Below are 60,250 nucleotides of genomic sequence, written 5' to 3'. Positions count from 1 at the left end.
AATGATTAAGTTTATTAAGTTTAATAAATTTATTAATTTTAATAAGTTTAATAAAGTTATTAAGTTTATTAAGTACATTTAATAAATTATTAAGTTTATTAAAAAAAATCAATTAAGTTTATTAACAAATGATTAAGTTTATTAAATTTAATGATTTATTAAGTTTAATAAATTACGGATTAACTCCATTAACTTAGCTTAAAATCAATTAAATCCGATTGTGATGTTGTCACCATATTATTATTTACTTCGCACATGTGACATATATTAACATAAACTTCGTGTAGTTGTTACATCGGATGGTTTCCACCATATTATAGTAACTTCATGTAGCTAGGAAACTTTTTTCCTTTCTTAAAAAACCAAAAAAAAAGAAGAAAGAATGATCAACTAATGGTGGCAAAGATCTACTTTCTTCAACTTTCAGTTCATCTAAAAAAACCCTTTCATGACCGAGAATTCCAAGCTTTGCGCATTTTCTGGGAAAGATACATTGTTGCATTGATAGCTCCAGCAGCCAAGAAACCAGAGACAGCCTGTCTTGCACTCGATACCATTACCCTTCGCTTCATTACCTTCTCCATACAATTCGCTGCTTCTTCTCTTGAAGCTATACAAACTTCCCCTGAAACTCTACCTATACCAATTCAACCATAAATTATTATCTCTCCATTTCCTTTCATATAACTAGAGAAGAGATCAGAGTTGATACCGGTCTCACTCATGATTTTCTTTTCTCCAAGTAACTTCCCCATTTGGCTTCTTACTGATGCAGGGAGAGAAGAGACCAGAGAGCGTGATGCTGAAAGGCTAGAGTCCTGTCACAAGTTGCTAAGGATCAATATACAATGACTCAAATAATCTCATGATTGAGCCAACCATAGTCCATATATATATATAGCTATGAACCGTGTGTACCTGCACTAAATTAGTTTCAGCAGATGAGAATCTCAGCAAGTGTTTGGTCTCGCAGTCTTCAAGAAAAGGCTTATACATTGACTGGAAAAGATCAAACTGCCCCTTCACAATTTTGTTCACCTAAAAGGCAAGGGATTGAACTTATGGATCAGAAAGCTTTTCATCCAAACAATATTCACAATGTGATGTACTCAAGAACAGGACTAGGTTCTCTCACCTTATTAGTGTCCTCTGCAAAAAGCATTCGCAAGTCTCCCATGTAAGAAAGGCTGCATATTTTGGCGTATAGATCTTCCTGCATAAGAGTTCTGTTAGTTATTTAGTGTACCGTCTCATAAAACTTGATTTGAGCACTGAACAAAAACTCTAACCTCGGTGAATTTTGAAGGCAAGAGAAGAAGGGCTGCAGATACTGCGGCTCTCTTATTAACAGAGTTCACGTCTTCTATGTCCAGATTATCAACAAGCAAATGAACCTGCAACCACGAGGAACTTCCCTATTACATCTCACAATCCTTGGACGGTTAACAGTGAGAAGACCAAGCAAATGACATACCGGTTTTTGTAAACGGCCACTCAAGTAGAATCTGTTCCAGTCCAGTATGTCCTGTACTAGGTCATTCATCCGAACAACCCCATACTTGAGCTTCTGCAAGTAAATCATGCAAGAAAAAAATGGCTTCAAATTACATACAAACAATATGATGAAATTGAGCAGAAAGAAAACATATGAAATACACAAGCTTGGATTAACAAAACTAGATTGTTCCATTAGGTTATAAAGAATGCTACTGTTTCTCTGGAAGTTATTACCCTGTCGTTCCAATTGACAAATGGGTTGAAGTGAACTCCAACACCTACTTTATCTGCAACTTCCGTAATCTGTGAAAGGAGGGTGTGTTCATTGTTTACTTAAGCAACGGTAGAGAAGGTGAGTATGGAGACAAAACATACCAGCCTAGCTCCACCAAGGTGAACCATCCATGAAGCATAGTGATCTGAATTCATTTTCAGATTCTTGATTCACACAATAGTTAAAATCCGCGAGCCTATAAAATCTAATTGAAAGTTTGTGGGTTTCTTGAGTTGAGAGACTCACACTCACCTGAGAGTGCCATTGCATGGGATCAGAAACTCCAAGGATGTAGTCCACCATCTTAGACTGCATTTTTGATGGGTCAATCAAAAACAGGAAATGCTCTCTCATCACACAGAGTTCCAAGATATGTAGTAAATAAATACCTTATCTTGGTTATTTGGGTGGAGCGTTGAACCATAAACACAGCAGAAATCCACAGGGGGAAGAACAGTTAAGAAGCTAGCAAGCTCATCATCTCTTCGACTAGTTTCCATTTCCAAACTAATTCCTGTTTGATTTCACCAGAGATGGTCAACAACAAACAGTAAACTAAACACCATTTAAATCATCAAGAGTAAAGACTTTTTTTGAATACTGTCCTATTCGATGAACTAGTTTGGTTCAGACAAAAAAATAATAATAATAAAAAAAAAAATAAGATGTGGATTGTGAAAATTTATATATATTGACTTATAAAATTTGATCATAACTTCTTTAGATTGATATAAATTTTTATGAATTTGTATTACCTATTTTCTATCATTCTTTCTGTAAAGTAAATATATAATTTATTTATTTTCTAAATCATATAGCATGATTATTTATTTTTTTCTTTAAAATTAAAAAGAAAATAATAATGATACATACAAAATTAGATAATTTTCTGAAATAGCAATTTTTTAAGCTTTTGTCACAAAAAGAACACTCAAAGAGAAAAATGACCAAAAAAAGTTTCATTAAAAGAGCAAAAGACTATTTTATCCCTTTTTCTATAGATATATATGTAATAAAAATAATAAAAATAAAAAGTTTCTTTTTATAATTTTGGATTATGTATTTTCAAATTCAAACTTTTATAGTTTTTATAAATTATTTCAAGTTTTTATAAACTAATTCCTGTTTGATTTCACCAGTGATGGTCAACAACAAACAGTAAACTAAACACCATTTAAATCATCAAGAGTAAAGACTTTTTTTGAATACTGCCCTATTCGATGAACTAGTTTGGCTCAGACAAAAAAAAAAAAAAAGTAAGATGTGAAAAAACAAATTAAGCTATTTTCACAAGTGGTTCCAGTCATTTCGAGATCAGGATTTCAACTAAGCAAATGTGGCATACGAAACTAAAGGAGGTTTATCAATCAATTGTGCTCTGAGATCAAAACCCTTGGAAATAGAGATGGAGATCAAACAAGAGGGAGAAGAACGCAAAACCCATTGATGATCTGAGAGACGACAGGTGAAGAAACTATACCTGCCTACGTGCGACTGAAGGCGGCGTAGAGCGAAGACGAACAACTAACTAACTAACTCCGTCCAGTCCAAAGCTCGAAGCTTTCTTAAACCCAACACAAAAAGCTTTCTTTGCCCCCAAGTGCAGCTTTTTTTCTTCTTCTTTAGTTTGGGCCCAAAAGATCGTTTTTTTAATAAAAAATGTTTATAAATTCTTTTGACAACTCAAATTAATTAAACTTTACAAGATTAGTAGGAGATGAATTTGGAAGGAATTTCGTGTTTACCACTTTCAGAATTAAAGGTTTAAGGTTTAGAGTTGATGTTTTATAGTTTAAAGTTCAAGATTTAGGATTTAAGATTTAAGATTTAAAGTTGATGTTTTAAGGTTTAGGGTTTAGTATTGATGTTTCAAGGTTTAGGGTTTAGAGTTGATGGTTTAGGGTTTAGAGTTGATGGTTTAGGATTTAGGGTTTAGAGTTGATGGTTTACGGTTTGGAGTTGAGGTTTTAATTTTAGGTTAGTTAACTTTAAGGTTTTTTTTGTCAAAATTAATCATATGGTTATAAATATCTTTTACTGATGGTAAAATTGGTTAGTGTAAACATGAACTTGCGTAGAGTTTATGAATTTTAAGAGTTGATAGATTTTCAAAAGTTATGTGGATTGTGAAAATATATATAATATACATTGACTTATAAAATTTGATCATAATTTTTTTAGATTGATATAAATTTTCATGAAATTGTATTACCTATTTTCTACCATTCTTTCTGTAAAGTAAATATATAATTTATTTATTTTCTAAATCATATAGCATGATTATTTATTTTTTTCTTTAAAATTAAAAAGAAAATAATAAGGATACATACCAAATTGGAAAATTTTCTGAAATAGAAATTTTTAAGCTTTTGTCACAAAAAAAAAACACTCAAAGAGAAAAATGACCAAAAGAAGTTTCATTAAAAGAGTAAAAGACTATTTTATCCCTTTCTCACTAGATATATATGTACTAAAAATAATAAAAATAAAAAGTTTCTTTTTTATAATTCTGGATTATATGTTTTCAAATTCAAACTTTTATAGTTTTTATAAAAAAATTCAAAATATTATTTTTCAAATTTTCTTTTTGAAATTCGAAAAAGCTTTTCAAAACTATTTTAAAACATTTTATATTAATTTTTTAATATTTACAAATGTAATTATTAATAAAAATGATAATAATTATAAAAAAATTATATATTAAAAACTTAAAAGTATATTAATATAATGAATTATAGTTTTGGACATATAAATTGGATTTAAGGTGTTTGGTAAGAATAATTATTTTGTTTTCTAGTTTTTTTATCACATGGATTTAAAATCACATGCATACATATGATATTTTGAAAGTTGAGTCTTATGACTAAAAATGAATATAATTCATCTCTCAATATCACTAAATTTAGTTAGAATTAGAGAATCAATAATAACTAAAGAAATTGAATAACAAGGGATTTAAATGGATTTTGAAAATTCGTAAACCAATAATAATGGATTCTACTAAGACATTTGAAATCCAAGAACCAATAACAATGAGATCTCAAAATTTTCAAAGTTCATGAAAATTCACTTACCAATAACCCCTTTTAAGGGTATCTCCAATCCCACTCTATTTTCTACACTAAACTCTATTATAGAGTAAAATCTTCTTAAACTCCACTCTATATTTTGCTCTAAAATAGTGTTACTCTATTTATTACTCTATATTTGGAGTAAATATATTTTTATTATATTATAGAGTGAAACTTTTTTATTTATACTTTAGTCCTTTTATTCTTTAATCTTTTTATTTTGAAATTATTAGTGTAATTTAATTATGCAAACAACACATTATGTTCAACACAATATATACAGATGTTTGAAACTTATTTTATTAGCCAAAAAACAAGCACTAAAACTAAAAATAATTTTATAAGTAGCCAAAAAAACAAGTACTATAACTAAAAATAAGCAACATAACATAAAATTAAAATTATAGATAATAATGACTTTATATTCTGGTAAATTTCTTCTAGATCTACCAAAATTGTTAAAATATTATATAAATGATAATATTCCGTTTGGATAGTTTCTTGCTTGATTTAGAAAAATTAAAGATAAGGAAGCTCATTACGCACTCGGAATTTGTTAATTGATCATTTGTGGAAAAGATATATTAATGGTGATGTTTAAGCTAAATGTATTATGTTTTTGTAATGTAATATAATTTTTAATATAATAAATGTTTGATATAAATATATAATTTATTAAAAACTTATGAAAAACAAATTATATGGGATAAATTTGTAAATTTTGTAAGTAAAAGGTATTAGTCATAAAATAAAATAAAGAATATATTTAATATTAATCCTTTTTTGAGTTAAATATATAATAAACCATTAGAGAGAAACTCTACTATATTTTAGAGTTACATTATTTTGGATTGAAAACTACTATAAAATAGAGTAAACCATTGGAGATGGTCTAAACAAAAGCTTTAGTTTTCAATAAGAAAGTAATTTATTTCTATAATTTATCTAAAAATGAACCCACATGAAGAAGCCATAAATTTTTCATTTTTGACGTATGACATGACGTGGCATCATGGAGCCTGTCTTAGGCCTGAGAATTTTACCCGGATCCGAGGACCCGATCCGATCCGAAACCGATCCGATCTTTTTACCCTATTGGGTCTTGTTGTGAAGGACCAGCGGGTCTTGGACCCGACCCAGCCCGAACCTGAGACCCGAGTGGGATACCCGAAAACCCGAAACTTCTAGTATGTATTAGGTATATATGGGTGTTTCAGTTTATTTTTGGTATTATGGGTATTTTTTTAAGTTTCAAATTTTAGTTTTTGGGTATGGTTTTGGGTTTCGAATAAAAATTTAGATTTTCAAAAATATAATTTGGAAAATTAGATAAAATTTAGGATATTTTTCATGTTCTTTGATCAGATTTTAGATAAAATTTATCATATTTTTCGAGTATTTAAATATTTTCAGGTATTTTCAATGTGTTTTATGTATTTTTTTGTGTGTTGGACCCGACATGACCCGAACCGAACCCGATTCATAACCGAACCGAATCCGAATCGACAAACTCTAATTACCCTATTGGGTCCAACTATCTAAGACCTGATCCGACCCGGATCCGAGAAAACCCAAACCCCAAACCGAGAATTTCAAATTACCCTATCGGGTCTTAAACTCGTACACCTGAAGGATCCGGATCCGCAATGACCCGACCCGAACCCAATCCGATGACCCAAATGTCCATTCCTAGCCTGTCTATTCGTTAATTTTTAAGACCACGTGGCCTGGCTGATAGTTGATTATATTGGCCTTTTATCGTAAGGTTAGTTTTTTATTCACATATTTATTATCACCTTAAATAGATGACAATTTCTTCTTTTTTTTTCTTTTAAAAATTTAGCTATTTTTCTCGGGATTATAATTTTCCCTTAGGTACTAGTTTGTGGGAGCAACGACAGATTACGAGCATCATCAACCACCCCTGAACGACTCACCATTTCTAGAGCTGTAAAATGGGTGGACTGTCCAATGGACGTCCATGTCCAAATATATTTGGGGTTCCATTAGTTATACCCATATTTCCAGATGGGCTTTACATTGTCAAAATTGGAAAACCAATTAATCTATGGGTGTTTGTGGATTTGGTTAATATGGACATGAGCGGCCCAATTAAATTTTTTTTTAGGGTTTCTAAAATTTAGGGGAAAATTGAAAAATTTCATTTCATCGTGAAAGAGAGTTTATGCGACTTCTTTGGCGATTGTAACTGAGTTTCATCGGAGAAAGTCTCTTCGTTCGTCTCCCCGTTCAGTCTCTGCCAAAACCAGAAAATCGTGTTTTCCTTGCAAGATTAGAAAATCGAGTTTTTCCGCCAAAACCGAAAAATCGAGTTTGTCCGTCAAAAACGAGTTTTTTTGGCAAAACCGCAAAATCGATTTTTCTACTGAAAACGCAAAACCGAGTTTTCTGCCAAATCTGTAAAATTTGTAGGCTTATAGGTTTAATTTTTTTTTCTTATATGATCTATTATGGACTCCATTGCAGCCCATGTAAACATGGGTGTTAATGGGTCTTGTCCTTAATGGACATGGTTTCTAATGGACATGGTCATTCTTTGTCCACAAAAAATAAATGGATAAATGGATATGGGCTAATGGACGTGGGCTAACCCAGTTTACATCTCTAACCATTTCCATGCCTATGTTATCCATCACGTGGACCACACGGGCCCCTATGGTTAAAACCTAAAACTCAAAACCGTTCATAAATGATTATTTTATTATTTTTTTCACTGGGATAAACATTTCAGAAAAAAAATTGAAATGAAATATTGTACTTAAACGAGTACTTTGAAAACTGGACCGGACCGGACCAACCATAAACCTTTGAAGAAGCTGAGTCTGATCCAGTTTAAAACCTGGATCTAAGAAAAATTGGTAAAACTAAATAAAAACAGGTAAAACCCGTGATCTAGGTCAACTTCAAAACTTGATTCTAAAAATTCAACATATAATTAATATGTTTTCGGTTGTAATTAACATTTCACATTTCATAATTGATGTTTTGAATATCATTATTTAATTTATTTTTATGTAGTTATTTTCTTAAGAAAGAGTGTAAAAATATTCTCATAACTATTATGGTTTTGTCATATTCAAAAATTTTAAAAAAGTTGTAAGAATAAATGAATATAGTAATTTGAGCGGTCAGTCATTTGATTTCTATCAATTTTAATTTACACAGTAATCGCTTGTTTAATGTATATAGTTAGATTTACGTTTATTTATTGAAGAACAGACAACTTAGAATAAAGGATAAACAATGAAGATATATGAGGATTAGGAAAGCTAACCTCGCAACTTCAGTTGCATTCACATTATCACATTTTGGACACATCAATGAGGTCATCCCTCTGTTCACTTTAGTTTGGCAATCACTACATGCAATTTTATAACATCTAGAGTCCCACACAACATTATCAATGGTGGCTATGCAGAGTTCAAAAGTCTGCCTACAATTAGAAAAGAGTAAGCATTATACTCCGCCCTTTTTACTCTTCCTCTTGAATGTCCGAGATACTGTTTATATAGTCTTACAAAGTTGGTCATGTTGCCCTTTCCTCCGTAGATTCATATCTTCTTCTTCCATCTGATCTTTTCTTATCCATTCAGATTTGAGTTTTTCTCTTTACCTGAAATCTCCCATTATCCTATTTTCTTCCTTATTTTTCCCCAAGTAAACAGTCACTAAGATTGGGGTGCTTTATGCTTTGCGTCATAAATGGGCTGCATCATGTTTTAGACTGTTTTCTTACTATATTTTGTTTTTATGACTTCTCCCGGGCAAAATAAAAATGAAAACAAGATGAGTAGAAGGTGCGGGCGATGAGGACCGGCAATGAAGAGGTCGCGATGAAGTCCGCGAGAGAGTTCCATGGCGATAAAGAGTGGGAGAGGGCTTCATAGCGATGAAGAGGTGCGATGAAGTTTGATAAAGAGCTTCATGGTGATGAAGAGAAGGAGATGGCTTTATGGTGATAAAGACCGAGAGATTGATACATCATGGATTTTATCCACTTTTGACCATGATTTATATATGTTTTCAAAGTCTTTTATATGCATTTGGAGTCTTTTCAGAGCTTTTACAGGTTTAGGTACTTATTTGAGGAAAATTGTGATTTTGGAGTATTTTGGAACCATTTTTGAGAACTACGCTGAAATCACTAAGTCGGATCGATAATTGAGGATAAACATTGATCGACAGATAACTTCCACAATCGATCGACAAAGCACTATCGATGTCGATCGACGGTGAGCCATACGCGAGAATCAACATTAAAGGAAATCACAAGTTTTACCTAAACCTCCAAGTTATTGCACCATAAGTCCCTGGCCACATATTAGGCTATTTATTAGGGTTTTGTATCATTTTAGAGGAAGAACTTCTAGAGACTTCTTCAACCATCGATAATTGAGGATAAACATTGATCGACGGATAACTTCCACAATCGATCGACAGAGCACTATCGATGTCGATCGACGGTGAGCCATCCGCGAGAATCAACAATAAAGGAAATCACAAGTTTTACCTAAAACTCCAAGTTATTGCACCATAAGTCCCTGGCGCATATTATGCTATTTATTAGGGTTTTTGTATCATTTTAGAGGAAGAACTTCTTGAGACTTCTTCCACCATTGTCACACATTTGAAGAGAAGATATACTTGATAGCTTAGAGAGTTTAGGAGAGGAGAGAGAGATCTGAACTTCATAACAGAGAAGATCTTGAACTCCATTGTTGCTTTGCTTTGTCTTGTTACTTTTCATATTCATTTCATTTAAGTTTTATTCAGACCATCATGACCATGTTTCTTATGAATATGTCTGAGTAGTCTTATTGTTAGATTAGGGTTCTTCAAAGGGTGATTTACGTATTGCTAATATGAATTGTTGTTAGGATATTTTAATAGTTTTTCATCTAGTTGCTCTTAATGCTAAGTCTAGGATTGATCACTTTAAACTTAGATCTTAGGTTTAACTAGCGCAATACCACCTCTGTAACACCCTCGAACCATTTTAGGAATAGGTCGAACCACCGGCCAACAATCAAACAAGAATATGACCAATGGGCCAACCGTCCACTAGGCCAGTTCGCCCACTAGCACGTCCCATCAGATCAAAGCCTAAGGCTTCTCAACCGTACCCCAACCTGACGTTGATATTAGCTTGGTTAATTGCCTGAAACTAACTAGTATTACCTAATCAACTGGATACACATGAAAGTTGGTCCAGAAGATTAGAGAACCTATCCAAACCTGTTTGCAAAGCATGCTAGCTAGAAGGAACGTCGATCGACGACTCCATAGTTGTATCGATCAACGGGCTGAAAGGTGTATCGATCGACATTCATATAGGATCGTCGATCAACACTTTCTCAAGATCAACAAGCGACAACTTAGATCTTAGATCTAGACATTAGATAATCTAAAAAAACATAGGTTGATAGATTATACTTAAGTTTGAATTCGAGAACATATAATTTATAATTCCTAATTAATTTAATTAAGTTGCATACTTGCCACACCTGAGAATTATCCCGAATCTAGCTTTTTCCCAAACAGTTTACAACCTAAAATCATTCAATCGAACAACTACTTTGTTCAACTGATTTACCGCTTTAATAATAATCGTGTAGCTTTATTTCGAAAACTACAATTCTATTTTGTAATCCTAGAATATATTTGGATTTGATCCTTAAGTATTACAACTAATTCTCTTATTTGAGAGAGTACAAATCACTCCTGAGAGAGAGAGAGAGAGAGAGAGAGAGAGAGAGAGAGAGAGAGAGAGAGAGAGAGAGAGAGAGAGAGAGAGAGAGAGAGAGAGGGCGAAGAGGCTTGAGGTGGGGCCACTAGGAGATGAAGAGGTGGAGATGAAGAGAGGGAGAAACCTCAAAGGCTATGAAAGAATGAGGTGTGAGGAGAGAGAATGATGATGAAACCTTTCCCTTTGCTTGTCTCAAATCATTCATTTCTGTTGATTGTTTTCGCTTAGTTTTTTGAAAGAATGTTTTTTTCAGATAACTGATTTACCATGAATTTTACTCATTTTTAGCCATGGTATATAGGTGTTTTTAAATACTTTATAGTTGTTTTGGAGTTTTTTTAGTATGTTTACAGGTTTTTGGGTGATTTGGAGGAAAGTAGTGATTTTGATGCATTTTGGAGATAAAATGATAAATATCCGTAGTTGACCATCGACCATGACTATCGATCGATGGGCGAATGAAATAATTGATAGACACACACTCAGTGTTGTCGATGGACGGCGAAGCGCGCAGAGGCCAAAACGGTTTCAGTCGACTTTAAGCCCAAGTCCCACAAGAATTACCAAATTACCCTTGACAAGTTTTAACCTAATACTAGATCTCGACCCGCGCAACCGCACGAGTTTTTGTTTTTATTTGTTTTTATATAAATATTTTGTTTTCAATTCTAAATTGGTATTTTAAAACATAATAAGTTTACTGTATAATTTTTTCATTGAATAGATTGTTTCAAACTTTCACATGTATTTATATCTTTTTCTATATATATATATATATTTTCAGATTTTATTTCATTATTAAAATCGTAACTATATATATAAATATTAGTAAAATATTGTTTTCTTGTCATATTCAAAGATATTGTAACATTTCACAAATTTAGAAAGTTTTGTAAAAGTTAAACTTTTTGCTTTATAGATTTATATTATCGAGTTAATAATTAAACATTTAGTTTTTGTTTAATTTTTAAAATAAACTATATAGTTTAAAATTTGTTTTCATTGGTTTAAGGTAGTAAAGATTAATCATTGTTAGATAATATGATTTTTGTTATTTAAATTTTTTTTTATAGTTTTAAAAATTAACATCGACAAATATTTAAATATTTAACATATAGAGGTATAGTATTATAACATTTAATTATATCTATTTAATTTATACTATCTATAAATTCAATGGATCCTCTATTGTTTAAATTCAATTATTGATATCCCAATAAAAATTTATGGTAGGCCCAAAATTTAAATGATAAGATTAAATATTAAATGTAACATGACTTTCTTGGAATATTTCCATTAGGTCTATTTTTTAAAAAATCACACATGAATCAAGGTTGTGACTTCTGTTTTAATATATTAGATATTGAAATCTTGTTTTAGTTAGGAAACTAATTACTATATATGGAAATCTAAAATTTCTTCACTCATTTCATTTTTAACCATTGTTGTTTTTTTTTCTTTTTCTCGTATTATTTAAAAAAGTATTTACCAAATAAAATATATATATTTTTGTTATGTGTTAATATTACAAAATCATTTACGGACAAACATTGTTTAATTGTTTTAAAATAAACAATATAATTTAAAATTTTTTTATTGGTTTAAGGTAGTAAAGATTAATCATTGCTAGATAATATGATTTTTGTTATTTAAAAAAAATCTTTATAATTTTAAAAGTTAACATCGACAAATATATAAATATTTAGCATATAGAGGTATAGTATTAAAATATTAAATTATATCTATTTAATTTATACTATCTATAAATCAAATGGATAATCTATTGTTTAAATTCAATTATTGATAGCCCAATAAAAATATATGGTAGGCCCAAAATTTAAATGATAAGATTAGATATTAAATGTAACATGACTTTCTAAGAATATGTCCATTAGGTTCATTTTTAAAAAAAAATCACACATGAATCAATGTTGTGACTTCTGTTTTAATATATAAGATTTATGTGCTCTGCAATTTTTCTAGGCAACACACGCTTTCTTACTTTCATACATCAGAATACTTAGAGTTTTAGGTTTGGAGAGAAGATCCAAAAACTTTTTTGGAGATTTGTGATTGGAACTCCAGTTTTTCTACAATATTATATTTTATGCAGTTTTCATATCTCTTTGTTATGAATTAGTTAGCTATGTCTGAGTAGTTCTTCTTGTTAGATTTAGGGTTCAGATATTCATGAGGGATTAGCCCAAAATATAGAACTGCTAAGTGTCAGGAATATTAATCAACTAAATTGTTTTTAATGCATGTATTATAGAGTAGCTAACTAGGACCTTGCCTTTAGATAGTAGGGCACAAGCGGAAGTTTGGTTCTCTGTCTGATTAGTTTAGATTGTGCTAGGATTACTAGAAACAAGCGGAAGTTGATTTAGTTAAACCTAGAGAACACGTCAAACACGTGCGATAACACTCCCTTGAAGGTTCATCGATCAACAACTCACTAGTTGCATCGATCGATGGGCTGAAAGGTGTATCGATCGACACCCCTTTTTGGAATCGATCTACACTTTCTCAGGACCAACAAGCGAAAACTAAAGTCCTAGATCTGGCGATAGATAATCTAAATATACGAAAGTTGATCGACTATTCTTATTGTTTGTGTTCTAGAATATCCATATATGCTTAGTAATCTATATCTCTATAATCCTGATTGTTTGAATAGAAACCCTTAAGTCTAATGTTTCCCATATCTGTCTTAAAACCCCAAATCAATCAATCGAACAATTACTTGTTCATCCCTGCTATTTACTGCTTTAAAACCTACTTGCCTAGCTTAACTACATAACTAGATAGATCTATTGTGTACCTTAGCTCCCTGTGAATTTGATCCCTAAGTATTACAATTGAACCTCTTATTTGAGAGAGTAAACCACTTATAGGGTAATTTGAGGGATATCAATAACCGTTGTTCAGATAGGAATTGCTTTCTTCCTATTTCGAAAAGAGGTGTACGGAGCTTATTCTATTTCTTTCTGAGTTGGCACGGCATATTTGGATTAGTTATCTCATCATTTACGGCCCTTAGAACTTAGTGGATTTTCCTTTGTTGATCTATCGTAATCTTGGCCTCTGATCTCGAAATGACCGATTTTGACTCCAATACCTTCTGAAGTAGAAGAAATATAACCACCCTCCACGATTTTATCACTATAAATAGCAGCTTCACAACGTGGTTCTTCTAGATCTTTATTTATTTCCATTCCAGCATCATCTAAGATTTCTCAATTGCCACTTCAGGATGCACTAGTGTCTTTTTCATATGTTGACTTCCTTGCAAACCTTTCTGACCTCGACTGCCTCTTGAAACTTTTATCTCTGCTTTTAGACATCCTTGAAATCCTAGTCTGTCGAGAGGTTTAGGAGAGCATCTCCTAGACACATTTCCCAATTTACTACAATAATCATATTTCCTCGGGAGCCATGGATGGGAAACAGAGATATCCTACCTTTCATCCATTTGAAAAACCAAAGACGTGGTAGCTCGATTGTGGGAACTGAAATTCGCACTTTCGATTTCTGTTTAAATAAGGAAACTAGGAAAACTCTAATTTTCCAGAGGTCCCGGATATATGCTAATACCACACGTCAAGCAATTAGAACACGAGAATAACAACGACAAAGTATAAGAAATCGAAAAGAGAGCAAAGTAGATCTTATTCTGAATTTGCGTATGAGCGTTTACAACAAGGTATAAGCCTGGGCTCGAGAGCTGTCGGCGAGATTCCTAGTTCTAGCAACCCTAAGACGGCTAAACCTAATTGAGTCGCAGCTCGAAATAACAAAAACGGAAAATTGCCTAAATTGCTCTAAGTGCTAAGTTTGCTCTGAAAAAAGTTGTCTTCCATGCCTCTCGCCTAGGACTCCTTATATACTCGCTCCGAGGTCGGTTTACGCTTTTACTCTTCTGCCCTTAAGCCGTCATAGCATAAAATGGAGATATTCCATTTTTTCCGATCTTCATAATTATCCTCAAAATTTCGTATTTATCCACGGAAACTTGACATTTATCCTTCCTTGCATGCCAAGCGTAAACCGTGCTACGGTTTACGGACTTTTGGTTAAGAAATCTTAGAGTGGGCCTCGAGTCGTGTTTTAGGTCCCTTTGGGCCGTCTTCCGTCTCGAAGCGTTTACTGCGACTTCTTTTGATAAAGAACGAACTTTCCGCGGTTTTAATCCGCAAAGTTTGATCGATGATTTAGAATAGCAGAAAACATGAACCGAGTTTGCTACGGTCTTCGGGAGATAGCATCGAAGGTTTGACGAGAATGCATGGACTGGTGTCGTATCGAAGTTTTGGAAGAGCTCGGTCGCTACGTAGCGACCGAGCTTTGGCTTGAGCCAGGTCGCTACGTAGCGACTGAGCGGGACGGACGCTCGGTCGCTACGTAGCGACCAAGCTTGGCTCAAGCTTGGTTCGCTACGTAGCGACCGGACAGCGTGCATGTGCGGTAGTTGCGCAATGACCGAGCTTGGTTTGTCCGTGTTCCGATTGTCATACTCGAACTTATCCGTACTTGGTTTAGGTATGTTTCCTATGGCTTATGTTCGATTTAAATGAAGTTCAAGATGAAACTTTATTTCGAAAAGCTGTGTAGCGGAGAGTCATACTTATATATTGCGGAGATTTGGGCGTTAACTTCGTCGTGACCGTTTTTGACCCCAACATCGATTAGAGATCCACACGAACCCACATAATAGAAACCTCAAAGTTTATGTATTTATTTTAGTCTCAGGTGCAAGAGAAACTGGTTGTCCAGCTTCTATGGCGAGTGGATTTAGACTTATTGAAGAGGATATAAGGTACCCCTCTAAGCTCCACTGGCACCACAATTGAGGTTATTTGTGGCCTCTGGTGAGAATTCAGGGGACCATGGTGCTACGTAATTCCCGCTATGGTCCAAAACACTTCTCGCTAACACCTGAGCTTGAGTTAATAGGATACTAACTATGAGTAGAAGACGATGGACAAATATTATCGTACCTGGGTGACTCCAAATGACATTAACAGTGCCAATATTTCTGCCCATATCCGTAGCTTCACCATGCAACCTTGCAAACAAAATATCTCGAAACTCTTCCCTTGCTTCGTCTAAATTTTCGTCAGGGATTTGAACGAAAGCACCCCCCCCCCCAGGGTCCCAATTTCCTCTAATAATAATGATTCATGATTACTTCTGAATACTTTAAAATTCTAGGAGCAGTAGAAGCTATCGGCTTCGCAGCAGATGTCTCAAATGTTGGTTTACCACCAGAAGAATCGACTCCAATTTGCTAGTCATTGGGAGGAACTCTAGTAAGAGCTGAAGTTGAGCAGAAGCAACTCCAGGCGGAGCTGAGGTATATGGTTCTACATGAGAGTTACTGATGGTAGCATCACAGCTGACTTTCTTAGATACCAAAGGGGAAACCCAAGGAGAAGATACTCCTGTAGGAGGAGAAGAAACAGGAGGACCCACCTCCACTGAAATCGGAGGCCCAAATCCTGCCACGCCTGATGACCTATGCACTGATTTTGAAACTGACAATCCATCACGAGGAGAAGACACACAAAGGGCATCCATTACATGAGAGAACTTTGAAGAGAGGGGGTGAGATGAGATGATGCACTTCCTCCTACCCATCTTAGAGATTTCTCAATGGTGGCGAGAGGACACACCATTGGTCGGTGGCGACCAAACCATAATCCGCTTAAGAGTGGCCTTTTACCGAGGAGAGAGAAAGTTCTTTATTAACAGAAACATGGTGCACTGTGAGATATATCAAAAGAAAAGAAACCGTGTACTAAAAATTGTTCTAAATAAAAAAAATTTGGCTTCCCACTGTTTCTTAAGCTTCCTCTCTTTAAACAATTTGTGTGTAAAATTATATCTTCAAGCACACTTGGGTAAGAGAACACACATAATACTTAACATGTCAACAAAATATTAAAATTAAAATAAAAACAAAAGATTTTTGTTTCATTTAAAAAACTTCAACCGCCAGATAAAACATCAATCATCAAATGCAAGACACTCCATAATATACTTTTACGATTTAAGTTACACACATTTCCAAGTCTTATCTTTAATATATTATAAAATAAGTAACTTTTACTTTATAAAACCAAAAGCTCTCTTCGATTAATTGTTGTTGACATCTGGTGGTAAGTTTGTTGTTGTTAATATTGGGTCACCTTCGGAGAATTTGTTATCTGCATCACCTACCTTGGCATCGTTTTTTGAACATATGAATATTTCCTCTGCCGTATTGCAAAATTTGCTACATAAAGATAAATATACTCATTAAATTTCCAAAGTAATAAGAAAAAAATAGAAAGAAAAACACTTACGGCCACGGGTCGTCTCCAAGAAGCATTATATCTCCATCAGCATTTATGAAAACTATTTTCCATTGATTGTGTATATGCAACTTGCCTTTGATATCAAAGAGTCTTTCTAGTTCATCGATCAATTGATTGTATCCATCAAAAATAGATAAATCCACAGTTCTTTCCATGGCCCCTTCCATACGAACCTGATCAATAACCATATCAAAAGAATATGAACTTTATAGTCATCTAAATCTATTAAAAATATTCAAATTTTATTTAGGTTCTAATATCATAATGAAGTTATGGATGCAACCACACACACACACATATGTTTTTTTTATGAACCCATGTTTTAGTTGTACCTAATAAATAGTTTAAACTTGACTAATAAGTAAAAAAAAAAGAAGATGGTGATATTTTTCATACCTTAGTATGACTTCTAGTTTGGATGTGATCAACCTTTTCTTCTTCAAAGATTTTAGAAATCTTAGATTTTTTATATGAGTTTATTGGTTCTATGCTATCCTTTGTTTTCGCGGGAACTTTCAGATCAACTCCAAACAGTCTGTAGCTAGTAGTTGCGGTGGTGGTTGACGTTTCTTTCATTGCTTGAACCATTTGCTCATTGTAGTTTGGTTTGGACATGGTAGTAGCGAATGAGTAGCTCATTGAAGATTGTATGCTTGAATGTCCAACTTCTTGGCCTTGGGTCAATGTAGGAACCCACATATTTGAACCTATAAGAAGAAATATAATGATAAATAATTCACAAAGAAGTTTTAACTTATTGAGCAACATTGACTTACCAAACTCATGTATTTCGCTTTGACGTTTATGTTTTAGAAAACCTGATTTGAGAATGTCAGATGAATGTGTTAAAGGCTCGATCTCCCATGGAGATACCTTATCAGGTCTTGGAATTGTTGCAGCTTCATCCCATTGTACCTATAAAATAAAGTTAGTGGATATTGTATATTACTTTTTAAAAAGTATATTCTAAAAAATAATATAGTTAAAGTAAAACGAGTACTTATCTTACTTCTAAACATCGCCATTCTGAATCCTTCCAATGAGGGAGAAATCTCTCACTTTTAATATTGTTCCATAGTATCTAGTGTATTAAAATCATTTGTGTAAGTAGCACTATTTTTTAAAAGGTAAAATAAATGTTCAAGATTTACCTTATTTCATTAAAATCTTTCCCTTCAAACTTCATCAAAAATCTGGAGCCTATACTAAATTTCTTATTCACTCCATCTCTAAATTTATCGATGTTGACAACGAATTGGCTCGACCTGATATCATCGCATCAATAGTAAATAAAAGTGTATAATTTGTTGAATAAACTATTTTCATAATGTTCAATTCAATAACAAAATGTTTTCTTTACCTTGGCTTATAGAAGACAACGAACATGCATTTGTTTTTAATAGCATTCAATGCAGTAGCAACTACACCATGGTGCATACTCTCCTTTGAAATTATAGATGATGGTATGTTCTCTTGTTGATGATGAGCTGCTTTTTTTATTCCAACTCGTGATTCCCCATTCTCTCCTCTATGATAAAAGTTATTTAAAATACAAATTCAAGAATAACAATGAGAAGTAAAATGAAAAAAATATACCGAAGGAATATGAAGGAGTCCCCAACAACCAATTTTTTTGCTTTTGCAAACTCGTTCCAACCAGATGTGAAAAGATGTCTTTTTGGTGTACCTAGTTGATTTTTTGTAAGAAAATAAATATCAGTAATCACTACTTGCAGATTTTGAGATTAATAAAAATTTGTTACCTTTTAAAGCGTGTTTAAATTTCCATTCATGACCATGAATATCTGTAGCATTTATCTCTTGACTTGGAGTTAGGTGAGACATATCCTAAAAAATATTTGATACAGAATGTTATATAGAAATTTAAAATTTGAGTCAATGTAAGTCGGTGTTAATACCAGCGGAGGAAGACATTCAATGGCATGTCTTTTATTTAACACAAAACCACCTTTTTTACTGGTATCAGAAGCGCTTAAGACCTTAGTAAAACATTTAATGTTTTGTATGTTGTTTTCACATTTAGAAGTTGGGATTTCAACTTCCTAAAAAAATAAAAATCCATAATATTAATTAAATTGTTATTAAGAAGACCTGTAAATATGTTATTAAATAAATAAAATCTTGTTTTGCAACTCACAGATGTATCCGGCAACAAAGAAATTTCTGCATAAATTTCATCTGTAGTAGTCTCTACCTAAGACCATACATAAGAATGAACCCAAAGTGATATCATTTACATCAAGTCGATATAGCTCATGTGAATTCACTAAATAGGAAACATAAATAATCAGTGAAACATACCTTAAGCTTGATACTAAAAACATTGCAGCGAATTTTTGAAGGAATATTAAAAACTGGTTTTAGTTGACATAGTTCGTCGTTTATAGATGTAACTAGCTGGTAATACCATCAAATATTTTAGTAAGTTGTGAAAATCAAAACATATGTGAAAGTATATTGTAACTTTGTAAAAAAACATTATTGCCTGCTCTATATGCCCTTGAGGAAAATAATATACTTCTTCTCCAATTTTTGGAGGATCAAACAGAGGACCAGCACATAACTTCCATAATTGATCATACAAATAGTTATTGGTTCCACCAGTAGCTACACAAACATGCAAAATGTAATTATAGAAAAAAAAAATCCATCAATCAAAAACCAAACTCAAAACCAAGAATTATTCACTTATACCTAAAAATTCAGGTTGCACATGCATGATTTGATCACTCGCCATCAGCTCTTATAAAAACACTGATCTATTGCCACTTTCCCAAAAGATTACCAAATCATGAATAATTTTTTATTAATATGGTATTATATCTTAAACAAAATACAACCTTTCAATGAATTGGTGAGAACTTTTAATCTTTATTTATTTTTGTTCGAACAAGTTTTTTTTCTTATACTATCTTTGTTTACTTTTTACATTTACATAAATTTGATATATATCAGTATTTATAGGTGTAAATATTCAAATACAACATTAATATTTATTCGGATATGAATTTTGACTAATAAATAGTACATTAATATTTACTTGGATATGAGTTTTGACTAATATTTTAACAAGTCACCAAAGTGTCTGGTCAAAGGTATATCTTCTAAAAATACCAGAAGTCTTTAATATCAATAAATTATGTTTCAAAATATTTTTTTTTTAATATTGTTATATAGAGGACATGAACCATATTGAGTAAAAGACGTAATCGTTCGCTCTCTCCTCTCCTAGAGAGAGAGTTTTCTCTTCCTCTTTTATCTATAAAAAATCCTTCAGAGAGGGTAGAGATTGTTTGAGAGTGAGGGAGATCATCCTTTTGGTTCTCCGGCTTCGGTTCAACCGGCCGGATTCTGGCTCCGGCATTCTCGCCTTCTCCTCCGGCGGTGGACGGGTGGCTTTTGTCTCTGGGTTTCGGTGGCTTCCTCAGTTTCGCTTTGCCGGCTTTTGTCTCCGCGCCATGCCTCTTTGGTGTCGACAGCGGCTCTCACCGGGGTTATCCCGGTTTCGTTTGATCGGCTTTTCTGTTCTTCTCCTTTGTAGTCGATTCTCCTTCCTCGGTTTCGATGTTCGATGGTGAGGGATGATTGAAGACGATTGATTCTATTGAAACATTTGTCTGATCTTTTCTTCTTCAAGCTTTTTTGTTTCAATCGGTTCGACTCTCGTTGGTTTGAGTTTGATGTCTCTCGATTGGAACTTCATCAAAGCAGAGAGATCCTTTGGCTCGTGAGGTTATCGGTAGATCTCACGCTCAAGTCTCAAGTGGTGTGTTTGGTGTGCCTTCAATTTCTTTTCTCGTTTCTGTTGAGGTTCTTGAACGGGATCCTGTTCCGGTGTGTTTCCGGTGGATCTTCCGTTTAGACCTTCGCCGGAATCGTGCTGCTGGCTGAAGTTCGGTGGTGACTCGCATGGTGGGTACGTGTCTCTGTCACGCCAAATGTTAACGTGTGGATTCCGAGTCGGCCGTGCTCTTCCCTAGGGCTTCTTTTTGTTGGGAATGTTGGGCCTTTTGTAATTTTTCTTTTCTTGCCCGGTCGGGCCTTTGTATCGCTTTGACTTGGGTTTTAATATGATAGCATAGTCTTCCAGTGAAAAAAAAAAAGAGGACATGAACCACCCGCGCCTCATAATTAGAGGGATATGCGTGCCTGTGGATAAACGACAAGACAATGGTCTTCCATAGGAGAAGTCAAAGTAGAGTCTATGGATCTTCTACTAAAAATTAATGCATTTTTAGCTCTTTCATTAATAGAAAAATCAAAAAAACGGGCATCGCAAGTAATGCTAGAGAGGTCTATTTAAATATTTGATTAAAACTTACCCAAAATCCATATGTTTATACACAATCCACACATGTATAGGCAGTAACCAACAAATCCACAATCTTCCTCGTCACTATCATCAGTCCATATCGAAACACCACTCAAGCTCCTTAAATAACCAGTGCCTTCAATGAAATCATATACCACATACATCCACCTTTCAAGAAGCCCAAACCACTTTCTAGCCGACCACTGAAGGAAAGCTTCACGGAATACTCTACAGGAAATCTTCTCAAGGTAATAAGAGGTAGCAAAGAAATTACTCTCACACAAAGTAAAGTTCAAGCTCACTGAAGAAGCAAGATGATTGATTGTATGCTGCCAGAATTTGACTCACTAAAACATGTAGAAACAAATAAAAAACACTAACACAAATAATGTTTTTTTTTACATCAAAAGGACATTTTATTACTCAAACTAGATGTGGTCTGAGAATCCATAATGGAATAGAACAACCAACAAAAATTAAACTACGATGAAAAGTATGAGATATCGTAGCTAAAACATCTTCTGAGCAATTTTTCTCTCTTGGTATATGAGAAATCTTGAATTCGGAAAATATTCTTTGAAGCAATGCCGCCTCCCCTAGATCCATGGAGAAACTCGGACATGCTTTCGGGTCCCGAATTATCGATATAGTATCCTTGCAGTCTGTCCCAAAATTTTGGCAACTTGTGTGTTGAAGCATGGTGTCCATTGCCCAGATTAAAGCCTCCAGTTTTAAGTGCGAAGAGGACATAAGATGTTCTCTGTTTCTTAACCCTAAGAGTTGTTCATTTCCTGATCCATCCATCCATACCCAACCATATCCACTGTACTGTGCTTCGTCAGTCCATGATCCATCTACCAAACAAATATTCAAGCTTAGGATTTGTATATTCTTTATTTAGTGTACTGGTTGAGTCTCATCTAACGTTTTTGGGTTTGCGTCAAACCATGCCCAAAATTTACTTTCCGCATGTCTAATCAACTCAAGTGGATCCCGTATGATACCTCAAAACAGTTTATCTTTACGAGCTTTCCATATATACCAAATAATCCATGGATAATTGTGTTTATCTACATCCGAAACTAACACAAATTATGTTTTCACTTAAATTTCCCTGAGAAACATATAAATGCATATATCAATTAATGACACTAACATAATAGAATGGATGCATACCTTTGTCTATAGACACAAATTTGTAGTAGACATTCTTGTCGATGTGTGCAAACAACATCTTGTTCTTAGGAAAAATCAAATACTGCAATCACTGTGGCCAGAAACGCTCTCCCCAAAATTGGGTCCAACATTTGTCCTCCAGCCCTTTTGGTTTATTGGGAAACCGAAAGGGCAAAAACTGACGTAACCCGGCGTCGTCGCGATTCTCGGGAAATGGGACGTCACGCGCATCGTCTTGATTTGACTTGTCGGCAATTTTTCAAATCGTGTGGTTGAGATCGATAGTTCGTGGCCGGTTAATTTTAAGTGCTTCGGGAACCATTTTTGTATATATATATATATATATTATATTTTACCGAATATATCATCTTCTTCAACACCACGATTCTACTTTCTCTCTCACCGTCCTCCTCTTGGTGCTCTTTCCTGTTTCAAATCTATGGCATCTGAGAAATTCGGTCCTCATCTCCCGACAATCATCGAGGGGAAACATATCAAGCCCCTCTACGAACTCTGGGGAATCGATTATGCCGTCGAGGTCGAAGCTCCCAACGGTGACGAAACTTCGGAGACTGTGAGACCGGGGTACTGTGGGGCCTACACGTCGCATTTCGAAGATGGAGGCTTGTCGTTTCCTCTTCCTCTCTTTTTTCTTGAGGTGCTTGCGGAGCTTGGGATGGCTTTTGCCCAGATGGCGCCTAATTTCTTTCGCTACTTCTTGGCTTCGTGGATCCGAGCTATGGAGGAAGGTCTCGAGTTTGGCCTCGAGGAGTTAAAGAAATTGTTTGCTATTAAGAGGAACAATGGCTTTCCCGTTACCATGATTCTCGCTCCTCGACCCGGCCGTTCTATCATAGATGGTATCCGTAACAGGGATGACCTGTGGAGGGAGAAGTTTTTTGTTTTCAATATTAACCCGGTGTCGATCGGTGACATCGATTTCGGGAGGATCCCCAGGGAGTGGTCCGACGATATTGGTAAGTTTTTTTTGCTAGGCGAATTCTACTCTTCAATCTATTTTGGCGTTCTTAAATTTTCTCCAGTTATTTGTAGAGCCCTTTGGTTCTGCGCCTATGACTCCCGAGCTTCGCGGGTGGATCGCCACTATGCGGCGAGGTAGCCCCTGATGGCCCGAATTCACCATAGATCGAATTCGAGCTGCTTACGCTCCTCCACCGGGTAGAAATCATGCTACTCCTATTGGTCAGGCGGTTCCTGTTCGACCGGGGAAAGGTCTTAGTAACAAAAGTAAGCCGATCTTTCTTCTTTTCCCTTTTTCGGAAAGTTCCGAATGTTTGCGCGTCCCTTAGTTCCTCAAATATATTTCGTTCAGGAGCGAGGGAGAAGGAGGCGTTACCCGACCGTCCTGACGAGTCTTCTGAAGTTGGGTCATTGGAACGAGCTCAGAAAGCTAGACGCGAACCGACTCTTAGATCGAGGTCGCAGGCTCAGTCTCCTGGTCTTTTGGCTAGGCCGGTGTCGATCGATGTTGTTGGGGTCGAAAACGGTTACGACGAAGTTAACATCCAAATCTCTGCAAAATACAAGTATGAGTATCTTTCCGCTATAAATTGTGTTTGGTCGGAAGAATGTCGCGACATATGTTCTCGAGATAAAACTTTGTCCAAATCCCATTTGGATCAAACACAATCTGTCCCAAGGTAACGGAAACGTATCTAAGCCAGCCACGGACATGTTCGAATATGACGATCGGAACACGAACAAACCAAGCTCAGTCACTACGCAGCTACCGCACATGCACACTGCTCGGTCGCTACGTAGCGACCGAACGCGCGTCCCGCTAAAACCGGTGATCCATGTCAACTTCAAAACCTGATTCTAAAAAATCAACATATAATTAATATGTTTTGAATTGTTAATAAATTTAAACTTTCATAATCAATGTTTTGACTATCATTATTAATATGTTTTCACCCCCCCCCCCCACCCCCCCCCCCCCCCCCCCCCCCAAATTTCTTGGTGGGTTTGAGTTTTTGTATCTTAAAGATTATGGAGTGTACAGCAGAATAATGACATTTAGAAATTAATATAATTTTGCATTAATTAACTTAAATAATAAAACTATTTTTTAGGTTTGTTTTTCCCATTTGGTCTCATGAACGTTCGCATCCATATAGTTGGTGGCCTGAGGATAACTTCTCCTAAAATTATTATATTTTCTTCTAAAATTTCTATGTGTGTAAATTCCAGCAATTTTTCTGAACTTATGGGCAACCACATCTTTCCTAACATGATTGGATGCTCCTTTTACATTATTAGACAAGTGATATATGCAATATCCATTGATTGCCAATGAATAGACCTTGTGAACTATATTGATGATGTTTTGGTTTCTATGAGTACAAAATACAAGCTGAGGTTCATCTGGTATCAAGGTTTTCAATATAGGCAAAAACTACCTCCAACTTGCATTTTTCTCACCATCTACTGCAGCAAAAGCGAGGGGATAATGAAGATGATCTGGATCCTGAGCAGTGGCAATAAGAAGCCCTCCTTTATACACACCCTTCAGGGGAGTTCCATTGATAATTATCAGTTTCCGCATGGACTTAAACTCTTCAATGCAAGCTCCAAAAGCGAAGAACATATACTTAAACTAGTTCTTCTCATCTGTTACTAACCTGGTAAAAGTACTAGGATTCAACATTTCTAACATGTACAAGTAAGATGGAACTCTAGAAAAACTCTCCATTGGGTTACCACGCACATCGTCGACATCTTTGTATTTTCCTCTCCAAGCCATAGAATACGAAACTGTAACACCCAGTATATTAATAACCAAATCTATGAGATCCTTTACTGCCGGAGTCTTGAATTTTCCTGGATAATCAGTGTGCACCACAGATGCGACCAAGCTTGGTGTGCCTCTTTTCCCCTTCCTGGTCGCACTTTCACTTATCCGAGCACAAGTATTACAGTACATCCTTATAGAAAAAAAAATATGATTTCTTCAGCTTTGCAGCTCGTAAATACCATTTACAACCAAACCCACGACGTATTAATAAATAAATTCGAGGCGTCAACTGCCCTCTATCAACCTCAAAAAAATTTGTATGCACAGCTTTGTCCACTAAATCCCTCACTTCATGCTTAGTTTCAAATTCTTAGTGCACAACTGGTGTAACAACCGCCAACTCTTCCATATTATCCCTTTCATCACCCACTTCATCGCTGTTCTCATTCTCATCCTCTTGAATATGAGGAATAATCGTCAACTCCTTAAGAACAACCATATCATCATTAGCTATGGCATCAATCAGAATTTCCTCATTCCTAGAAGACATCTCATTACTTTGGTTTTCTGAGACAGATTCTCTGAGCTTCATGTGTTAGACACTACGTCCATGATTTTTATCGACTTCCAATAAATATCCTAAAACATATTCATCATTCAAGATATAACATGGCCTCTTATATATGATCCATTACCAACAAAAAGTAACTCAGTTGAATCTTGGTCGCTGCTACATCGATCTTTATTTTCCTGCTTATTTTATCAACCAAGTAAGAATAAGTCACCTCCTCATAACTTCTCTTCTTCAACACTAAAGTAGAAATATGTCGGTCTTCCAGATTTCATCGTACTTCATCTCTCACACTTGAAACTACCCCTTGATCCAAATATATCTTCACACCTCGGTTGTTATCCATATACCTGAAAACCATAATAAACAAAATCACCATTTAGTAGCTGTACCAGTTATACATGTAGTAGTAATGAAATTTGTACTAGTTGTACCAGTTATAGTTGTTTTCATGTTACACTTGATATAACAGTTATACTAGTAATAGAAGTTGTACTATTTTAACTTGTCATGCTAGTTCTACCGGTAGACATATTGTATACGTTACTAATAGATGCACTAGTTGTAAGTACGTGTTGTACGTTTCGTATAAACCATCACAGTAACACTTGTTGTACCAGTATACATATTGTAAATGTTACTAATAGTTGTACAAATGTAACTAATTGTACATTTCATATAAACAATCACAGTAATACTAGTTGTACTAGTAGAGATTTTGTATTAGTTACTAATAGTTGTACAAGTTTTGACTATTCATATGTTTCGTATGAACAATCAGATTAACACTTGTTGTACCAGACTTACTACTTCAACTTTTCTAAAGATTTATACTAGTTATACAATTAGTACAGCGGTAATAACTAGTTGTACCAGTTAAACATGTTGTTTACTTGATTTCTGTTACGATTGTACCAGTTATATCATCTTTTATAAACAATTTTCCTTCCCCAATATTTCATGACTCTAATTATATTTATATCCTATTTAACTTCAAATCACTCTTATTACCATGTATTTGGTTCTAACATGCTTCAAGCGAATCTAATTTATGAGAGAGAGAAAGAGGGAGAGAGAGCATTATCCAAGTTCATCTATGGAGGAAGATACACGAGTTGTTGTATATGGTTCTACTGCTCCTCGTCCAATCTCTCAAAGACAAAGAAAACTGATAAAGGAAAGCTTGGTTGGTGAAGAATTAAAGAGAATAACTGAAGTGAGGGAAGTTTGGTTGTCTCGTGAATTGAAGAGAATAGGAAGAGAGGGATGGATCCCACGCGAGAAGGAGAGAAGACAGGGAGCAAATCGTGTGTCTCTCATTCCAATGGTGTAGGTGAAACTTTCATTAATGGTCTTATGGTAATTTATCATCTTTTGGGGTCATGTAGAATGGAGTGGGTTGGAGAAATTTTTTGAGGTTATATCCCATATGAGATTATTTCCTACAAATTTGAATAAACATTTGCTGAGTTGGGTGGTGTAATCATGCAAATAACTAGTGTTACTAAAACTGGATGCTGTTACTGATTGTGATTCTAACCGGGAAAGTATTTTCTTTAATTTCTCGAAACTGAATCAGCGTAACAGTGGGAAAGCTTCTATAATGGGCGAAGCTACTCTGTTCTTAAAGGACGTCTTTGAACAGATTGAGTCCCTTAGAAAGGAGCACTTCTTTTCTCTCTGTATCTAACTATGTAAGACTGTTTCTAAAGCTAAGACGTAGTTGACAGATCATGCGTCAACATTCTTTAGTCTACAATGGTTTGATAGTTGTTTTGTGATGGAAACTGTGTAGGTGACCACATAGAAGAAGAGCTCAAAGAAGAAACATCAATGTTTCACCCGAGATTTTCAGACTACAAATCCGAGATAGAAGCAAGAGTGAATCAGTCTAAACCTGAGTTGAACACCTCTCCTGCAACAGAATACCATCATCACTACCAACAACATCCTGAACTAGCATCTCAGTGTCTAGGACTTCCCATTTTCCAAGGGGCCGGCTTTCAACAATCTGCTGCGACTACTTCTGGTACCGCGGTTCTTGTCCTTCCGACGCAACCCGATGGCCAGACACAAGATACCTCAGACTTGGGAGGGCGTGTGCAGACACATGGCACTAGTAATGTACAGTAGTTCAAATGTGAGTTAGCCTTGTTCAAGGTATGCTAGCGCAGCTCACTCTTGGTCTTCACGTCTTAAAGCTAACGAATGAGTCTTGGACGGCTATTCCGCAAGGAGTAGCAAACGCTACTTAATAACTAGATAGAGAGAGAGCACATCTTCTGAAGGACCCTTGATCTTTGTATTTAGCATCTTCTAGTGTCATACAGTATTAGGTTTCGCTTTTGCTTTTCTTTTTTCTTGTGGTGTTTATTCATAAGATCAGAAAAGCTATGGCTCTTTTGGGTCGTTTGGGAAAAGAAAAAAATAAGGAAATTATCTCTAAACCTTTGTCGTTTCTTGTCCTAAGATACTAAAACAACGATCATAACCGAAAGACAGTAAGGAAATAATTAGCACTAAAGTTGATGGTATTTTGGTAAAAGGGAAAACACACGAACAGAAATAAGAGAGGCAGGGAGAGCATCTTATCTGCTACCGAGTGGGTCAGAAAAACAGAAATGGCTAATTCACTAGGATGCTTCTTCCCTTCTTCTCCTCCTCCTACCTGTTACCTCCAATCTCCCAACAAAAGCCCTATACTTACTGACTTCTTCTTCCCAATAAGTGATCAGAGCCTATCGTCGTTGGGTCAGAAGATACCAGTGTTTCATACTTGTAAATCCAAAAGCTTCCAGATTCAGGTTCGGTTCTGTTCTTCCCTTCCAAATCTGGTTACTCCATTTTGCAACTGAAAAAAAAAAGCTCATCTTTTGGAACCAACAACAGGCCACAGACGGTAATCAGACCACTAAATCGAACAGCATACTTTGTCCAAACTGTGAAGGCAAGGGTAAGAGCTTACCATTATTCTCTTTTCGAGTTTCTACAACTGAATTGGTCCCTTAAAAAATTTGACAAAAAGGTTTTGTGTGAAATAAGGTGCGGTGGCATGTTCTCAATGCAAAGGAGGAGGTGTGAATTTGATTGACCATTTTAATGGGCAGTTTAAAGTTGGTGACTCCTGTTGGCTTTGTAGGTTAGCAACATCTTTCTCTTCTCTTCTTATTCTTTCTTCCTATTTCCACAACAAACAAAACTCATGAATGAATATACCTCTTGTGGTGGGCAGTGGTAAGAATTTGATTTTGTGTGGGGAGTGCAATGGAGCTGGTTTCCTTGGTGGTTTCTTGAGCACCCAGGATCAGTAATACAGAAAAGCCTCTTCAAAAACTGGATCATGTACCATTGAAAAACACTCTTGATAAACCTTAGAAGTAGCCTTCTTTCTCTCTATCAATGCTCTTCTATAACCAACATGTATATATACTCTACAACAATCTGTTATCGAACACCATCTTCTTTTTATTGTATTCCTGTTTTTAGATATTCTTTTAAGATTTGCAATATTGTAAAATAACTAGTGTCTCAAAGGATAGAGTCTAACACCGGAAGATGAGTTTTGAGTATCAGAAGTCTACGGAAGGAAACACTGAAACTCGTTTTGATGTAAACCTTAAAGTAGGTTGAGAGTAGAATCTAAAAGGGTTGAATCATGTAATATAGACAACTTTAGATATAGCTCTTATCGAATTAGATATACAAACAACAAACCAATGTAGTAATTAATTACAGAAGAGAACAAGCCACACACACACTTGTGAATTCGATATTGAAAGAAAGAAATAAAAAAAGTTGGAAGCTTAGGTGTTTGGTTTAGTGTAAAATCAAGAGAAGCTTCTTGATTTGGCTGACAATGGCCAAACAAACACTCATCATCTGACTCGCCGTCACCATCTCATTCTTGATGTCGTTTCCCACAACAGTTCCCATTTCCTCAAGCCCATCGGAGCAAGTCTCTCCGTCAGTCATGGCGGCGCTGATCCAAGTCTTAACATCTCCGACGACCTTCTCCGTCATCCAATTCCCTCCCTTCTTCTTCTTCGTCTCGATCTCCAATAGCGTCTCGTTTAGTTGACTCGCCGCGTCCGCGTACAGCTTCGCGCAGTCCTTAACGGCCGGTTCCTCGGGCATATCGTCTATTGAACGGAAAGACATGGATAAGGTCGATACCTTTTCAGAAGTGATCCGAAGGGAAAGCTCGAGGATTGATGCAGGGTCCGATTCGTTGAGGGAAGAAGATAAAGCATGGAAGCAGGTCTGTGGGTAACGAGTCACGGCGCATACTGATTTGAGAGAGTTGGAGGAGACGGGAGGGTTGTGGGAAGGACGAGTGAAGGCTCCGGCGGTTAAGGCGACGACGGCGAGGATCAAGAGGATGGATACGGTGGAGACGGTGGCGATGAGGGTTTTGCGGGATGATGGTTTGGGAAGTGGAGATGGAATCTGGTTTTCTTGGTCGGATACTTTGTCGTAGCCTTTCAAGGTGTTGATCGACTCCATTGCAATTTGATCGGAAACTGGAAGAAGATGAATCTCTCTCAGATTTGGAGATAAAAGTCAACGAAACTTGAGTTGAATCAAAGATGGGAATGGGATGTAGACTTTGTACCATTTGTTCATTCACACGTTTTCTCTCTCTCAATTTGAAGTTTCAAATCTTTTGCATTTGCACGCGCGTGAGTATGTATGTATGTATGTATGTATGTATGTATGTATCTTTCGAATGATTCTTTAGCATGGAAAACCATGGTAAAAGGTAAAAACCTGGAGATTTTGGGTTTGATTGGTGACATGTGGTAGGGTTGATTAAGTTTGAGTTAAACTTGTAACTCAAAAATGTTACCAATCATGCATTAAATTTATTTTTTTGATTTTAAGTTTGATTTAAGATGTATTGTAGTTGAGTTACAACTTTGACTTAAACCCTTTATAAAATTGCTAACTCAAAACATAAACCTACATCAACCAAAATCCCATATTTTAGGAGTTGAGTTATAAATTTAATTGATTTTTCTATTTAAAAAAAAAAAATCATGAACAAACCTTTTTATCACAAGAGAAAATCGTGAACACAGTGTCCCATAAATACTCTACCTAAATTTATGCTAGTCAAAGATTTTATAATCTTTCTTGTTCCTAAATTCTTGAATTATTCAAACGTTTAGTCAATTATACAAAACCTTAAGCATAAATTCTAGTTGATAATTCACAAAAACAATACCAGTCACAAAATTATATATATATTGACCTAAGTTAGTGTGGTATTACGTCATTTTCAAAACCCAAAAGCTTAAGGTCTGTTTTCTTCTCTTGTCCTCTTCATGCTAATAATATTATTTCATTTAATTTAACTTATTATTGATATTAAAATAAATATTATTAGTAGTTATTATAATACTTAGAAAATAATATATACTGAAAATTATTTTTTAAACTTTTAAACTTATTTAAAAAATTATTTTTATTTATTTAAAAAATAGCTTAATAAGAAAATATTTATTTCTCTGTTTTTATATTCAATTCTTTTATTCAGAATTCATACTGCAACTTATACATAAAAAATGTTACAAGTCATAAGTTTTAATAAAATGATAACTTTTATTTTTACTGCAAAACTTACCACATAAACTTACCGTTTTTACCACATACTTTTTACTGCAAGTTACATCGAACTATAAATCATACTGTAATACAACTCTAATGCTACATGTCACCAGTCGGAACCTTTACTTTTGGTATTGTTCTATGAAAGATGCGGTAACAAGAGGAATAGGATCTGTGATGCAGTTGCGCACCATATGAAAGAAATATCGAAAGTGGTTATGAGCTTGGTTACGGCTTTTTGTGATGGAGAAACTTAAGAGGCACAGCTCGTGCTTCACTTGCAATATTTTCAACTCCACTTCACTTTTTACTTCCAAATTTTGGAGTTAAAAAATAGGGTTACTCCATTTTACGCTCCTTATAAAGCAAAATATGGAATTACTTCATTAAATAACAATTTTATTTTTGTTCACTATTTGATTTTTACTTCGGTATAGGACAGAGTTGGAAAAAAACTCAGCTATATTATAAAGTTATTCTATTTTAAAATAAAAAATGATATATTGAAAATGCTCTTACCTAAAATTAACACCAAATTTTAAGTCAATTCCAGTGAAATTCCAAAATACGAAATTGAAAAATGATGTTATTAAATGAATTACAATTGAGATAAAAGGACACCATATATTTAATTAATATATTTTATTCTTATTTAATAAAATATTTAAACTAATGTCATTAATTAGTTTATCTATTTTGTATTTTTATTTTCTTTCGTAATTAAAATATTATACTGTTATTTAATAGTACAGTTAAATTCGTATATGTTAAATAGTTAAATTTGTAATAAACACATATTATAATTTAATTTTAATATTACGATATAAATAACATTGTCATGCTCGCTCTTTACTTAACATAGACGGCTTGTATTTACATTGCCTTAACCCACAAGAAACGTTTAAAAAACCAATACAAATCTTATTCTCAATGATCGAATCAAAAAGTCTTACAAAAATGTACCGGATACGCTTAAAACAAAGTTACTAAATCTTAAATCGAAATAGCATAAAAAAACTAATAATCCAAAATTTAACACCACATCGAGACGGCTACTCTTGCACTTACTCAAACAATCCTGAAAAGAAAGAAAAGGTGAGTATTTCAACAAATACTCGGTGGAGAAAGCTCTATGAGCTCTCCAATCAATCACCAACAATCATCAAACAACATAACAAAAGTATCTATCTAGAACGTCCACTAACACAATAGCAAACAAGAAAAAACAAGGATAACCCCCAAAGTTACTAAATCTTAAAAACACCACATCGAGACGACTACTCTTGCACTTACTCAAACTCACCTGAAAAGAAAGAAGAGGTGAGTATTTCAACAAATACCCAGTATAGAAAGTTCTATGAGCTCTGCAATCAATCACCAACAATCATCAAACAACATAGCAAAAGTAACTATCTAGAACGTCCACTAAAACAATAGCAAACAACAAAAAACAAGGATAACTCCCGACAATGCCAACATGAGACCATACCACCTCATTTTGTCCATGTGTTCCTCATGTTGTCGGGTGAGAGCTAACAACCTCATTCGGTCCCCGTGAGTTCAACGCCTTTACACATATAATTAAAATTTAATTAAAAAAATCTTAAACATATCACTTGATTAGCATTTATTAATTGACTAGGTGGTTGATCCGCGCAAGCGTGGGCATGAATATTTATGAAAAACTAAAGTATAATTAGTTTGGTAATATTTTATTAGTTTTAGCTTTTATTTTTTTGTGTATTTTGTTTGTTATTTTAATTTGATTTATAATTTATGGGATTGTTTAGTTGCTTTGTTTGAATTTACAAAGCATTTACCTTCGTCACGATATTTATTTCTGAAATTGTATAGTGGTTTAAATTTGGTAAAATTAATTTATTTTTGCTAATGTTGTTAATTATTATTGTAGTATCATATTTTGATTACTTTGGTTAATTATTTGATTTTAAAAAAATTTGTGAAAACACACTAATCATTTAACAGTTCATAGACTAATAAAATATAATAATTGAGAAAAAAATATAATCCTCAAATATTTACAAAACCTCATGCTATTCACTTTGATCAATCCTCAAATATTTACAAAACTCACATGCTATTCACTTTGATCTTGCATGATCCAATAGAGGAAATACAATGGATCAAGAAGTGTTTTTAACATTCTCGATCATGCATATTCCTGAGACTCAAAATATAATGACGGATAGTCTTGCACATGGTGCTCAAGTTAAAACGTCCTAATTTGTTTTCATAGATTTAGAGTGTCATGTTTGGTTAGCAGAATCTTAATCAAATTTGCTTATGCTGATAACAAAAAAAAGATTCTAACAATAGATGAAAATATAATAATTTAGATTTATGCCAAAAATTTGATAGTTTAGATTTGAGGTATGATATTCCAAACTAACATAGAGTATTGTATAGTTATCACCTAGTAATCTCTATTAAATAATAAATAAGATAACTTAATTTCATTTTTCCTTTCTAACTAAATCACATGTGAAATTGTATAGTTAAATAACTAATTAAGTAACTTAATTTTCCTTTCTAACGTAGGAACTGAATTCCAGAAAATAGCAAAAAATTATAAATAAGGAAAAAGATAATTCTTATAAATTTTGCTAACATATTTTCTTATTTTTTTTATTAAGAAAATACCTTAAATAAGGAGATTGTTTAAATATACGAAGAAATATGTAAACATTGTTTTAAAAGAAATATATGTTTTATTAAAGTGATTCAGATTATAATAATATGTAAATATGAATTGATGGGAGTTTCAAATATATTAATAACAAAAAAGCTAATAAGCAATTATAATAATTAACTTAACTCATCTAACAATACTAAAAGCAGAATAACAAGCCTTTTAAGCCTGTCCACATCAGCTAAAATAATCAGCCAGTAATATTGCAATAATTATCCACTTCATCTTCTATGAATTGCCATGTCATAAGAGTTTTGTTTGGAAAAAAAATACTGAAACTTTCGTGTGCTATGGCCCAATCAAACCCACTTCTCGAAACGGCTTACACCTTTGTCTGTCTCCGTTTCGTATCACCGCAAATCTCTGTTACCACAATTCTTTCTTTATCAATCAATTAGAATTTTTTAAAGGACTTATAAGAAAGACGTTTATGTTTTGGACGGTGACGTTTCGAGTAGAAAGCAATGTTCAGCTCAGATGTAGTAGAAGAAACGCGACAATTGTTTTAACGTAAAAGGCTCATAATTCGCTAAGAGTTTTTCGGTATGTTGTCTAACGCAAACCCTAGATCATTTCTGGGACGTACAATCAAAGCGGCGGCGGCGGTTGTGCGCCTATTCCGTCGTACGATGGTGATGGATACGGAGGAGGTGGAGGTGGAGGTTATGGAGGTCGCAGTGCCTCTGGCGGAGGTGGATACGGCGGACACGGTGGTTACAGTGGCGGCGGTAGAGGAAATCAAGGTATGAGATTTATATCGTTCTAGATCTGACGAATTCTTCCTTGTGATTCTATAGATCTCTAGCTTTTCTTTTGTTGAATTATTACTTACTTTTCGTCTTGCTAATGATTTGATTCGATTCGATTCAGGCGGTGGTGGTGGTGGATATGGTGATCGTGGTGGAAGAGGAGGCGTCAGCGGCGGGAGAGGTGGTGGTGGCAGAGATGGTGGCGGCAGAGATAGTGATTGGCGTTGCCCTATCATCAATTCAGCCATTATAACTCCTTCAAAACATACAAACCGACGATATGAATCCACTCTCTTATTCTATATAAGCCAATGTCGATCCAAGTCCACAAGTCCAAACTCACAGGTTCAGTTTCTTTAGCGTATATGTTTCTGTATTTGTACACAGGTTCAGTATGTTAATTAATCATCTCATCGAAAGAGGAGCTCAGTGTAAGTAACATTTAACATCACATGCTTTGGATACTAAAACTTAACGAGGCGTTTGTTCGTTGATGCGGTTAATCAGCTCGGTAGATATGAACGTGCGTAAGCTTTCTTCTCTTTTTTCTTGAAAAGTTAACATCTCTTGGCTTCTTTAAAAAGGAAAAAAATTGCTGGTTTGTTAATCAAATTTAACAATTATCGAGATCATCTAGCTGATGGAACTCGAGATCCATTAGTTCTGCCCTTGTGTAATGATTGAAATTGGATTCTCTGTTGAATTGTATGTTTACCCTCAAACTGTTTTGTATATATAGTTGTGGGAACGTGAACTTTGCAAGGAGAGTTGAATATAACAAGTGTGGTGCACCTGCCCCTTCTGGCACCGGTGACCGAGGAGCTGGCCGAGGTGCCAGTGATCGTGGTGGCGGTGGTCGTGACAGTGGTAGGAGCTATGAGAGTAGTAGATATGATGGTGGCAGTAGGAGCGGTGGTGGTGGTAGCTCTATGGGAGTAGAGGTAGTGGTTCTTATGTTCAGGGTCCTCCACCTCCTTTGGCGGCTATTCCATCCTACGATGGTTCTGGCAGTTACCCTCCTCCACCCATGGGGTATGGAATGGAAGCAGTTCCCCCGCCTTCTAGCTATGCTGGTGGTCGGTCCCCCTTCTTATGGTGGTCCCACTGGGGGTTATGGAGGTGATGCACCGAGCACTGGTGGTAGAGGTGGTGGCTACGATGGTGGTAGTGCTCCTCGACGCCAGGAACCTAGCTATGAAGATGCACCGCTGAAAAAGTCAAGCTGTGCGATGAGAATTGTGATGAAACTTGTGATAATGCCAGAATATATATCAATAATTTACCTCCTGATGTGACAACCGATGAACTCAAGGATCTCTTTGGTGGCATTGGTCAAGTAATTACTCTGGTCTTTTTACTTCCGTTGTGTCTTTGCATCTCGGAATAAGAGCCGTAGATTTTTGTTTTTGTTTATGTGTATTGATTGAGAGTGCACTTTCTGTTGAATCTATAATAGGTTGGAAGAATCAAGCAGAAGCGGGGTTACAAGGATCAGTGGCCATATAACATCAAGATTTACATTGATGAGAAGGGAAAGAACAAAGGTGACGCCTGCCTGACTTATGAAGATCCTAGCGCAGCACACTCGACAGGTGGCTTTTTCAACAGTATGTACCATGGTTGACTGTGCCGAAGCTCAAGAACTTTAAGCAGGTTCAATGGCGAGATTTTGACCAGTAGGTACATGGATCGCAGATTTGACACGAGGTTATCTTTGAGAATGAAGGAATAAAGAATAAAAGTCTTATGAAGATCCTACAACCGCCATAAGAAACCAAAGCACTCAGCGGAAAGCATAAGAAAGATCTATAATCGTATGCTACAAGAAAAATCAAAGTCAATATGAGTCCAGAGCCTTTATACAGAACTGATCATTGCCAGTATGAACATCATATCTTCATTGTCCAATAAACATAATTTTCAAATTATACAAAATTAATCATAGCTTTGGAAACTAAGTAGAAGCTCTGAAATAATCAAGATATGTAAAAAGAATAAGTCCTAAAACATCGATAATAGAACTTGGTGGATTGGTTACTCTGCTTAAAGATCTGAGATGGTTTGATTAAGATTGTCCATCGTTTACTTCATTGTGTGATATGTGAAGGATATCTAATATGAGTTTGCAAAGAAGTAAGAAGAAAATAAAACATTAAGGATTATAAAATGGTAAAATAAAGAGGAAATAAACACAAATTTATTACTTCAATATATATGTGAATAAGTTTGAACCAAGTTGAGTTTATTTATTTTGCTACCAAAACAAATTTGAACAAAGTAGTAAACAATAAATCTATCAAATTTTCAAAATAAATTATTAATTATATTTTTTAAATATCTAAAATATAAAATTAAACATCAATATATATATATATATATAATTAAAATCATATATTAAGGATCTTTAATATATCATGCATATTATAGTATTTTTTTACAAATGGTAAAGAATACATTCTAACATCGTATTCACATATCATTCAAATCATAAGAAACCACAATAATTCTATTAAGAAAATACCCAAAATGCACTCATACTTTTTTTTTTATCAGCGCACTCATACATCTTATGGCCAAACTTACAATCAAATGTACATTATGTCTAGCCACTTACAAACACATTCATATTAGATAAATTTATAAATAAAATTTGTGTTTGCTTATTTAAATTTCAAAATAGATTTTATTTATTTATTTATTTTAAAGGTCTATCCTAATATTATTGAGAAAATACACATCACAGAAAACATTTACCAAAAAAAAAACTATATACAAAAACATAATTCGTTATAGGTTTGCTTTTCTAGAGGTACAAATAAAAAATATAAACTGAAAGAAAAAATACAAAAAATGTTTTAATCTTGAAATATCGCACATGTAACTTTTTTACATTTCCTCATATGAAATGGCCAATCATTAAATTTTTGACAATTTCAAAGCATAGAGTAAAAATAAATTATCTTGATAACAATCACTAATCCAAAGATATATAAAGGTGAATGGAAAATAAATTTCATTATCATGTTTGATTTTTTCTAATTGATTTTTTAAAACAATACAAAAATTATTATTCACCTCAGCATTTGGAATAAAATATTATTCTTACTTTACCTATGATGAAGCTAATAAAAACATATATTATATAGAAGACTAATGTCACATTCAAAAAGCAACAATATATACCTTAAAAAACTCAAATCTATATACATACATTTGTTTTATGGTTTAAGACATTTTCTGATTTATTAATTCTAAATTCATTAAATTGTTTTAAAAATATACAAAATCAATAAATATTACAGGGAAACTATTTTTGGTCTATTAATTGACCGGAAATAATATCTAAAAGCATTTTCCGCGCGTAGCGCGGACAGAAACTCTAGTTAAAGATAATAATGTAATAAACTACTGTAAGAGTTAAGGTGAATGCGGTGACTAAAAATACTGATTTTTTAAACAATATTATAAAGATTTTCCTTTAAAACATGCAAGTTGGGAACACGAAACCCAAACAATCCTGAAACCAGGTGCGCTTAGCTGCACACTCTTCAAACCAGGATCTAAACAAAAGATCCAATTACCCCTTATCTATCGTTGTTTATAAGGATAAAATCGTCATATTCAGATCCAGACGGTGGTAACGCAAAAAACCAGCAGCCACATATTCTGGTTTCACTCCCAACTTAACGGCGATTGTTGTTGGCTTCTTCATTTTATATATATCATTCAATTTCACTTCTCTGAAATCATCGAAATCACAAAACACTGTATTCGAAATCCAAAAGAAGATCGTAAAGTGAAAGTGAAGAAAATATGAGTTCTACAAGCAAAGCCTGGACGGTGGCAGTTAGCATCGGAGTAGTAGAGACGTTGAAAGACCAGTTAGGTCTTTGTCGGTGGAACTACATGTTCCGGTCGGTGAATCAGCATCTTCGGAACAATGTCAGAACTGTTTCTCAGGGGAAAAGGTTCTCGTCTTCTGTTGCCGCCGCTAACTCGTCTGGTGAGAGTGAAAAGGCAAAGAAGTGTGAAGAATCGCTTAGAACGGTTATGTATTTGAGCTGTTGGGGTCCTAATTGATTAGGACTTTAGTTTATAATGTATAGTTTTGTAATTTCTAAGATGACTTGGAGAAATGGAGTTTTAATATAATTTTTGGTTCGAAAAAGAAAAATGTCAATGAAATATGAGATGAGCCGATCCAATCCCCCAAACAAAAAGCAACAACAAAAAATAAATGTATGAAATTTGTAAGAATACAGCTTAAAGCAAAGCTTTCAAGTATTCGGAACAGAAAAAATAAATGTATGAAATTTGTAAGAATATCAGCTCCGTTTGTGTAAATTAACTAATTGAGAAAGTTGTAATTTCTGAATTTGTGTATATTCCTGATCTCAAAGAATCGACTACATATAAAAGTTATCCCTTTAGAATAATAGGCAAAATAATAAGAAAAATAAATAGCACTATTGTTTTTTTCTTCTTATTTTGCAAATGTGATTTTATATATAGGTCATGCTTGGTTTCCAGATAAGCTGATTTGTTTTTTATTTTTGAAATGTTAAATTTGTTTTCTAACAGGGAAAGCAAATAAGCTGATTTGTTTTCTAACAGGGAAAGCAAATATGCGAGTGCTAGGATAAGCTTTAGAGTACTTGACAATAATCATCACCTAAAAGAAGTTGGAAACAAAAAACAGAGGAAGTAAAGTCTTAATGGCTGGCCAAAAGAGAGATCCATCTGTTCAGACTTGTGTTGTCTCTTCCACTGACATTTTCAAAGCAAGTAACTGATTGAAGATATCTTTGTAGACAGTACTGTTACGACTGCGCTGAATTCGGTGGGTTTTGATGCCGACTTGAATTATGCTCACGCCAAATCCAATAAAGAGTTGACGGGAACGCCATTTAAGCTTGTTGCGAGTCGACTTTAGAGACTATTGTGCTTTAAATGTGTAAGGGTCAAGTTCCAATTAGGATTGATGCAGTGACCAAGAATACCAGCCATCAACGTAGTCCAAACCGTGTAGGAAAAAAGACATGCAAAGAAGAGGTGATCTCTTGTTTCCTTTGGTTCTCCGCATATTGTGCAATCTGAGTCTGACTTCATTGCCTCAATTGGTACCATGTGTCTAATCTATCACGTCAAGACATCCAAATAATTAAAGCTTAATGAGGAGCGTATTGCTTAAACCATACAATGATGCATCATCAGTGCACCTTTAACCGGGTAGATTGAATCTCGCTACAAGAAAATAAGAGTTACAAAATATTTTGTCACAAAAAAAAATAGTAACAATATAGTCATTGTAACGTTTTGTTACCAGTTTTAGTGGTTACAATACGGTGTCACAAATGTTTTAGCATAACAAAAATGTCACAACATTTGTGACTAGTGACATTATACACTAGTAACAACACTGTTACAATTTCCTTCTTATAAAATTGTACTTGTTCTGCTTCCATAGAGGAATAGAGTTTCCCAAAGCAGCATTGGGAGGATATAACTTTCTAATGCGATCAATCATATCTCGAAGAAGATGACTCTTGCATCTACGAAATTTCCAGCCATTAGCAAGCTTCCTAAACGTTAGTGTTCCTACAAATACCAAAAAATCTGGTTCCAGCTTCCCGATAGAGTGAATCATAGCATGAGACCCACACCTTATGTCTTGTCCATAAAAAGTACTTGTAATCATCTATGATAAGCAACAACTTCTCTTAACTTGAAAAGATTTTTCCGCATCCAAAATCTATTTGTAGTCGTTTCAGATATATCCCAGAATGAGGATCCTCTAATCAAATACCAAGAAACCCAAGAGCCCTAGAAAGAGTATGAGTGAGAGAGGATCATCCAAATCAATTTGAGGGAGTACATTTTATGTATCGTGGAGTTTTTGAAGCCCCATACCTCCTTCCTGCTTAGGCACACAATTATCATTCCAAGCAACATTCGCTTAAGTCGTGAGACTAGGTGACCCTGACAAGAAAAAGGCTGAACACATACTTTCAATGTAATCAATGCAGCGCTTAGGCAATCGAAATGCAAAGCACCAAAAATTAATAGTACTTGCTATCATATAAAGAATGAGATGGAGTCTCCCCCGCATACGAAGTGATTCACTAGAACAAGCAATGAACCGGTTTCGAGTTTTGTCAGTAAGAATTTTATAATCATGTCAAGTAATTTTTTTAGTAGTCAACAGAAGACCAATATAGCATATAGGCAACTGATCCAGTGGGATTCCAAATAAAAAGTTTTCTCTTGCAAATTATGATTAGTTACCCTAGCTATATAAGGGCATGGTTGCTCATGTTCATTGCCAACCAAGACTCATTCAAACTTGTTTAGAACCTCAACCATACCATATAGAGATAGAAGAAAATCATCTGTAAATATGACCAGATCATCAGTGAAGCTCATATTAAATCCACATGCTTACATTTAAGAAGATAACCAAATGTGCCTATGTTTAAAGCTTGGGCAATTCTCTCAAATAGCAATTTTTAAGTTTTTGTCACAATAATAGTTCTCAAGAATGAAAATGATCAAAATAGTTCTTTTTTATTTTAAAACTTTTAATATTTATTTTTTATTTTTTTTAATTTGAAACTCTATCTTCAAAACTTCACCCCTTAACTTTAAAATCTTAAGTCTATATTAGTTAACTCTATGGTAAAAAATATTTTCAGCCTTTAATAAAACTTTTTTTGGTTATTTTATTCGTTGAATGCTATTTTTGTGATAAAAACAAAAAAAAGTTATCCTATAGAATTTCTCTTAAAGAAAGCTTTGTTCCGAAAATTAATCAATACACTTATAGCCAACACGAAAAAGATGAGAGAGAGAGAGAGAGCAACCCTGTGTGAGGCCACCAGAGCTTCTCAAAGAAACAAATTAGTGCAAATCTGTATAGAAAGAAAGAAATACTGATTTATAGAAAAATATTATTTGGAAAATATACTATACAGAAACTAAAAGTGTATATTTAAATCAAATAAAAACTGGTTCACACGTCCCAATCGCACGAAGCATCATCCTACGCCAATGAAAAACGAATAATTTAATTAAAAAAATAGATTTGCAAAACCTTAACAAGTTGCCGCTGCCAGCGTTACCTCTCTCTCTCTCTCTCTCCACTCTTTTCTGTGCTTCAGTTTCTCTTGGGAGGTTTAGAGGCAAAGCAAAGTTGAAATGGCGGCGAGCATCGGAATCATGGACAGTGCATACTTCGTCGGGAGAAACGAGATTCTGACTTGGATCAACGATCGCCTTCACCTCAATCTCTCTCGCGTCGAAGAGGTTAATCTTGTTTGCATGTCACCTTTCTCTTCTTCTTCTTCTTCCTTGCTTTATTGATTTATTCAAACTGACTTACAAAAGTTTCAGTATTGCGATGAGATTGGGGATTATTATTATTATAAGTTATTAATGTATTGATGATTGTTTTGAGTGTTCAAAGGTTGCAATGCCCGTTGATTCACTGTTGGTGTTAGAAAGAGCGTTACTTGTTTTGTATCCAACTCTTCTCTTGTCTTCGTTCCTATAAGTAATTATTGTCTTTATTTTTCTTCTTGGCAGCTTCTAATATAATCTCTCTCTCTCTCTCTCTCTCTGCAAGGTTAATTTTGATGCCAAGAACGAATACGATATGATTCAAAACTACAAGGTCCTGCAAGATGTGTTCAACAAGCTCCAAATCACAAAGGTAAACCATCAATCAATCATATCTCCTTTTCACTCAGCTTTCCTGCATTCTTTGTTACTAACAGACTTGTGAAAATTACTTCAGCCATTGGAGATTAACAGGCTTGTCAAAGGCAGACCACTGGATAACTTGGAGTTTCTGCAATGGTTGAAACGTTTCTGCGATTCCACTAACGGTGGCATTATGAACGAGTATGTCAGAATTTTTGAATTCTTGTCTTTCCTAAACAGTCAATCAAGTTTATTAAACCCGATGGGTTCTTCTTGTAGGAACTATAATCCGGTGGAACGAAGATCAAAAGGTGGCAGAGAGAGGAGTGTAAAGGGCTCTAATAAGATGCCAAAGTCACTGCAAACAAACAATACTCCACCAAATTCCAGTTCGGTTGGTCTAACCAAAGCCTCAGGTCTGCATGACAGACAAAAATGCAGATTCTTTATCCTAACAATAACAATACTTTTATGTATCTTTCTAAACATCGTTGGAGTCATCACTCTCAGGGCCCAAGCCAGCAAATACAGCTCAAGTGCAGGCTTTGTCGAAGGAGGTATACTGCCACAGATCCTATCGCTCTATGATAAAGAAGCGCTGTTACAGATGTTGTATGTAACCATTTTCTATTGTATGTTCATGAGTAACTGAAACTTCATTTTTCTCTTTCTGCTTTATAGCTTACTGATCTCAAGCTCTCTTACGATCACTTGGGAAAAGAAAGAGACTTTTACTTCTCCAAGCTCAGGGATGTTGAGTTACTTTGCCAAACTCCTGAACTCGAGGATCTTCCGGTAAGCATTTCTCTAGAGCCTGTGGATCTTCTTTCTTTCTTCAATACCCTTAGGCCTTAGCTCAGTCTGTCTTGATTGGTTTTCTTTAGCCACCAACTTTACTTCTCAGCTCCAAGAATAGTTTTCCAAAACACAGTGCACTAGACCATTGTTTTCTTTCCCTTGCTGTTGTAAAAGTATTTGTTTTAGAATCTGATGTATGCTTCCATGGAACCACGACGCAGATAGTGGTAGCAGTGAAGAAGATATTGTATGCAACAGATGCAAACGAATCTGCACTAGAAGACGCTCAAGAGTACTTAAACCAGTCCTTGGGTGTGAAAGCTGAAGTTGAAGAAAACGGAGAACAAGAAGATTACTAATAATCCTAAGTAGAAACATTTCCGAATCAGTTTTTTTTTTTTCTTTTCTTCTGGAGTGTGGAACAATGGCTGGCCATGGGCCTTCTCTTCAAAGTTTTCCTTTGTTTAAAGGGAACATGCAGAAACTTGAAGATGAATGAGCTTCTGTTAGAACTATTGAGACTTGGTTTTAGTTTGAGAACATCTGAGACTTGGTTTCGTTACGATTCAAAACCAAAACTCTAGAACTGTGTTACGTAAAAGGCTTAACATCGGCCCATCATTGTATACCGATATGAGAACAAGAAGAAAGGCCTGAGAGGAATAGAGGCACAAGAGAATAATTGATGTACGTTGTGTGTCGTTACCAATGGGTTTGATCACATGTCCAAGGGGAGAATGCCTCCATAACAATCCATTAATCCGCTGTAAATGTGATGTCGAATCAATACCTTGTCTCTTGGTGGTTTCTATCTAGGCGATTACTGGTTGTGTCCTTTGTTGTCCAACTTCGCCGCATTCAAAAGTTTTATGAAGATCAATATGTCTTAGCTTGCCGGATTGTGAAGCCATGAGTTCTTGGTAATGGAGAGGTGCTCTTTCATCACTGTGAAGAGGGGTCAAAAAGCAGTTGTTCTTGCTTTGTGTGTATGGCTCTCTCACAATCACATGATTCTTCTTGGGTCTTTGAAGTTACTTCTTTCCCACATTCGTATGGGTTAATCTATAGATGCCAACTGGTGTTTTTATGGGTTTATGTTGCTATCCGATTTGATGTCTTTTTCTTTGAGTTTATGTTGCTGGCTGGTTTGGTTCAGAGTTGTAAGAGTACTTTGATTGAATTACAAGCGTTTTAAAAAAGAACTTAAGAAGTGAGAGCCTACAAACCTGCCACCAAGAGTTGAAGATATCAAGGCATTGGAAAGAGAGCTTGCAAGACAGAAGAGAGAAAGAACAACATACTCTGTTAAATCTTTAAATTTTTGGGGTTTGAGATGGAACATCAATAACACCAGCCTCAAAATGAAGAAGTTAATTGATCTACTGTTCATGAAAGAAACAGCTAGGAAGCTGCCAACCCTTAACCACAACGTCCACCGCGCAATGCTCAGGTCATTGAAACCATGTCAGCACCAACATCTTTTGATTTAGAAGGAAATCCTTCCCATTCACGTCAACTATGATAACAAGATAACCACACCTATACACCAACACAAAACAAAATAACATGTGCTAACTAAAACTCCAAGATTTTAGGACAAGGACTGAAATTTGATGATGATGAAATTGTTGATGTTATGCGATCAGTTACACATCTAAAAAACAAGGCATGCATCGAGTCCGTGAATCATGCAGTATTTACATTAACAACTGCAATGTTAGTACTATGATTTATCTATCTAGGTATTCATTATTCAGGATTAACGAGTCAATTAAATACGTATCTAGATATCGTCATTAATGGCTAATCATGATTTTCGAGGCAAGTTATTATATGAATATGCATATCCTATTAGTTTTATGATTTATCCATCTAGACATTCATCCCTTTATTATTAAAAGAGAAGCAAAATAAAAGATTAACCTTTAAAAGGTAAAATATTTACATTTGTGCCATTTTGTATAGGTGTCATCATGAAAGTCTTTCTCAGCCTCTTTTAGTCTTAATCCTTTTATAACTAGACTATTTACCAAAGATGCCACTGGACTAACATATTGCATAACTTAAACGACTTCTATATTATTGTATGGTTTTATGGCAGCAATATTACATATGTATGAATGAATATATTTCTTATTTGAGGTGGGGTCTTTCACATGTTATTATAATCATAGGTTTTCCACATTACATGCGAATTATATGTATGAATACATGAAATTTTTTTAATTATTGGCTGACGACGATAACAAATATGAAATGTTAAGAAATATGTTATAGTGTATATTTTTCTGAGATATTCAATAGAACCGTAGAACAAAATATTCTAAAAATTTTGCGTATATTTCATGGGTGTTCAAAATGTAAAAGAACTTACCAAAAATAACATGTTTAATTTTTTTTTATTTATGTAGTTAGATTATTTTTGGAAAGGAACGAATGTACAGCTAATACTAACGTTTTGGAAATACATAATTTATGTACTTTGATAAATTATGGAAAGAATCAAATGTACTTTTTGAACTAGAATATATGATATTAAATAGTAAATTACGACTTTCTATACTTATTAGTGTGTCACTTAATTCAAATTATTTGGAAAGTTAATGTTCATTTTTTAATATATACCAATGTTAACACTAAATATATATTTATGTTCACAGGTTAAATACATACTTATGTTCCCACTAAAAATAAATTTATGTTTCAATGTTAAATAGGTAATTTGCGGGTTATCACCTAGATATAGTGTGTTATTATGAATCACATAATAAATAAATTTACGTTCATTTCTAAATATATGATAATAACTTACAAATAACGATGCTTTTGATAAAGAAAATTTTTCTCAGTTGTAAAAAAGTCCATCATTTTATAAGAGGCTCTTAGCGTTCTCTCTGATCAAATAAATCACAAAATGTTGCAAGATAAATAAATAAAATATCAGTTTATGTTAAATTAGTTTTGTTTTCGACTAATTAGTTATATGTATTAGACTAATAATAATGTTTGAGACATTAAACAAGTGTTTTGCAAATCGGACTGGACCAGCCGGTTGGACCGGTCGGACCTTGATTCGCTCTTCTAATCGATTTTGGATTGTGCTCAAAACCGGATTTCAGTTAAATCGGCAAACCAGTTAAAAAGCAGCCGAACTCGCCAAAACTGGTGATCTGCTTCAATATTAAAATCTGATTTTCTATAATTCAAGTTAAAAATTAAAAAAAATTACAAATTTTAAAAAGATTTCTTTAAAAATACATAACATTTTTAATATATATCTAAATAAATTAGTTTTTATTATATTCTTATATTATTTTTGAAGTTTTCATTTTATTTTCATATAATTTTTAGATTCTAACAATGATATAGAGTTATATATTTTCTATAGTTATACATATATACATAATTGATTAATTTAAAATTAGATCAAAACTTAAAATCCCGTCGAACCGGTTAGACCGGTCCATAATGTCGAGTCAATGTACGGTCCATTTTTCAAAACATTACATTAAACTTATCTTTATATTAACGCCAACAACCCATCAGATGTGGTGAGCCCATCAAAATTTTCAAATAGTTTGGTACATACTTCATCTATTTCTAAATAAGTGTCATTTTGATATTTTCATATAGATTAGAAAGTGGCAGAAATATATGTAAGTTGTTATTAATTATACCTCTCTGACCAATAGTATTTGAGATAAATAAAATTATTTATAAAATCAATGCAGTTTTCAATTACTTTTCAGCTAAAAGTAAGTATAATTTACATTATAATTGTAAAGTGACATTTTTTGTAACAAGAAAAAATGTTAAAATGACACATATTATGAAACAGATGGAGTATCAAACATAAATTTAAAGTGCACACAGAAATATAAAATACACATTCTTTCTAATAGAGTTTCTTACTATAATTTATTGTGCATTATCTTATATATGTTGTCGAGTAAATTCATCCCGTGCAAGGCACGGGTCTCAAAGTTATTCATGATATACGAGGAAAACAAATGAATATCTAAATATCGTCCTGTAACTTTAATGCGATATGTAATCTAAGTTTATGTATCTTAATGTATGGAAAGATCAACACCAATCACTCACTCTTGTGATAACGATATATATATATATAACGAACACATATTTTTACCAAGGAAAAAAAAAAAAGAACAAAAAATCAAGCAGATCGATGTCGAGATTTACTTACTTGCGTTGCCAACCAACTGATCTTCCAGGTTTATCGGCGGGAGCTAAAGCGGCAACGACATCAATGTTGTCCACCGGTATAGAGAAATTGATTTGAAATTAGATATATTTGGAGAGTGTGAGAGAGTCAGATATAGAATCTTTTTAAATTTTAAATTTTTTTTTCGTGTGGGCTAATATTAAAATTAAATATAAGTTTGGATCGGCATCTTATATATTAAAACCGAAGTCACAACCTTGATTCATGTGTGATTTTTTTAAAAATGGACCTAATAGACCTATTCATAGAAATTCATACTATATTTTAATTCAGACTAATAATAAATATAATTTTTAAAATATTTTAATCATAGTATCTTTTGATATCTTTTCATTTTAAATATAAATATATTTATTTTAAAATTCTAACAAATCTGTTTAAAAAGATTTTTACAAGATCTTCATTTTTGAAATTATATTTAAATATTTTCAATAATTTCGAAATTAGTTTAAAATATTATTATACATTAATATATTCAGTTATATAAAATAAAAAATAAAAAAATCTATAATATCTTATATATTAAAACATAAGTCACAACCTTGATTCATATGTGATTTTTTTTAAAAATGGACCTAATGGACCTATTCATAAAAATTCATACTATATTTTAATTCAGACTAATAATAAATATAATTTTTAAAATATTTTAATCATAGTATCATTTGATATCTTTTCATTTTAAATATAAATATATTTATTTTAAAATTCTAACAAATCTGTTTAAAAAGATTTTTACAAGATCTTCATTTTTGAAATTATATTTAAATATTTTCACTAATTTCAAAATTAGTTTAAAATATTATTATACATTAATATATTCAGTTATATAAAATGAAAAATAAAAAAATCTATAATATTTTAGTTATTATATAATCATAATCAATCATATTAAATTAAAATTATTTTATTGAGCTAAATATAATAAAATTGTATTAAATTTATATATTTTATTTTCGTAATTATAAAATATGTATGTTCAAAAATAAAATTTAATATGTTGGTAAGATGGGTTAACATTATCAAACTATATAATACATGTATAAAAATTAACATGTATTTCTTTTAAGTTGATAATATAAATTCTTTGTAACTACTTTAATCATAATATAATTTCATTTTAAATATAATATATATTATATTTAAAAATTATAATAAATCTGTGTAATATTTAAAAAGTAACTTAATGTATTTTAAGTTATCGTTTAGAAATGAAAATAAATAAATTATATCCTATTTTATCTACTTTTATAGTCATGATCATGTAAAAATATAATTATTATACCAAAATAAATATGATAAAATTATATTCAATTGATAAATTTATAAATTTTATTTTCAAAAATATAAACTATTTATTTAAAATATAATATGATGATAGAACGGCTTAAAATTAACAAACTATATAATACATGTCTAAAAATTAACATATCTTACACTTTTATATATACAATAATAAATTATCTAAAATGAATAAGCATAAAAATATTGGTTAAAAGAAATCCAGTTTTCAAAAACGGGTCAGAATTTAGCATAAATTAAATACAAAATATTTTTTAAATATATTTTCTCATGAATATATTAATTTGCTTAATAACTAAATACAAATACAATAAGATATATATATATATATATAAAGAAGTGACAAATACATAAGATTTAAACAATTAATTAATTATAACATGTAAATTATAAAATTATTGTATTTGAAATAGTTATATAAATATTTAAGTATATGATTTACATTAAAAATATATACCACTTATGTTCTAAAATAATAATTTATGTATAGAAAAATGAAAACAAACATCCGTGCGGTTGCACGGGTCAAAATCTAGTATCTTCTTAAATTTAATGGGATACTTTGTACGTCATCTTCTTAATTTTAATGAGTTACTTGTCAAAAAAAAAAAGGCATGATTGCAGCTTCACAATGGTTAATCACGTCCAACATTCTGAAATTTCTGAAAATTAACTACTGAGTTGGAAAATTATATGTTCATACAAGAACAATAGGGAAGCATGTTAAGTGGAAGAAAAAAAAAATGTACATTAAGAAAACATTTGTAGTAAAAACTAAAGGGGTCTTATTTTTTTTTTGTCATCTAGTATTATTAATGGACAAACATTTACAACTAAAAGCCTAAAAGGGCAAACATAAGAAAATACACAAGATACCCAAAGCCCAGAAACAAGAGACGGCTAACGGAAGACAGTGACCAGCCACGAAGGCTCACACGTGTTGAAGGAGGACACGTGTCTTGGAGCAGAGGCGTCACATAGCTTCACCCAAAGAAAAGTTATTGCCGGACGGTCTAGTCGGCGTTCCACCGGAAGCAAATCAGAAACATGAAGCAAAGAAAAGCACTGCCAGCGACGACAATAACTCAAGATCAGTTCAGAAGTAACCCTAAATCGACGCTTCAGAGACCATTAAACCCAGAAACCATCAGATCAAACTATGAAAACTAAACGAAAGTCTCAAATCCTTACATGCAAATCGAATCATCTTTGAAAATTTAAGTAAGCTTGAAGATGATTAAATCCTATCAAATATGGAAGGATGAGAACAAATCGATCAAAATTTTTGATCTGATTGAAACTTTAAAAAACAGAGAAACGTAGATTGAAAGAAAATTAAAACTATTAAACAAAATTCCAAAACAAAAAAAAAGCTGGCCGATAAACATAGAAGATGAATCGGAGAAGCAAAGGCTAGAGGTAAGCCGGCCAAGACGATGTTGTGAAAACCACCGCTTCTCAGAGGCGAAAGCCGGCCAAGACGGTGCCATAGGAGACATCGTTTGCCAGAGTCGAAGCCCAAACACCAGGAGTCTTAACGCCGGTAACAAATCCAGCGAGTTAATCTAAGGCTCTCTCTCTCTCTCTCTCTGAAAGATTTTGAAGAGAGAAGAGAGAGTCCTGAATTAAAGGTGTCTTATTGAATCAAGGATTTGAGATGATTTCAATTTTCTTTCAAATGTCTTCTTATTGTATCTAGCATTTATAAAGGACAATTGTCAATAATAGCACCTTTTGAAGTTTATGTCTCAAAAATAGCACTAGAAGGAGAAAGTCACAAAAATGACATTCATTAAAGGATAAAATATCTCTAATACCCTTGGTTTAAAATTACACAAATAAACAAAAATAAATAAAAATAAATAAAATTAAAATTAAAAAATTAAAAAAAAAAAGAAATTTTTTTATAGTTTCAGATTATATGTTTTCAGATTCGAAATTTTTATAATTTTTTTTTTGAATTTTTTTTTATTTTTTTTTTCAAATTTTCTTTTTATAATTTAAAAATACTTTTTGAAACTGTTTTTAAAATTTTTATTTTTTATTTTAGTATTTATTTTTTATAAAATTTTAAACCCCAATTCCAAAACCCCACCCTTAACTCTAAACCCTAAGGCTTGGATTAATTAACCCAAGGGATATAAATGTATATTTACCTCTTTAATGAAACTTATTTTTGTGACTTTGAGCCTTGAGTGCTACTTTGGGAACAAAAACTTGGTTTGGTGCTATTTTAGTTTTTTTCTCATTTATAAATTATATGAAATCCAAGCTTATGTATTGATCATTGGTATAAGTTCTTCCAAATTACTACTTATTCGAAACAACGCCTAATTTGTTGCATCTAATCAGACATGAATTAGTCAACGGTAGCTTACTTCGTAGAAGCTAAACAAGTAATGATCAGTTAACTACAACTATTTCATATTTTTAAATCAGAAAAGCAAATAACGATTTCGTAGTTACTGATTAGCTATCTTGGCGTTTAGTGTGTATAAACGACAATTACTCTTGATACAATACGCATAACAAACTAACAGGTCCAATGTTTATTACTATTCAACATGCTATTTCTTGTTTTAAGGACAATTGCTCTGATCCAGAGAGAGAATCGTAAAAATGTCAAAGCTTCTTTATCTTAAGGTAAAGGTCAAAAACGAGACCAACAAAACAAAACCAGGACTTGTTAGTTAAAACTTCATTTCAAAATCCAGACTTTGAGTTTTATAATCCACAAATAAATGAAATGATCACACACGCCTATTCGAACTGTGCGTATCTAAGCCAACACATATGAATGTACCTTTATAGTCCGACTCTCCTAGGATATCAATGAGATGAAGATTTGCAAAGCATCATCAAACTTAAGAGAACACTCTACTCTTTGCTATCTTCTTGGCTTCGGCTTCACTCAAATATCGAACCCCATTCTCACGTAACCATTTCTCGCCTCTGGTCAGACCCTCCTTTACTTGCTTCTCTTTCATCTTCAGAAGTGTTAGCCCCTCGCTTAGTTTAGGGAAGAACCCTTCCGGTCTAACACACCACGCCCTGAAAACCCCATATAGAACCTCCATGTCCTCTCTAAACCTTTCGACTCCATCATCAGAAAACTTCACATTCGCCATCAGGATGCTGTTGAAGAACAGCTTGTCTATCTCTGAGGCTAGACTCCTCCACGTAGCTGTAAAGTCTGCTTTGTTTAGATTTTCTTCTATTATCGACGTTTTGCCTTGTAAGTAGTCTAGAGCCCCGACTAGTGCCCTCGACACCGTCCACTCTTTGTCTCTCTTCTCCTGCCATTGCTTTCTGTTTTTAATGTACTCTCGAGTCCGAGCATCAAGGCCTCTCAAGACCACCACAGACAACTTGTTTATCCACTCTAGTCTGAACTTCTCCAGCTTCTCAAACTCTTCTCCGAAAATACCTTCAGAAGGTTCTGTAAAGTTCTCCTGTCCCGGAGCTTCCTGTGGATTGTCCTGTCCATTTCCCATTTCGAGGAAAAAGACATCCTCACACCATTCTTCCAAGACTGATTCAATGTAGTGACCAGCATTGATAGAGCTTGCGACCTTGATTAGATCGTTATTTTCGGTTAAAGCCGTTAGTCCTTCCGCTTCTTGGCACCTGAGAAGAAGGCAATCCAAGAACTTCTGGATTGTTGGCGAGGCTGCCAGTCTCAGGAACCTTGCTCTCAAGTAAATGGCAGGCACTGATTTGGATCGTTCTATGATTGATGACAAGTGCTGCAGAAGGATGCTGGAAACAATTGGTGGTCTGTAAACGTTTGAAGTGGAGATGAGTTCGTCTTGAACCTTCACCGTCCAGTTTCTGTCGTTATCCATCTCCGCCTTTAACTTGACGAGCTTCTCCTCTAGCTCTATCTCTGCCCATATATCGAGCCAATCAGGTCTGTCACAGAAAACTGAAAGAGAGGAGATTCTCAGAAGATTCCCATCTTCTTGAAGCGAAAGTATTCCTGATTGAGATACCAGAGACTGGACTCGCTTATCAAAAGAGATCATCAGGTCAATGAGATGGAGCCACGAAACCTTAGCCTCAGAACTAAGATCAGGTTCGTTTAGCTGACCAACATAAGTAGGGAATATCTCTTTCACCAAGTACAAAGACAATGAGCTCACCATAGCCGAAACCCACTCTTCTCTGCAACTGTACCCAGCTAGTTTTGCTTTATCAACAAGCGGTTGCAGTAACTCATCCATAGAGTCCACATAGTCCCTTGTGATTTTATACACAAGTGCAAAAATGAATTCAGGCTTTTCGCTCCACTTTGCAAAATGTCGCTGAGATGCAACAGTCAGAGGGTTAACCAGCTCTTCAATAGCCCAGAGTGGCTGGTGGAAGAGAACATTTTCACCCTTATGGCTCCCAAGCTGCCGCGACTTTCTTTGCAGCTGCAGACCCTGCAGGCTACACAGAGCATGGAAGTTTCCACAATACTGAGTTTTGAGGTTCCCTTCCATGTTGAAAAGCGGATTTTGGACATCATCAGACTTCGAATCAAGGCTCGATGAAGTTAAGTTAGAAAGCTGAGGTGGCCATCCAAGAGAAGTAAGCAACGCTCTATAATCAGCGATCACTTGAGGTCTCAGCATAGCTAAAGCTCTATCCACTCTATGATCAACTGCAGAAACAAGACGTCCCCAGCGAGGATGCTTCTTTGCCACTAAACTCAGTATCTCTTCTGTCTTTTGAAGTGTTTTGATAGCGTGTAGACGCACTTCCTGATGTCAGTAGCATTTACAACATTACACACTATAACTTTATACAGAAGACTCTAGCTGAAGACAGTGTACTTACTTCAAAACCACTTGACCGAGATGTTCGCAAGTTTTTATTCAAAGAAGACATGACAGCATCCTCTATATCACCAACTAAAGTATCTAGCTTTAATGCAGTCTCTGAAAAATAAGAGAAACATCTTGAAAGACTCAAAGTGACAAAGAAGGAACACCAAAAAGAAACAAACTTTACCAGCATAAGCCCGCACAGACTCAACTTGTGCTACTTCTTTAGCCAGTGATGGAAGCTCCTCCCCAGCTACATGCTCCCTCGTCTCCTCCTCCTTTCCGCCATCTGAATGAATAAGACAGCCAAAAGACTCAAAATTTGGCAGAGATCTAATTGATGAGATCATACGAACCTGACGCGGAGCGAGAAGAAGAGAGATCAGCTAATTTGGCATTGACTCCGATGAGTAGACCGCCGATGCGATCGGAGAACGAAGCGTACGAAGCTAAACCGGACTCGAGCTGGCGGTTCAGCCCGGCTAATCTCTGATCCAATTCGGAAATCTCGGTTTCCAATTCGGAGACCAGAGCGGGTGATTGGGAGAGATCCGCGGCGTCTCTGAACCTGTCATCGAGGAAGCTAAAGACTGAAGCGGAGAAGCTCGAGACCTGAGGAAGTGGCTTGATCGCGTCCATTCGCGGTTCGCATTGAGATCAAATGAAATGCGATATGAGAAATTTCGTTACAAGAGGATTCTGAGTCAATGACTCGGAGTCGTCACGAGTTGAGCCGGGTTACTCGGATGAATGGGCCTTTGTTGGCCCATCTTGGTTGCTTTTCTTATAGATGTCCATCTAAGTTTATGTGAACGTTCGAAGTGTGCTGTTAGCATGAAATTAATGGAGCTGGAACACTCATTCGGAAAATGGAAACTGATTGGTTGGTTCACTACCGAGAAGTTTTGAATTGCTCTGAAGTTGGAATTATCATACCCAGCCACAAGGGAGACTAGTCTTCCAAAAAAAAAGAGCAAAGAAGCAGACCAAGATCATAATCATCTCAATTTTACAAGAGAATTATTAAGATAGAAAATGAAGCTTCTTATGATGGGTGAAAAGCTGGTAACAAAACCGTACCTATAGTAGTTGGGTAGATGGATATCTTCGATTTGTTGCAAGAACCACCACCCACACATGAAATTTATATCAAGATCCAATTGGAGCCTAAAACTAGGACATTACATTTTATCCGTTAAATTTGATTCGATTTGTTTTGATTCGATCTAAAAAAGTTCGGATATTCGTAAACTTTCGAAAAGAAAATAGTAAAAATTAATATCCGCTAAAAAAAATCACAAATCAAAGCGAATATCCTCTTTCCTGAGGCAGATATATAAATACATGTATATCTTGATTATGCTTAGAGTTTTAAATGTATGATTTTATATAATTATTATTCTAACATATGATTTGATAAATTTTATTCATATTATACTTATAAAAGTATTAATAAAATACATGAAAATTATGATTTTTCTTAAGTTTTGTCTTATTATTATTGTTAACTAAGTTTAAAATTTACAAAACATGTACCTTCACTACTATTTTAATTTCATTTTATATGTCACATCAAAAAAAATTTGAAGAACAAATATATGTCAAATTTTATAGATTATTTGTACTGAGAAAAACAGATGAGCCGCAAGTATTCGTAAATATCCACAAATATTCATATATTTCCGGATATCTATTTTTCCAAAGCAAAGCATATAAAAAAAAATCAGATATCCGTAACATATGAAGCAAATCACAAATATTGAAAATTCTGTTAGTATTTGATATGTGCTACCTAAAGCTGCATCAGTGTGAAAATCCTCTTATCATCTAAAAAAGTTGAGATGGCTGACTTTAGAATTAAATAAAGGACCTACCGGACTAAGGGTTCACACGACCAAGTTTTCACAATGGGAGCATCCATTAGTTCATCAAAAAGGAAGGCTATGACTTTGCGTCAATTGTCGTGGTCTGAACAAGATGAGAAATAAGAATAAATATACCTTGCCACCTATTGATGTGCTATTGGACAAGCTACATAAAATCATACTGTTGATTTTCAAAGATCAGTGTTGCATCAAAGTCAAATTATATTCATATAGTTTAGGAGAATATAAGGAAAACGACATTTTGACACAATATGACCATTATGAGTTCATGGTAATTAATGTCTTTTGGACTGAAAAACGTGCTCACAAATTTTAATAAAGTTGATGAATAACATATTCATGAAGCAGTTGTATAAGTGTATGAATGTATTCTAGAAGCAATAATGAACACAACTGGCACCTAAATACGGTAATGATAAGCATACCAGAATAAAGGTTGTATGCAAATTCAAATAAATTTAGCTTCCTCAAAACAAATTATATTCCTAGGTCATGTAGTATCAAAAGATGATGTAGCTGTGGGTTCAAAAATATTAACAGAAATCACCAAATAACCATGCATGATCGATGATGCTAATGATCTCCATAGTTTCTTATGTTTAAGGGGGGCGGATAACTACATATTTGTCAAGGGATATTCGCTACAAAAAAACACAAGTTTTACGACGGCAGTTTTCCTCGTGACTTAGTCGTAAAAGCAGTGTTACGAGGAATTAGCGAGGAAACCCGTTTCGTCGTTATACGTTTGTCGTAACGCATATATCCTCGCTAATTCGTCGTAACATAGCGAGGAAATAATTTCGTCGTAAAAGAGAAGAGGAATATTTCGTCGTAAAGACCACGTAAAGACGTCGCTAAGTTTCCTCGTAAATACCACGAAAGACTTTCCTCGTAAAACCCACGTAAATAAATACTCGTAAAGTAAACGTAAATACCTTGATAGCTTTCCTCGTAAAGTAAACGTAAATACCTTAATAGCTTTCCACGTAAAGTAAACGTAAATACCTTGATAGATTTCCACGTTATTTCCTTGTAAACAATTCCTCGTAAAAACCACGTTAAGTTTCCACGTAAAAAAGCCGCAAAATTAGCTACGAATTTACTTTGTTTCGTTATTTTACAGAAATATAAAAAATTATAATTAAAAAAATAATTTAAATAATTTAAATTATTAATAAAATTAAAATTCTAAAAAAATCAAAACCAAAATATTTTATATATAAATAAGTTTTGAATTCATAATACAAGAACCGAAATTAAAAAGAACTAAGGGTGGTCGTTAATCGCCTGGTAGAAGTCATCACTCCTCGCCATTACATCCGCCTCGGCATGTGAGTCGTCGGTTGGTGACTCGCCTGGGATAGGATTTTGTTGTCGCATGGTCCTCAACAAAGTCTCCCATTCCGGATTTGTGGCCGCTACAACGTCCAAGAAGTCCTCGAGTCCACCCACACGAGCTGTGAACGCAGATTGCGTCGAGCTCAACTCGTGACGCAGCTGAGTAGACTCTCTACGCAGCTCTTCGGACTCCCTACGCAGCTGAGAGTCTTCATCATCCCGTCGCTGAACATAAGACGATGTCTCTCTCGGAACATCGTTGACGGAACCAATCCCCAACGTCCGTCCCTTTTTTTTAGGGACAACCTTAAAAAACAAAAAATAAATTTTGTTAGTAAAAATTTAAAGTTAAATTAAATGAATATTTAAGAAAATTAAAATTTTAGAAAATTTACCTCCTCGTAAAGCTTATCCACTTCAGGTGTGGATAAGGTGACGGGTAATCCATCGGTGGACTGCTAGGTCAGATGGGTCTGGCGTTCTTCAACCCGAGCAGCCAAATCGTTGTAGATTTGCTCGGACTTGCCATCTATAAATCGGCCCGCCTTGTTCTTGTGGGTCCTCTCGTAAAGTTGCATAAGAGACGGGAATTCTCCCGTCTCTTTGGCCTAAAAAACATTTAAGAAAGTTGTTAGAATATATATAAAAATATACTAAAAATTTAATATAATTAAATATTTAATTACCATTTCCAAACGGACACCGGCGTGGGGTTTTTGGCCCGTAGTGTGAAGCATCGGCCTGTTCCCGTGCTCATCGACTGTGTTACGGGAGTTAGAGCAAGACTGGCCGATTCTAATGGAATCAGGAAGACGCCAATATCGGATGAGGCCATCCCAGACATCTGTGGTGAGCTCAGCGGGTTTGCCACGCTCATACCCCTTCACGATCCAGTCACCCTTTTAGTTGGAGACCGTGCCAACAAGTGAACTTTCGCCTTCGCGATAAACTTCTTCCTCACCCTCTCAGTGATCCCCAAGGCCCAATTATATTTTTGCTGTTAGAAAAAATAATTTATAATTAGTTTTTCAGAAAAAAATATATATATAAATAATGAAAAAATTTAAAGATAGATAATTAATTAATAGAAACTTACAGCGTAAATTTTAAACCACGTCTTTCTGACGTAGTGTGCCGTCTTTTTCCAGTTCGGATGTGCCATGGAGAAGTAACATTTTATTGTGTCGTTTACGTCCGATGCATGACATCCGTCAATCCCAAACCTGGAAAATAAAAATTTAAAATATAAATTATTTTTTAAAGTTATAAAAGAATTTAAAAAGAATAAAAAAATAATGAAACATACCACAAAGTTCTGTCCGGTCGGTCGGGGTCGATGACTGGTAAACTTTCTCTGCCTGGCAGACGGAGAATGTCCTCTACGGTGTACTGCGAGTAAGGAGCACTCGGAGGCACCATCAAATCGGGATGAATCTCGGCGGGCATCGGAGGTGCCATCAGAGGAGGCACAGGAGGAGGAGCCATCGGGGGAGGCACATGAGGAACCGATGGTGCACTAGAAGAAGGAGATCCAAAGACTCGGGGACAGTCTCCTGACCCGAAGAACCGGGAGCTGAAGAAGACGACGGGTCTAAACGACTATCCGGCTCACCGAACATCTCTCTGTAATGGGCAGTAAGTCTACCTTTTCGAACCTGAGAAAAAAATTTAATTTTTTAAATTTTCGTGAACAATATACTTCCTAACATTATCCACCTAATCAACACTAAATAACATAAGATCCGTAAACCTATCTAAATTCCCTATACTAACCACCTAATCTATCCTAAACTAATCAAAGTAGAGAGGAATTAGAGAGACTTACCATTGCTACGAAAAAGGGAGGAAGTGGGGAGGAAGTGGAGAGGAAAGAAAGAGCGAGCTCGCTCGGGGATATATATAAGATTACTTATCCTCGTCATTTCCTCGTAAAGTTACGAGAAATTACAGAGGCCCGCGTTTTCATTTACGAGGAAATAGCGACGAATTACAAAGGCCCGCGTTTTCGTTAACGACGTTTTTACGACGAGTTACATTACGTGGAATTAACGAGTTAACTTGTTACGAGGAATTAGCGAGCTTATATTTTCTATAAATACCCACAACTTTCCTTTTCAAACCACACACAAACTCACAAAACACACCCTATCTCAAATCACACACCTCACCAAAATGCTTTTCAAATTAGAAATATTTGAAAAAAAAAAGAGAAGAAGATTTTGGAACTTATGTGGACGAGACGTAAGTCTCGCCACATATAATTCCAGAATCTTTCTTTTTTTCTTTTTTTACTAGTTTTTATACTATGAGGAAGTAGCAAGTCCCGCTTTTCATCAAATTAGAAATATTTGGAAAAAAATAAAGAGAAGAAGATATTAGAATTTATGTGGGCGAGACTTAAGTATTATAATTGCTGGAAGTCTTGCCACATGTAAATCTGGTATCTCTCTTCCTTTCCTTTTTTTCTAGTTTTTAGTCTACGAGGTTTTTACGACGATTTTTGTTACGAGGTGTTTACGACGAATTCATCCTGCGTGGAATTAAAGAGTGCCTCCTTCGTCATTTACTTTACGGGGTATTTACGTATATTTACCTTACGAGGTCTTTACGACGATTCCGTCCTACGTGGAATTAACGGGTTTCGCTTTCTTTATTTTTTTTTTTAATTTCGTCTTAATTTCCACGTTACCTAACGAGTCCTTTATGACGATTATGTCCTACGTGGAATAAACGAGGATTACGTCGTACATTCGACGTCAACTTACGAGGAATTAACGAGTAGTACGTTTAAATCCCTAAAATCCGAAACCCCAAACCCCAAAACCCCATATTCCTTATCTTCTACTTCATATATTCCAAACCTCATCTTTATTTCCATTCCAAACCACAATTCCCACATTTACTTATTTATAAAACAAACTCCCACATTTTCTTATTCATAAAACAAACTCCCACATTACCTTATTCATAAAACAAACTCTCACATTACCTTATTCATTAAACAAACTACACAAAATCAAATACATCAATCGGATACATCGACATTCTCGTCATCACTAGAAATATCATCATTTTCATTAAACTCGTCTTCTACAGCTTCGTCTGTGGCATCATCGGTAAGATCTTCGTATTCGTGATTATGCGGATCAATGAGAAGGATGTCATCAATTTCTTGTTCAGGTTCCTCGACTTCATTTATCTGTTCTTCTTACAATGGTGGTTCTTCTCCACTGATGATTCGTCCTCGAGGTGTAACTTTGATCACTGCTAACCAATTTATACCCGAATCTCTCATCCGAGGGTATGGA

General features: G+C 34.4%; 8 protein-coding genes, 2 long non-coding RNA genes and 1 pseudogene across 17 annotated transcripts; 5 read left to right on the top strand and 6 right to left on the bottom strand.

Annotated features, from left to right (window-relative positions):
• Positions 1-224: 224 nt before the first annotated feature.
• On the bottom strand, positions 225-10,500 carry LOC103873221 (phosphatidate cytidylyltransferase, mitochondrial). Of its 6 annotated transcripts, none has more exons than XM_033273308.1 (11): positions 3,035-10,500; positions 2,161-2,438; positions 2,018-2,080; positions 1,873-1,935; positions 1,732-1,800; positions 1,475-1,567; positions 1,290-1,394; positions 1,136-1,213; positions 919-1,038; positions 713-818; positions 225-637 (listed from the first exon to the last, which is right to left on the bottom strand). In XM_033273308.1, the coding sequence occupies exons 2-11, from the start codon at positions 2,269-2,271 to the stop codon at positions 447-449; spliced, it is 999 nt and encodes a 332-aa protein (XP_033129199.1). In that variant the 5' UTR covers positions 2,272-2,438; positions 3,035-10,500; the 3' UTR covers positions 225-446. The 6 variants fall into 6 exon arrangements, with proteins under 6 accessions (XP_033129199.1, XP_009149888.1, XP_033129200.1 ...); XM_009151640.3 differs by having other exon boundaries at positions 2,161-2,285; positions 3,252-10,499; XM_033273309.1 differs by having other exon boundaries at positions 2,024-2,080; positions 3,035-10,495.
• A 4,373-nt stretch (positions 10,501-14,873) lies between these two features.
• ARF26 (auxin response factor 22) lies at positions 14,874-19,723 on the bottom strand. The gene is given in 15 exon segments (XM_033272793.1): positions 14,874-16,883; positions 16,954-17,138; positions 17,362-17,672; positions 17,742-17,880; positions 17,975-18,009; positions 18,012-18,046; positions 18,117-18,230; positions 18,326-18,493; positions 18,562-18,652; positions 18,729-18,813; positions 18,885-19,028; positions 19,124-19,180; positions 19,288-19,383; positions 19,505-19,593; positions 19,681-19,723. Coding segments are annotated over 15 exon segments (1,731 nt in total). The 3' UTR covers positions 14,874-16,744.
• Positions 19,724-27,403: 7,680 nt separating this feature from the next.
• Positions 27,404-27,933, top strand: LOC103873361 (transcription factor bHLH47-like). The gene is made up of 2 exons (XM_033273450.1): positions 27,404-27,482; positions 27,596-27,933. Exons 1-2 carry the CDS (start codon positions 27,404-27,406, stop codon positions 27,931-27,933), a joined length of 417 nt encoding a protein of 138 aa, XP_033129341.1.
• Positions 27,934-28,333: 400 nt separating this feature from the next.
• On the top strand, positions 28,334-29,287 carry LOC103873219 (protein BUNDLE SHEATH DEFECTIVE 2, chloroplastic). Its single transcript, XM_009151638.3, has 4 exons — positions 28,334-28,604; positions 28,690-28,753; positions 28,843-28,939; positions 29,033-29,287. Exons 1-4 carry the CDS (start codon positions 28,422-28,424, stop codon positions 29,109-29,111), a joined length of 423 nt encoding a protein of 140 aa, XP_009149886.1. The 5' UTR covers positions 28,334-28,421; the 3' UTR covers positions 29,112-29,287.
• On the bottom strand, positions 28,412-28,830 carry LOC103873218. Its single transcript, XR_633880.2, has 2 exons — positions 28,766-28,830; positions 28,412-28,651 (listed from the first exon to the last, which is right to left on the bottom strand). It is a non-coding gene; the product is annotated as an uncharacterized LOC103873218 (long non-coding RNA).
• A 161-nt stretch (positions 29,288-29,448) lies between the features above and the next one.
• On the bottom strand, positions 29,449-42,007 carry LOC103873217 (pectinesterase 1). 2 transcript variants are annotated; one of them, XM_033272792.1, is made up of 2 exons: positions 31,527-31,743; positions 29,449-30,499 (listed from the first exon to the last, which is right to left on the bottom strand). In XM_033272792.1, exon 2 carries the CDS (start codon positions 30,301-30,303, stop codon positions 29,617-29,619), a length of 687 nt encoding a protein of 228 aa, XP_033128683.1. In that variant the 5' UTR covers positions 30,304-30,499; positions 31,527-31,743; the 3' UTR covers positions 29,449-29,616. The 2 variants fall into 2 exon arrangements, with proteins under 2 accessions (XP_033128683.1, XP_009149885.2); XM_009151637.3 differs by lacking the exon at positions 31,527-31,743 and adding an exon at positions 41,985-42,007 and having other exon boundaries at positions 29,459-30,440.
• On the top strand, positions 33,547-39,239 carry LOC117125702 (annotated as a pseudogene). Its single transcript, XR_004448593.1, has 5 exons — positions 33,547-33,636; positions 34,686-34,860; positions 34,988-35,101; positions 35,602-36,202; positions 36,323-39,239. The product of XR_004448593.1 is annotated as a transcription initiation factor TFIID subunit 15b-like (transcript).
• LOC103873216 lies at positions 38,618-39,051 on the top strand. The gene has a single exon (XM_009151635.3). It carries the CDS (start codon positions 38,680-38,682, stop codon positions 38,944-38,946), a length of 267 nt encoding a protein of 88 aa, XP_009149883.1. The 5' UTR covers positions 38,618-38,679; the 3' UTR covers positions 38,947-39,051.
• Positions 41,955-43,904, top strand: LOC103873215 (microtubule-associated protein RP/EB family member 1A). The gene is made up of 7 exons (XM_009151634.3): positions 41,955-42,168; positions 42,488-42,574; positions 42,659-42,765; positions 42,844-42,980; positions 43,075-43,121; positions 43,246-43,359; positions 43,584-43,904. The coding sequence occupies exons 1-7, from the start codon at positions 42,061-42,063 to the stop codon at positions 43,719-43,721; spliced, it is 738 nt and encodes a 245-aa protein (XP_009149882.1). The 5' UTR covers positions 41,955-42,060; the 3' UTR covers positions 43,722-43,904.
• A 7,617-nt stretch (positions 43,905-51,521) lies between these two features.
• LOC103873214 (RINT1-like protein MAG2) lies at positions 51,522-54,427 on the bottom strand. Its single transcript, XM_009151633.3, has 4 exons — positions 54,075-54,427; positions 53,906-54,007; positions 53,732-53,832; positions 51,522-53,655 (listed from the first exon to the last, which is right to left on the bottom strand). Exons 1-4 carry the CDS (start codon positions 54,355-54,357, stop codon positions 51,775-51,777), a joined length of 2,367 nt encoding a protein of 788 aa, XP_009149881.2. The 5' UTR covers positions 54,358-54,427; the 3' UTR covers positions 51,522-51,774.
• Positions 54,428-57,972: 3,545 nt separating this feature from the next.
• On the bottom strand, positions 57,973-59,852 carry LOC117125978. Its single transcript, XR_004448458.1, has 2 exons — positions 58,768-59,852; positions 57,973-58,597 (listed from the first exon to the last, which is right to left on the bottom strand). It is a non-coding gene; the product is annotated as an uncharacterized LOC117125978 (long non-coding RNA).
• Positions 59,853-60,250: the final 398 nt, after the last annotated feature.

This window comes from Brassica rapa, chromosome A06, assembly GCF_000309985.2.
Source record: "Brassica rapa cultivar Chiifu-401-42 chromosome A06, CAAS_Brap_v3.01, whole genome shotgun sequence".
Taxonomy (NCBI): domain Eukaryota; kingdom Viridiplantae; phylum Streptophyta; class Magnoliopsida; order Brassicales; family Brassicaceae; genus Brassica; species Brassica rapa.
This window is presented reverse-complemented; position numbering and strand designations above follow the sequence as displayed.

Excerpts from the sequence above, each read along its gene's own strand:
- LOC103873219 (XM_009151638.3), top strand. The coding sequence starts at position 28,422 with ATGGCTAATTCACTAGGATGCTTCTTCCCTTCTTCTCCTCCTCCTACC. Across the intron at positions 28,605-28,689 it reads CCAAAAGCTTCCAGATTCAG|GCCACAGACGGTAATCAGAC; the intron begins GTTCGGTTCTGT and ends AACCAACAACAG. Across the intron at positions 28,940-29,032 it reads GACTCCTGTTGGCTTTGTAG|TGGTAAGAATTTGATTTTGT; the intron begins GTTAGCAACATC and ends TGTGGTGGGCAG.
- LOC103873216 (XM_009151635.3), top strand. The coding sequence starts at position 38,680 with ATGAGTTCTACAAGCAAAGCCTGGACGGTGGCAGTTAGCATCGGAGTA.
- LOC103873361 (XM_033273450.1), top strand. The coding sequence starts at position 27,404 with ATGGGCGAAGCTACTCTGTTCTTAAAGGACGTCTTTGAACAGATTGAG. Across the intron at positions 27,483-27,595 it reads GGAGCACTTCTTTTCTCTCT|GTGACCACATAGAAGAAGAG; the intron begins GTATCTAACTAT and ends GAAACTGTGTAG.
- LOC103873221 (XM_033273308.1), bottom strand. The coding sequence starts at position 2,271 with ATGGAAACTAGTCGAAGAGATGATGAGCTTGCTAGCTTCTTAACTGTT. Across the intron at positions 1,801-1,872 it reads ACCTTGGTGGAGCTAGGCTG|ATTACGGAAGTTGCAGATAA; the intron begins GTATGTTTTGTC and ends CTCCTTTCACAG. Across the intron at positions 638-712 it reads GAAAATCATGAGTGAGACCG|GTAGAGTTTCAGGGGAAGTT; the intron begins GTATCAACTCTG and ends GAATTGGTATAG.
- LOC103873215 (XM_009151634.3), top strand. The coding sequence starts at position 42,061 with ATGGCGGCGAGCATCGGAATCATGGACAGTGCATACTTCGTCGGGAGA. Across the intron at positions 42,169-42,487 it reads ATCTCTCTCGCGTCGAAGAG|GTTAATTTTGATGCCAAGAA; the intron begins GTTAATCTTGTT and ends TCTCTCTGCAAG. Across the intron at positions 43,122-43,245 it reads TGCAGGCTTTGTCGAAGGAG|CTTACTGATCTCAAGCTCTC; the intron begins GTATACTGCCAC and ends TCTGCTTTATAG.
- LOC103873217 (XM_009151637.3), bottom strand. The coding sequence starts at position 30,303 with ATGGAGTCGATCAACACCTTGAAAGGCTACGACAAAGTATCCGACCAA.
- LOC103873214 (XM_009151633.3), bottom strand. The coding sequence starts at position 54,357 with ATGGACGCGATCAAGCCACTTCCTCAGGTCTCGAGCTTCTCCGCTTCA. Across the intron at positions 54,008-54,074 it reads TTCTTCTCGCTCCGCGTCAG|ATGGCGGAAAGGAGGAGGAG; the intron begins GTTCGTATGATC and ends TTATTCATTCAG. Across the intron at positions 53,656-53,731 it reads CTCGGTCAAGTGGTTTTGAA|GAAGTGCGTCTACACGCTAT; the intron begins GTAAGTACACTG and ends TACTGACATCAG.